Source organism: Podarcis bocagei, assembly GCF_964188305.1.
Source record: "Podarcis bocagei genome assembly, chromosome: 3".
NCBI classification, from domain to species: domain Eukaryota; kingdom Metazoa; phylum Chordata; class Lepidosauria; order Squamata; family Lacertidae; genus Podarcis; species Podarcis bocagei.
The window spans coordinates 5158133-5230221 of record NC_138127.1 but is presented as its reverse complement, the minus strand read 5'-3'; positions in this window follow the sequence as shown (position 1 = coordinate 5230221).

Genomic DNA, 72089 nt, shown 5'->3' with positions numbered 1-72089 from the left:
TCCCAGATCTTTTAGTCCTCCCCCCACAAAACATGGTTGATTGATGCCTTTACTTTGTTAAGAAAAACAATCAAGGCTCTCTAGTTCAGGGGTCAGCAACCTTTTTCAGCTGTGGGCCCATCCACTATCCCTCAGACCATGTGGTGGGCTGGACTATATTTTGAAAAAAATAATAATGAACGAATTCCTATGTCCCACAAATAACCCAGAGATGCATTTTAAATAAAAGCATATATTCTGCTCATGTAAAAACACTAGGCAGGCCCCACAAATAACCAACAGATGCATTTTAAATAAAAGGATACCTTCTACTCATGTAAAAACACGCTAATTCCCAGATGGTCTGTGGGCCGGATTGAGAAGGTGATTGGGCCGCATCCAGCCCCTGGGCCTTAGTTTGCCTACCCCTGCTCTAGTTGGTGATTGATTGATTGATTGACTCCCATTATCCTTGACCACCTGTCATCCTGGCTGGTGCCAATGGGAGTTGGAGGACCACAGGACCATATTGGATCAGATGAGTCAACAATTAACCATGACATATAAGTGCCAAATTATATATGCAAGCTCATGAGTCAGAATTACTCCATATTTGAGAGTAGGTTTGATTCCAATAAAACTAATGGAAATAGCTTCTCTGTTTTCCCTTACTGGGCCTACCATTTGAAGATCTGTGTAAATAATGATTCTTTATTCAGCTATAGTCATGACCTTACTAGGTGTTTTCGAATGAGATGAAATGTATTACACAAAAACGAACACTTGGTAACAATCAAGTGTACCTTTACCGTACCTACTTTATATGTAATTTCTTGTTTTTATTCCCCCTTCTTTAGCATCCTGTCAAAACAAACTTTATATTCTTCATAATTAACCGGTGTTTCTGCAAATACCACAAACAGGATTTTTTTAAAAAAACAAAACACAAAAGAACTTTCTATAGATTTGCCCGCTGATGCTGGTGGCATTTCCACACGAGCAGAATTTTCATTTATTTCTGAGACAGTTTACATAAGGGTTTTCTTTCTTTCCCCCCAAAAATCGCAAATAAAGGTTACAAAGGCGTAAGTGCTGGAAAATCTCCACCGGAATGGCGCTGCTTAGGGGAACTTTAAATAGAAACAAAAATGTCACTTTTATGTGTGGCGCACCTCCCTCCTGCTCAGTGTAACTCCTGCAAATGTTTGGCTTTATTGTTGAGAGGTTGGTGCAGTCTATCATTTCTCGATAATAACCTTAAACAAATGCCATGTGCAAAGGTCTACAATTATGTTGGGCTCAACACATCATTTGTGCCTGACATGATAGCTTCACTGTTGCCTGGGAGGAATTAAAAATTCCTTAATTAAACGAGACTCAAAGGTGCTATCAAAAGGCAAAACAAAATAAAACACAGAATACCGTCCCTTAATAACACTGTGTTCTGAGATGTTACTTGTTTGCCTCTGCAAACTCTTGATCATGCGTAGTATGTTCAATATTGAAGCAATGTTATTACTTGCCTGCCTCGTGTGTGTGTGTGTGTGTGTGTGTGTGAGAGAGAGAGAGAGAGAGAGAGAGAGAGAGAGAGAGAGAGAGAGAGAGGAGGGAGGGAGGGAGAGACAGGAGGGAGGGAGAGACGGGGGGGAGAGAGAAGGGGCCATTTCTCCTCCAGTTTGAGTGATGAGACATGTGGCACTCAAACAGAGGGCTGACTACAAATTAGGAAAGTAGAGATAAGCAACCTCAGGCTTGGGAGCCAAATGTGATGCTCCAGCCCTTTCTCTCTTGCTCTTAGAACTCTCCCCAAACCACACAACTGAGCACATGCATTGCATATAATAAGTTCTCACTGTAGTTGCAGGCTTCTCCAAGGATATTCTCTTATCTGAATCCCTACCAAATAAAAAACACCAATAGGTCACCAAACCAAGTAACAGAAATAGACTGGGAAAAGCTTCATCTAGGCTTTCGATGTACTACAAATGGCTGCACAGACATCTGTGGGCTAGTGAGTTTATCCAGAAGCAAATACTCATATATTAGCTCACAGCTACAAATTGTTCTGCACCTACTGTGTTTAGAAAATGGAAGTCCCAGACAGGGCTTCTTTGCTCCTGCTGCAGGTCTGGTTTCAGCTGGGGCAAAACATTCATGAACCTCTGGTGGCAATTTCATGGTTACTTCACTGTTTCAGTGAAGTCAGTGCTCTTATCCATAGGTTCACAATCTGTTCCTTGCCCCATAAGTCACAGGATTGAGGCCAAACAAATTAATAAAGCTATCTTCCTTCATGCGGACAAAAATTAATTGTATTCATTTTGAAAACATGTAAAATGTGCCAACTTTCACAGGTACAAGATAAGAAAGTGATGAATGGGTCATAATGGAGTTAATATTCATAGACTATATATCTCTTGCATGCATTTTATTAACTACAATATTGTATGTAATTATGATTGCTGACCTACTAAAGCAATAGCCTTGGACATCTTGTAATAAAGAATAAGGCACAACCCCTGCGTTCTTTCCATTCCTATCCAGAGCAAGAGAAATTATTTCATTTCTTGGGAAATGAAACCAAGTCTTGCAAAGTGGATAGCAAAATCTGTAGAACATTGGCCTTGGTCAGAAGCAAGGAAAATGAACTCCCTGAAACATGTCTTAATCCACTGAAAATAACCGTGCAGATAATTGCTACAGCAAAGCTGAAATTATTCATTAAAAAGACTTTAGAGGATTTTAAATGACTTTTCTCATAAGCAAACATTATAGCATAGCAGTGATTCTTGCTCCCTGCACTGATACTTCCACAAGTAAAATCTCTAGAGTAGATTTTTAAAAAGAAGAAGGAAGACAGTAGCAATGTTTAAAATGGGCTTGGCTTCTGCTCTTGAGAAAAACAACTCCAATGAACCACAGACAGAATTACAGCCCATGCATTGGGTGCGTGGGTGAGGGAGAAATTAGATTCACTTCACATTCCAAGGTGAACCTACCTAATATGCACTTACTGAAACAGTATGTGAACCAAAACACGGCCAATCATTGGAATTTGTAATTAACTGAATTTTGCACGGCAGTTCTCCAGCCAAGCAACATGTACAGAAGTGCGTGTACTAGGGTGAAAATGTGCATAAAATGTATGTACTGTATGAGTGAAAATAACATACAAAGATGCATTATATTGAGGGAAACAGCTTTGCAAGAATGTGTACAAAAACGTACATATTAGAAGAAATTTGCGCTAAGATGCTGGTGAATTTTCATGAGGACTTTGTTTTCAACAATGAAAAGCACACAAATTTAGAAATTTGGAGGCCTGAACTTAGGACTGGGGAAAGCAAGAAATGGAGAGAAACTGAACTTAACAGATTTGCCCATTATTACATGGGTGACTTGTTCCAAGGGAGCGTTGGGCTTCTGCTTTTGAAGCAGTTACATGGCAAAAGAGTTGAGTCTCAAAAGCACCTGTCCGATAAGACTTGATGCTATGGCAGAGGGGGAAAGATGAAAACCAAAACCGTTGTGCTCCTTTGTCCATCCACATCCAGGACACTAATCACAGTTTGTGGAACTGCATAGCAAACACTCAGGGAAACTCCCAGTCCTTGAGGACAATGATTCGGATGATTCGGAGTTGGTCTGTCAAATCTTAAATAAACATCTGGACCTGACCGGGCTTAAGCACCAGTTTTATCAGCGGTGCTCAACCTGGAGGCACATTTGGAAATCTAAAAACCTGTTGCAGGCAGCACAAAACTAGCCATTTCACAGAAGAAAAGCAGGTGATAGTCAGAACCACCTACATGCACAGAACTCAGAGAAAACACACCGAGAAGGAAAAGAAGCAACATCCTCAAACTGATTCCCCAAAAGTAAAAACAAACAAACCCACTCCTCTTCAAAATAATGGGTTTGGGGTGGACAGTGGACCTTGGTGAGGCTGCTGTGGTGTACATGGTGTTACACTGCGGCCCCAACATCCTGCCATCGCTGTCAGCCCTCTCCTCAGTGTGTGTGGCTGAAGGCATTGCTTCAGAGAAAGCCCTTGCTTCCTTCTGTTGAGAAAGGATGTCTTCGCACAGTGCTTAGCTACTTAGGATGGTGGGGTTGAAGGCACGGCTTGAGTAAGCCTGTTATCAGTTGCATTGGCTGGTGGTAGCATATGAAGTGTGCAGAGTAGGTCACCAGTCATTGTGAAAGTGAGGAGGAGAGGCAGCTTACCTAAGGCTGAGGTGAGATTTGGCTGCCTGGTTCAAAATCAAGGCTCTTAGGCCCAGCATTGCACTTGCTCTTGGTACCATTTGTCCATTTGGGCTCAGTTTTTCTCATTCTTATTCCGTGGGATGGATCCGCACAGCTAATAAAACTCATTCTGTTCTAGAGGTGAGTTAGCCTTGCTGGAAGATACCCGGGGAACTGAATGACCAGCAGGGATTAAGCTCGATCTGAAGGCAAAACAACTCAAACTATGGTTGAAACAGCAGCATTAATTGCACATCATTATCCAGGATAATCAAGCTGCAGGAATAAGAAATTAGACATTCTATCATCATATACTGAATTCAAACACAATATAATTACTCAACTCCAAATTATGTACTCCACCAATTAATTACTTTTTTAAACTTTGGCTTCCAGCACTGTTTTACACATATTGCATTACAGAATAAATTAATCACACCTGTAAGTACTTCCAAATATATATATATCAGTTATATATAAATTGCCCCTTAAACTGGATTCTCACAAAGTATTAATAAATTTTAGAAAGCTCAGTATGTAGAGGGCAATAAGCATGACTGAGATGGAGAATCCAAGGAATGGTGTTTCTTGTTATGCTGTCTACATGAGAAAGCTGTCTTCTGCTATGCCCCACTCACATCTTTCACCTTTCTCATAAGTCAAAGAAACCAAGGCTGTTTCAGGGCCATACCTCTGTCTGAATCCAGAATGAAATGGGTCTAGGTAATCTGCATGAACTCTTCTTTCAAAGCCATTCCTGTTGGTGGACATCACTACATCTCCTTGCACAGTGGTCATCAGATGCCTACTAGGAGTATTGTTACTCCTAAGTAAACATAACAACCATGGGTTGAGGACAAGTCATCTTTTGGCAAGCCTAATGATAATATGGGGGTCAGAGATGAGAACAGACCGCACAACCCTTCTCCTGCCCCACATCTGCTAATTGAACATCTGAAAGAAGGAACTGATGTTCATCAGATTCTATGTTAAGCCAACTAAGTGACTGAAACGAACAGAGCATATGGCAGCACAAACATTTTCAAAATGATTCCTTCAGAACAAACATTCAAGTTGCATGAGCACTTCTGGCTCGAATCATGTTGCACAGTCTTATGAATAGTAATGGCATGCAGACCTCGGCAGAGGTATTTGATTTTAATTGAGCTATCCTTTAAAGACTCCCCCCTCCCCTCTGCTGTGTCAAGGTCATATTCTCACAGATAATAAGTTTATCATATGAGAAGAGCAGCAATAATGGGCACAAGAGACACATTGAAGACATGTGGCATTGCTAACATGAAAGAAAAGAGAGAAAATGTACTAAAAGCAATAATTGAAGTATACACAGAAGTCAGTCCCACTGATAATTAGCTTAAATTATTAAAGTGCATAAGAGGTTATTAACTAGGAAAGTGCATGAATTATAATATTTGCTGATCATGACTTCTCCAACTCTCCAAACTTATTTTCTTTTTAACTTAAACAAAAAGGAAATATAATTCAGATAGAAAAGGGAGGCCTTTGAAATATTCCAATTGCAAGAAAGAATGAACAGATAATGCTTGCCTTTATTCTAGTCTGAACTGTAGAGCTGTTTGTTTTAATAAACCAATCTAACCTTGGCAATTGCCGAAGAGCTCCTGAGAAAATAAGGGAACTCAGAAAGATGACTGGTGATTAATACATATCAGTATAGTACTCAACTCCAGATACAGTGGCTGGGAGATGTTAGGATGAGATGGTGTTAAGAAATTAAGCCGGCAGAATTAACTCCAGGGTAGAGGGCAAAAGGTGGGGACATGTCAAGAGTGGGGAATGGGTGTGTTGGAGAGAGGTATAAACAAAGTTACACTGCAGTCTAACTTCCTTATTTCACTGCCCCCACTTACAAATCTCTGTGTAACTTACACCAAAAATTCTGGCATATCTAAATTCACCCCATAGCAACCAATAAAGAGGGCAAGAAACCATGGACTAACCTAAGGGTGTCAACATGGTGCCATCCAGATTTTGTTAGACTACAGCTCCAACATCCATGACTATTGGCCATGCTGGCTAGAGCTGCTGGGAATTGGAGTCCAACGTCTAGCCAGCACCTTTCGAAATACCCATAGGCTGGATGAAACAAAAGTCTGTGTTCTGACAATTTGCCATCCTTGATGTCAACCAAAATGTGCTACCTGAAAAGGCTGCCTCACTCCTAGTTGGACTGACCCTATAAGTAGGTAAGTTTTCTGTCTTCAGCACATTGATTATAACAGCCTCCCCAACCTGGTGCCCTGCAGGGCATGTATTGGCCATGCTCCAGGGGTCTGATGAGAGTTGTAGCTCAGAACACCTGGAGGGTATCAGGTTGAGGAAGACTGGATTATAATAACAGGTTTCTTGGTGTTTTCTGATCACTCTTGTTAAACATATCACAACTGGGGTATGGGGGGAAGCGAAAGAGAACCCAGAAAAACTATAAATGACGATGTGAGAGCTGGACCATAAAGAAGGCTGATCACCGAAGAATTGATGCTTTTGAATTATGGTGCTGGAGACTCTTGAGAGTCCCATGGACTGCAAGAAGATCAAACCTATTCATTCTTAAGGAAATCAACCCTGAGTGCTCACTGGAAGGACAGATTCTGAAGCTGAGACTCCAATACTTTGGCCACCTCATGAGAAGAGAAGACTCCCTGGAAAAGACCCTGATGTTGGGAAAGACTGAGGGCACAAGGAGAAGGGGACGACAGAGGACGAGATGGTTGGACAGTGTTCTCGAAGCTACCAGCATGAGTTTGACCAAACTGCGGGAGGCAGTGGAAGACAGAAGTGCCTGGCGTGCTCTGGTCCATGGGGTCACAAAGAGTCATACACGACTAAACGACTAAACAACAACAACATTGTGCTTACACAAAACATACACGCACCACTGTTTAAAGTAGAAAATATTAGATATGTTTATAGCCTTTGTGGAACTCCTACCTTAAAGGAAGGGTAAGAGCTCTTGAGCTTTCTAGCTTTTTCAATTCATTCCTCCTGAGCAGATTCTGTTCCATTCTCGATGTGCTGCCCTTAGCATGTAACGTGCTTGAAATCACATTAGTGCCCCATTCGCTTTGGATTTATGAATGTAATAGAACATCTCACATTGGAGCTGTTGTCTTTTATCACTTAACCTTGAATATTTTGTTATCTCGCAGCCAGGGGCTACAGGAAGTATCCCTCCCCTCAAAACAAAAATATATAAAAAAATTCCATCATGTGTTGTTATCAAGTGGAGCAGATAGCATCCAGAGAGAGAGAAAAATAGAAAACATTTGTGTGCCCATATGGCACATGGAAATCTCATTATCTACTAGCTCTCAGTTATTCAAGACTGTAATCAGTTTACCAGCTTGTCATGCCCAGGCAAATGCCTGAATCGCTGGAATAGTTCACTGAACTTGTTTTATGAGTCAGTTTAGGGGGAAAAAAAGGGGGGGGAGAATAAATAAAAAAAAAACTTTTGGGGTAAGAAGACCAATGACAATTTACTCGGAGGTTATCCTTTTGTGTGCTTCCTTTCTTGAGTGCATATACAGTGGTACCTCGTGTTAAGTACTTAATTCGTTCCGGAGGTCTGTTCTTAACCTGAAACTGTTCTTAACCTGAAGCACCACTTCAGCTAATGGGGTCTCCTGCTGCCGCCGTGCTGCTGGAGCACGATTTCTGTTCTCATCCCGAAGCAAAGTTCTTTTTTTTTATAATAGTTTTTTTATTTGCTTTTTTCCAGGGTAAGAATACAACATCAGTAACACAACAAAAGCGGTTTTACAGAAAAGAAAAGAAGTTATAGAGAGAAAAAAGAAATTCACTTTTTCAGATCAATTTTCATAATCAACCAGACTTCCCCACGTCCTCCATCCCCTGCTTTCTTTACAATAAAAGATAAACAGCAAATTAATACCTTATTTCAGTTGTTTTTGTGTTTTCATTTAGTTATATAATCCATAATTTATACGTTTCAAAATCTTATAACTTAGTTTCTATCATTTACCAATTTCAATACTGAGGCGTGTTTTTCCAAAGCACTTAGCAAACTCTCAACATTCATATAGCTTATAATGTTTTTGTAAATAGTCCTTAAATTTTTTCCAGTCCTCTTCCACTGCACCGAAGCAAAGTTCTTAACCTGAGGTACTATTTCTGGGTTAGTGGAGTCTGTAACCTGAAGCGTATGTAACCTGAAGCGTATGTAACCTGAAGCGTATGTAACCCGAGGTACCACTGTATCCCACCTTTCTTCTGGGGCAAAATACTTGTGGTTCCCAGGAGGTCTCCCACCCAAACCCAGGCCAGACCCAGCAAGATGGTTGCTTCATGCGCCTTCAGATCAGGACTGGATCTACACTGACCTTTTAAACGTTATTAGAACAATAATAGAAATATTGTTCTGAAACGTCACAGGGCATACTCTTTAAAACAAAGTGCTCCTTACCTCTGTCAAAGCAGGAAACATTCTCTTTTGCTTTCTCTCCGCTGCCTCGCTGGTTTCTGGTTTCTCTGCAGCACATTCTGTTGCCACATTTTAATAATGTTAAGAACAGAACACCTTGTGGCTATATTGTTATTCCTTAACTCTTTCTTACTATTAAAAACCATGAGTGTAGATCCGCCCCCAAGGTTGCCAACCTGTTGGCATATTTGGAATTTGGAAGACTGCCATTGGCCCCACCCTCTCTAGTCACTTCTCTCCTCCAATAAGCAGTCTGCCTGGGTGGTCCCATTACAGCATTCACAATATAATCTTTGATCAGATGAGATCTAAGTCTTAGGAGCTAAAAGAAAGTGGGTTAAAAGAAAAATAAAACGTTTGGAGCAAAAGCCTGAAAGGGCTATAAACCTACTTGGAAAGTGGATTGGCACTAAAGCCCTAAAGCTAACAGTTGTGAATATTTAGCATAGTCACACAAGTGCCCTGCAAACACACACTCACATGCTCACGGGCAAAGGAAGAAGAACCGGCACCAGGGGCAGGGTGTCGGGGGAGGGGCAAACCACCTGCCAGCGTGTGCGTGTGTGCTGTACACACAGTGCACGCACATGCACCATAAGCACAGTGCATACGCGTGTGTTGCTGCACACCGCACATGCATACACGCCATACATACAGCAATGGATTCTCTGCTTGTGGCTGCAGCAGTGGCGGGATTCCGCTGCTGTCCTTATGGCACATGCATGCACAGTACTTAGTGGCACAGATACCGCCACCGTCCATACAGCGCTTGAGCAGTGCCGCGCATGCACAGTACCAGGCGCTGCTCAAGCGCTATACGTACGGTGGCACAGGGTGGAGGATCCTCTGCTCGTGGCTGCGGCAGGGCAATGGCGGCGGTTCATGCCACCGTGCCCAGGGACGGTGGGGCGAATCCCCTGTGGGGTGCCTTCTTGTCACCCCCCTCAGAGATGACACCTGGGACGAGCTGCCCCCTGCCCCCCCTTACGCCACCACTGCACATGCTAAACCAAGGATAGTCCACTGTGACCTTCAGATGTTGTTAACTGCTCCCAACATCCTTGACTCAGTGGCATAGTGCTGTTTGCCAGTGCCCGAGATGGGTGCATCTGGACATGCATCAGGCAGGGGCAGATCATGCTCGCCCAGTCCTCACTACCAGGCAGGCACTCACATCACAGGCAGGGACAGGGCAGGGCAGAGAGGGCGTGCAATGGGAATCTCTGTGGGAAGCACCTGGTACACCCCCCGAATGTGCACCCAGGGCAATGGCTCCCTGCCTCCCTCTATGCTACGCCACTGCCTTCACCATTGACCATATTGACTGGGGGCTCATAGGCTGTCTTGGCTCTCCCCACGCTAAGCCTTTAAGAGTGCACAAAACACTGGCATACGAGAGCAAAGTTGTAAAATCCAGTTCTCAAGTTAAGAGCCACAGATGTGCATTCCAGCCAAAATAGGTAGTGCTTTAGCATGGTAAGTTCCATGCTTGAGAACTTGATGTGACTAGCGTGCAGATGGTGGGTAAGGAACTGAGCTATAGTTCTAGGAAGCACCCAGTTCAAATGTCACTTTTGATATGAACATATTGCATGACCTCAGGCAAGCCACTGAGGACATCTAATGCCTTTTCCACAGATGCATGATATGAACTCCAAAAAATAGTGCTATTTAAAGAAACCAATATATGATAGACTATGGGGATAATAATGCTGACCTCTCTTACAGGGTTCTAAGATTACATCAATAACATACATGAAGTGCTTTGAACCCACCAAAGCACTGAATACGTGCTAAGCATAATTCTTGCTACGGAGAGAAAACAGATATTGTATTGTTTTTTAACTGATACCTTGGGGGGAAACTCAATAACCACACAACATATTGCACGTAACATGCCACTTTGATTGCTTCACCTTTACTTTCCCTTCTGATCCATCACTGCTTACATTTGATAAGTTTTCTAGCCACCAATACTGTTCTGCTGTTATTAAAGAAATGGCATCCCCTTCAGAATATTTTCGCACTGAAATACTCGCAGCCATTTGGCGGTGAAAAGATTAAGGTTTGCTATCTCATAAAATATAGTAAGAGCTCGAAATGGATGTTTAAACCATTGCCGATAGGGATCTCCCTTTTCCACTGCGTGTTTGGAGCACTAGCAAATGTTGAGATCAAGACAGATTTACATAATCAACTCATTTTTTTAACCTTTCCCTGCCTCTGTGACAAATCAGTCGAGAAACTCCTGTGAGGAATGAGACTTGGACCCGGACCTTGCTTAGAAAAGCAGGTCATCCAGGACTAGCCTAAGAGGCTGATAAGAAAGAAAACCACAGTGTGCTTTTTTATTGTTGTTCATATTGTGTTGCCTGCTGGGTGCCTAAATCCACAGCGCTAATAAGAATCCAAGGGAGAATTCTTTCCTCCACTGCAGTTAGTGGGAAAACTTTTGCTGACCTCAGGGAGAGCAGCACAGCTCAGAAGTCTGAAGAACCAAAGTTGCCTGAATTAGGCTTGTTGCTGCGCAGAAGAAGAGTTTTGGATTTGGTATCCCACTTTATCACTACCCGAAGGAGTCTCAAAGCGGCTAACATTCTCCTTTCCCTTCCTTCTCCACAACAAACACTCTGTGAGGTGAGTGGGGCTGAGAGACTTCAGAGAAGTGTGACTAGCCCAAGGTCACCCAGCAGCTGCATGTAGAGGAGTGGAGACGTGAACCCGGTTCCCCAGATTACGAGTCTATCGCTCTTAACCACTACACCACACTGGCTCTGTGTGGTGTGACGCACTAAGCCAGGTATAGGCAAACTTGGCCCTCCAGATGTTTTGGGACTACAACTCCCATCATCCCTAGCTAACAGGACCAGTGGTCAGTGATGATGGGAAAACATCTGGAGGGCCGAGTTTGCCTATGCCTGCACTAAGCCAAACAAAGCCCTTTCTTGTGGCCCAGTATGCATTTGACGCAGGTGGCGCAGTGGTCTAAACCACAGAACCTAGGGCTTGCCGATCAGAAGGTTGGCAGTTCGAATCCCCGCAACAGGGTGAGCTCCCGTTGTTTGGTCCCAGCTCCTGCCCACCTAGCAGTTCAAATGCACATCAAGTGCAAGTAGATAAACAGGTACTGCTCCGGCAGGAAGGTAAACAGTGTTTCCGTGCGCTGCTATGGTTCTCCAGAAGCGGCTTAGTCATGCTGGCCAGATGACCCGGAAGCTGTCTGTGGACAAACGCCGGCTCCCTCGGCCTATAGAGAGAGATGAGCGCCACAACCCCAGAGTCGTCCGCGACTGGACCTAACGGTCAGGGGTACCTTTATGCATTTGGGGAAGCTGTACAAGAGGAGTGAGCATAGGGTGGCCATGTGTCTCACGTTGCAGATCACAGTCCTCTATTGAAGGGCTAATTCAAATACGATTTAAAGGTAAAGAACAGAAAGAAAATCCATACTGGATTACCAAACCGGCAGACTAAGCATGTGCTTAGAGGACCAGTGAAGCAGGGGCACAAAAAAATTAGGAATATATATGACATTTGATATTTCAAAAACAGCATCAAAGTAGTCATCATGAGAGAATTTGGAACTTTATTAGACTTCCTTGCACTGCACTTCACATCCTCCCCCTACTTTTCTGTTCTCTTTTTGTTGCATGCATGACTGAAAGGCTGAGTCTGTTGCATGTATGAGAGAGTGTTTGTGATATACTCAAACTACCGGTATATATATATATTCCTAATTTTTTACCGTCCTGTCCTGTCCTGTATAGCAGTTTGCTTCTGCTGATATATATATATATAATATGAGAGAGAAAAATCTGCAGCATGCAGTCCCTTGGTATTCTCTACCTCCATTCACACAAAACTCTGAACAGATCATCAGAATTCACTGGGAAGGGACACTGGAATATGACAATGACTTTGACGCTGCCCCTTGCGTTGTCCAGAGATAGCACTAAAATGGCTGCTTCAGAACAGGCGGAAAAGGATCGAGACGTCCCCTTTGGGGTAGTCTTTCTCCTTGGCTTCTTTCCAAAATAATAATAAGAATAAGAAGCAGTCAAAAGAGCTGCTGAGCCTGCAAGAATACAACCAGAACACTCTTTTCAAAAGACAGTTCCGCATATTTTTATCAACACTTTTGTGGGGCAATTTGCATGAAAGCTCTGTTCCTGCACTAGACATCTTCACATCTTGTTTGTGACAGCCCTGACATCTTCAATCAGAGGCAATGTCATAAACAGCATTCTCACTTCAAGTGATTAATAAGCAGCAAGGGGGAAGAGAGAGGGGGGAAAAAGGTCCTAGTTTCTCAAAATCGCCTCTAATAATGGTTCATTTGGATGCACGGCAAACACTGCACCCAAATTTCCCAGAAAAACAGAATATATTTTTTTCCTGTTTGCATGACAAAACATGCAATATCTTCCTATGTACATAAAAAGGTAAGGTGGTCATCACACAGCCCTCCCCCCCCCCCTGGAGAATTTGCAGTGCTGCATCACCAACCCTGGATTTGAACAAAGTCAGGAGAGGGGAGAAGCAGCAAAGAAGACATGTTGCACACAGCAAATAAAAATTGTTTGGAACAACAGCAGAGATTTTTGGGGGACGATTAGCCAGAGATGTAGGAAAATTGAGAGGAGAAAAGAAGGCAACTTTAAACAATGGCAGAGGTTTGAGTAAAGTGAGTGGGGGTGACACAGAAGGGGGCAGGGGCAGCTTAAAACAAGGTTTGGGTACAACAAGAAATAAATTGGGAAAGGCTCTGTTGTATCAATCTCTGCTATTTCTCCTTCTTAAAATGTATTTGTTTATATGTTTGCATCTTCGAAAAGCAATCCCTCAACGTTATCCCAGTTCTACTTTATTCAAACCTCTGCTGTTGTTTTAAACTACAATTTTTGCCTCAGTGTATCTCCACTTCCACTTTACTCAAACTTCTCCCAGGGTTTGTGTATAGTGAAATGGGGGAGACACTGAAATAAAAAATCCTCTTCCATTCCTCAGCTTCCTTATGTGAGAGGAAAAAAGGATTTGGAGTCCCCAAACATTGCAAAGTACCATCACACAACATATTTCACTCCTAGTACTATGCGTTATCTTCAACATGAAGTTCCAGATGCAATGTGGTCATTCAGAAGAGATATTTTATTAACAATCAAACACTATTATATGTATATCCATCAGCTGAACTAAAACTTCCCTAACTGAACCAGCTAAGTGGCAGGTTTGCTTATAAAATTCTATTCATCTGAAATATACAGTAAAGGTAAACATAAAGGACCCATGGACTGTTAAGTCCAGTCAAAGATGACTATGGGGTGCAGTCCAAGGGAGCCGGCATTTGACCACATACAGCTTTCTGGTTCATGTGGCCAGCATGACTAAACCACTTCTGGTGCAGAGGGACACCGTGGTGGAAGCCAGAGCACACGGAAACGACGTTTACCTTCCAACCGCAGGAGTACCTATTTATCTACTTGCACTGGCGTGCTTTCGAACTGCTAGGTTGGCAGGAGCTGGGACAGAGCAACGGGAGCTCACCCTGTCGTGGCGATTCGAACCACCGACCTTCCGATCGGCAAGCCCAAGAGGCTCAGTAGTTTAGACCACAGTGCCACCTGTGTCCAATATACAGTAAGATATACCGGCATGGGTTGAGGGGGCTACAGAATAAGAGAGAGGGAGGCATGGAAACGGAGGTGGTCTGTGTTCAAGGGAAGGCTGGTGAAAGTAAGGAGGATGGTGGAGGAAAAGGTGGAATGAAAGGGGTACAGAGGTAGTTGCAAAAAAGGAGGGAGATTGAAATGGTGCTTGGAAGTTGCAACATATGGGAAGAGGAAGGTGCAGGGGGCTACCATAGAGTTGTTTTTTGTACAAGGTGGGGTTGCACGAAAAGAGAGGGAGGCATGAATGTGGAGGGGAAGGTGAAAATGAAAGCAGGACTGCAGGACAGAAAAGTAATGCAGCTTCAGAAATGGGATTGGGGGTGGAAAGTGAATTTAGTAGTAGCATGGGGTGGGAAGGAGAAACTTTAGGCAGTTAATAGGAGGGGAAAGTAGGGATTGTAAGGGGAGTGAGCAGGGACATAGCCCCTTGTTTTTAAAAAGAAGAAAAATGATGTACTTTTTTTTTAAGGAAACATATGCACCACACATTATTTTAAATGTGCTGCAATCATTTTATATATAATACACTCTTTATGCATAGATAGTCTGAACATTTTGCTCAGCAGGACATCTATCTGTCTTCATTTGCTTTCATTCTGTTCCCAAGGAAAACAAATGCAGAAGGATGTTTTCATATGAGAGACTGAAATGTTATTTGTGCTGATTTCCCTCCCCCCTGTAATCCAATTGTAAAAATTGTTTTCTAAAATATATTTTTTTGGGGGGGAGGGAATTGGCTGAAATGTGCAAGCACATCCTCTTCTTTATGAACACAAATCCCATGCTTTTGGGACTCTGGGGACATGTTTTTCCCCCATTGTTAAGAATTCTTATTTTATTTAGAGAAATGTAAAACAAAGTACAATATTTTCCTAACCAACTTTGGGATACAGCACCAATATGCTCTGTCTCTGTCCAGGCCAGAGAAGTGACACTTAAAATAGTTTTTAGGTGGCAATACATGCTGGTCAGGCTCTCTTACACAGTCTCTCCCTAGAGCTGGAAATGTAGGGCAAGAAAAGGAACATATTACTATGGTGGGAATATCCCCCAGTGGTAGAGTTTTAGGGTAACATCTCCGAGGAGTCGAATCTTATTACAAGGCCGAATCTTTTGCCTACTCCAGGCCTGGGGAACTTGTGGCCCTCCAGATGTTATTGGACTCCAGCTCCCATCATTCCTGGTCATTACTGTCTGGGGGTTATGGGAGTTGAAGTCAAACAATGTCAGGAGGGACACAGAACCCCCACCCATGGTCTATACCCTCCCTGGCTCCTTAGAAAGTCTGGAATGCCCCAAATAAAGAATCCTATTATTATTATTATTATTATTATTATTATTATTATTATTATTATTATTACCATCATCATCAATGAATTTGCTTCTTGTTCATGGAAGCAAGAGTGATTGTTGCTCTTTAGAGGAACAAGTATTTAGAGGAAGCCACCATTAAATCTTGGAATGGCTTGCTTTAGCATTTAGCAATATTGGTAAAGCCCACTCAGAAGGCTTGATTGATCAAGGGACAAATCCAGCAATAGCTCTATTCGAGAATTGACAGGGCCAACATGAAGCGCCCTGGTTGTCATTTCTGAGTCATAGTGGATGGAGGACAGGAGATGAGATGTGGGACCAGAGAATGGTCTTTAAGTATATTATGTGGTTCAGAAGAAGAAGCTAAGGGGAAACCTGACCCTCATCAATGTCTAAAGGCCACCCGGAAGCCCTAGCTAAGTCACTCTGATCTTCTTAAAGAACAGAAAGAATGTATGTATGTGTGATGTGTAGGGGTGGGGGAAGAAGGCCAACTCAGTTCACATTTAAAGGTGCAGCTATCAAATTCACACTTTTCAAAACAAGATGTGAATCGAAAAACATCATAAAACATGTATTGTCATGTCAACATTCATGTGTGTCAGCAGCATCTTCCTTGCAATGAGGTGGATAGGTGGCAGAGTTGCATTATCTTCTCACCCTTGTGATGGGCCCCAGTGCTCTTTCCTGTTTTCCTGCCAAGATCCATTGCACGACCAAGGCAGCACCATCTGTACCTAGTTTCTACTAGGAGGTTAATACAAAGGTATTGCCTTTGGCAATGAGTTGGGGGACACATATGGCAAATGATGGGGGACACATCATTTACCAATGACTTAGAGAGGAACCTGTAACACTCACAGCCCCGTGCGTTAATGCTCGGGTAGTACCATTTAAATCCCATTTATTCCTTAAACCACCTTAAAGGGTGGAATAACTTTCTGCTTTCTGCGTGTAAATGAATATTACTGAGGACTAATCTGCTTTTAGGAGATGTTCAGTGTTTTGTAAGATCAAATTTCAAAAGATTCCAGTTAATCTCTCCTATGGGAGTGAAGTAAGCTCAGGCAACTTTGCTTTTCTATGCAAAATGGCTGACTTCCTGATTTGTAATTAATGTTTCTTGCACACACTTTGGAGGGAAGGGAATTATAGAGGGCAATGTCATTAACGCATACAACACAATCTAGAAATGACAGATGGGGTGCTGCCCCCTTTTGGTCGAATGCTGCATAGGGAGAGACACAAATAATGATTGGCAAAGAGTTTTTAAGGACAGGGAGAGAGGGAGAGAGGGAGAATGACAAATCTGTTATTCCATTAAATAGTTCTGGATTGTTCTCATTTGTTTGTAGATGTTCGAAATTATGGGATTTGGAATGATACGATGATCTGACAAAGCTTTCAAATGAATTAATCAAAATTGTCCCCTTTCTCCACAAAAACAGGCTAATTAAGCTCAAATAGTATTTCTTTTCTGGACCTTTGCTCTTTGGATTGATTTGAAGGAAGCATTATGCAAATCAGTTTCAAATAAAGAACTGCCGCCTCCTCTATTCAGTGTAAATAGAATACTGCTCCCCCCATATTTTCCCATTCACACCCACATCGCTGCAGTGGAATTGGTTCACAGGTTTGCTAGATGAAACTGCTCAGTGCTGAAAATCAAGCCTATTTATGTCGAATGCTTCAGCACTACCATTAAATTACGGCTTGCATTTTTATTTTTATTTTTTTACAGTAGTATACTATTTGGTCTTCCAGCTGAGAATGAGACACTAACAATAAGACAAAATAAATAAATTATACAAGAGGGTATTAATGCCCCAGTTGGCATTGCATTACACTCTCAGCAACATCCGTCGTACAGATTAACCACTTGAATAGCTCACAATGAACAAAAGCAGATATGCTTCTAGAAGAGAGGAAACCATTTGAAAATGGCCCCCCTTCTTCAGGTCCTTCTTGAACATAGCCCATGTTTTCTGCTACTGCACAGCCCCCAAAGGCAACGGAATATTGCTATATTGTCATCCGCATACGACTGCTTTCTTTAAAATACAAAAATCACAATGGGGCATTTGCTAAACAGTGAGTTGGATGTTCCCTGGCTTGTTCAGGCTATCCTCTTTCTCTGGCTAAGGTGTAAACAGTCTTTTGAAGGAAGATTCCGGGTTGTGCTTGAAGGTGACACCCCTCCACCTGCAGAATCATATGAGCCAACTCCTAGGGGCCAAGGTCCCTTCGCATCCCCAATGTAATATTTGAGGGGGCCAGCCCCACCCCCCCAAGTTGATGGGCATTGCCATTAAATGGTGTGTGCGCGCCATGTCATATGACCGATTATGTGGGGTGGGGCTTACCTGCCACCCCCCAATATTTTATTCAAGTTGGCACCCCTGCATAGAATTGCTGGTGTGTTCAAGCAATGTTGGCACACAAACTGCAGGCATGGAATGCAATTAGCTCTTTGTTAAGAAAATGACACAGCAGGGTCCTCTGGTTCGCCTTGATCCAGCTAAGACTTTGCAGAAACTGACCACTAGCTCCGCCCTTCCCCTTCTAGCCTTTCACTCTGGATCCCACAGAAGCAGATAAAGGCTGGGTCAAAGGGGTGAGTTCCTCCTCTGGGCCTCTCTGGCATGCTGCTCCTCTGGGCCTCAGCAGCGTGCAGGACTCTCCTTGATCAGGGTGTCAGAGGGGGATGTGAGCCAGCGGGACTGAGACTATCCTGCTGCTACACAGCAGAACCAACCCCTGACTACTCTCTATCTGAGTCTGTGCTTACACTGTGACTCTCACCCTCTCACCCTCTTCTGGAAGACCCTTCTTCTACTGACCCCACTTGGTTGCTCAAACCCCCTGCTTCTAGCACCTCCCAGCTCATCCCTTCTGCTGACTGCTCTTCAGTGTCCCACCACCAGGATCTAGGATCTCAGTCGTCATCTTCTGTGCCCCCCCCAGGGGGGACTTTTGGGTGGGCGTCTTCCACCACTCTTCCTCATCCAGCCAGTCCCTGACTCATACTCCCCATCGAGCTAGACATCAACATGAAGAATAGGAAGGAATTTTCAGAAGTGCTCTTCTTCATGGTTTGGTTCTATTCATGCTTCACAACCATGGGTAACTCTACCCACTATCAAATAATGGTAATGGTTTCAGTGAGTCTGAAAGGCCACCAGATGCCACACAATGAGATCAAGTCCTTTGTGTGCACCACATACTTAGTACTTGAAAAGGAAGGTATCTTCTATGTACAGTGGTACCTCGGGTTAAGAACTTAATTCGTTCTGGAGATCTGTTCTTAACCTGAAACTGTTCTTAACCTGAAGCACCACTTTAGCTAATGGAGCCTCCTGCTGCCGCTGCACCCCCGCTGCACGATTTCTGTTCTCATCCTGAAGCAAAGTTCTTAACCCAAGGTAATATTCCTGCGTTAGCGGAATCTGTAACCTGAAGCGTATGTAACCTGAGGTACCACTGTAATGTTTTCATATCTTGTACCAGTGAAACAATAGTTGAACCTGCTCTAGTTAACAGATGCTTCAGTGGCACATGGAGAATATTCCAGCAAAGCCTTTCACATGATCGATGAGCAGGTGACAAGAGGGTGCTCAACAGGGGTAGTGGCCAGCAGGCATGTTGATGTGCATGTTTGGGGTTGGCTTCAACACCCAACATCCTTAGTTTCTGGGGCCCAGCACCCTGGCAGGTCCCACTTTGACACTCCCAGCACCCTTGGGCAGCTGCATCTATTTAACCCCCCACCACCACGCTGCCGATGCAGCATCATTCTGGGGCATTGTGGGAAATAAAAATGGCAGGCCCCAGCCACTTGGGGCTGCTTGGAGTGCTGCTGCTGCCTGCCACTGTTGCCAGATAACAGGGCCCATTGACTGAGGAAAAAATCCACCAGAGGGCATTTTCCCCAGGCTCCAAGAAAGTCAGTGTTGTGGCTTATTGCGAGGGGCAAGCTGCTGTCTGTGAAATGTTCTCTAAATGTAGACTTTCTTCAAGGTGAGGCTATCTTCTGTTTAGATAAAATGATTATAAGGGTTTGCTTTTGAAACTGTAATATCCTTTGTATCGGTTCTTTTGCAAGTACATAATTAACCTGTCATCCCACCCTGCAATAATCAATGTGATAGACAGGAAATATATTAGGAAAGAACTTCGGTGTGATATGCTTTCAAACCCTTTTCTATCCTTCAACCAGCTTTCGTTTTAATTAAGCCTTGGGCATTAGCACGCTACAATGAACTGTCATATTATTCTTATCAATATTTTTTTGTACCTCTGAATGAATCATTAAAGAGGTGCACCAGGCCACTTTGGGGTGTTTGTGGAGATTTAAGTTTAAAATGCAAGTAGTGCCCTTCTGTGATGTATGCTTAAAAAAACCCAATATTTATGAAGGCCTATGTGTTAAATATAGAGGAAGTCTGAAATACAGAAAAGGGGCTTTATGTTACAGTCAAAAATAAATCGCACCAAAGCTGGGGAGAGACAAAATGTAACTTTAAATGTCATTGTAAATGCTAGAATGGAAGATACACAATTCCCTAAATGGAAGACACACAATTTCAGAGAAGTAGCATGGATGATAACACTAAAACTGCATGCATGGCAGATATCATGGTTTCAGTAAGGCCCCATCTGAATTATACATTCAAAGCAAGATCATGTCACTTTAAATAGTCATGGCTTTAAATAGTCATGGCTCCCCCCCAGAGGGAGGATGCTGAGAGTTGTTCGGAAACCCCTATTTCCCACTCAAGCTTTCCCACTCAAAGCTTCAGTTCACAGAGTGGTTTAACAATGAATTCCTCTTCCCAGGAAAGATCTGAGCTTAACATGCCGCAGAATGAGATGGCTGAATCAGTGGTATGCATTGGAAGTTTTTTGTAGGTAAACAGGGCCAGAGGTGCCAGCTTGCGAGGGTGATGGAGGGGGCAACATTGCACACATGATGTTGCAATGTCCTGATGTTGTGTGTGTGTGCATCACTCCTCCCTCCCTAAGCAGGGCAGAAGATTTCAGGTCTTTGGGAAGCAGACACCAGGCAATCATTTTGGGAAGCAGCTTAGTCCCCCTAGCCCACTGACCGCACAAAATTGGGTGGAGTCTTGAAGCGGTAGTAAGTACTATCCCATGGTGACTTTCTTTATTCTTATTTTAAAGTATAGTAAAAGGTAAAGGGACCCCTGACCATTAGGTCCAGTCATGACTGACTCTGGGGTTGCAGTGCTCATCTCGCTTTATTGGCCGAGGGAGCCGGCATACAGCTTCCGGGTCATGTGGCCAGCATGACTAAGCCGCTTCTGGTGAATCAGAGCAGCACACGGAAACGCCGTTTACCTTCCTGCCGGAGCGGTACCTATTTATCTACTTGCACTTTGACGTGCATTCGAACTGCTAGGTGGGCAGGAGCAGGGACCGAACAACGGGAGCTCACCCCGTCACGGGGATTTGAACTGCCAACCTTCTGATCGGCAAGTCCTAGGCTCTGTGGTTTAACCCACAGCACCACCCGCATCCTTATTTTTAAGTATATTTTTCACTAAAACTAAGAAGACATTGCTTGTATGAGGATTTTGAAGTTCTGGTCTCAAACTTGATAACCAGGCAAAGTTGTGTTATTGCGATGGCCCTACTCTACTGTAGGCATATATTTAACTGATTCAACAAATGAGTTTAGGGCTGCACCACCTTTCCCCCTCTTTCTGGCCCTGTTCCTGAACCTTTAACAGTGGCCTGACATAGAAATTCAACAGGTGAAGCATTTTTTCACATGGAAATGTAGTGCTGGAGGAAGTGTGCACCAGACCAATTTCTATGCTGGCGGTGGCACACAAACAGCTGCAGCAAAGGGACGGCAGCTCTCCTTGAACCCAGAGGGTACATATCCATTTATTATGTGTTTTATTTTATTTGAATGAGGCTATCTATAGATTCTGAAACAACTCCAATGTTCGTCCCCATCCAGGTGGACTAAAACTCCCACCATCTCTGACCATTGGCCACGATGGGTGGGGCTGATGGGAGTTGGAGTCCAGCGACATCTGGAAGGGAAGCAGGTTCCTCATCCCTGTTGTAAGACAAGTCACTATACAGATGGAGAACTGAGGCCTAAAGATACCAACTACTTCAAGGTGAGCGAAACCATATGTTACAAGCTCTGGAATTCTCTCCCAAAGAAGGTTTGTCTGCCTCCCCAGCCATTAAAAAGTCCTCCAACAGATGGCTAAAAGCTTCCTGTCTAGAAGGACTTTGGGAAAACGAATGGGACTTTTACACTTAAACTTGCTGCCCTGAGTTCTTTCTTATTGCTGTGGGGGATTTCTTCTCCTTTTTAATGGCTGCTCTTTGTCTTTTTGCATTTTGCTGCTTTCAGTCATTTTTGTTTTAATTGTTTTTAACTTACCGGCGCTAGTCACCTTGAGCTTTTAAAACAAATAAATATGTAAGGAAGTGTCAGGGAACTGCCATCGGAGGAACAGGTGGTGGAGGGGCTCAGGGAGGAAGAAAGAGACTCAACAGCTGAAGCAGGAACCAGCAGGGGGAGGAGTGGATCTCTGAGGGAATGCGAGCAGGAGGGAGGGCTCAGAGACGCTTCCAGCGAGAACAGTGGGGAGGTATCTGAGGCTCCCATTGGGAGACCCACGCCTCGCCGGAAACTGTCACGCCGTGAGTCCAGGAGACGCGTTTCCGTTAAGGAGCTTCTTTGCTGGAAACGCTTCCGCAGACAGCCACTGTCAGACTCTACGAGTGACTAGAGCAGACATGTTTGAGGAGCTCTGTCACACACAGAGGTTTGTGGAGCCGCACAAACTCTGAGGGAGCACGATTTTACGCACAAGCAGCTAATCATCCCATTACAGCAGTCTGACAGTCTCTGTACGCTGCCTGTGCAGGAGAAAGCATCATGAGCGACCCAGCCGGAACCGGAGGAGCAGGGGTTGGGGCTGGTCCAAGCTTGGAAGAAAGATACCGAGCGTTGGAAGTCCAACTTGCGCTGCAGACGGCGAGGCTTGAGGAGAGAAGGGCTCAGGATGCAGACAAGAAGGGGAGAGCCACTCAGTTCCCCAGAAAGGTACCAGGATTGGTGCAGAAGTTTGGGGGGGACCCCAAGGATTACCATGCCTTTAGGACAGAGATGCAATATGCCATTAATGTGCAGTTTGATGAGTTCCCTGATGAGGAATCGCGAGTTGATTTCGTAATTGGGCATCTTGAGAAGGGGGCGCGGGACTGGGTTCGACCCCTAATGGCAACGCACAATGACATCCTAAAGGACACGATGAAGTTCTTTCGTGCAATGGATATCATGTTTTCCAGCGATATTGAGGAAGGGGTGGTGCGCAGACAGCTAATGGCTTGCAAGCAGGGAAGCCGATCTGTCCGTGAGTACTGGACTGAGTTTACCATGCTGGTTCACAGATTGGGTTGGGATTTATCGGCGGCACCCATTCAGATGCTATTTGAAGAAGGTCTTTCTTCAGCTGTGAAAGACGAACTGTCCCGGAGCCCCAGGGCGGTGTCTATGGATCAGCTGACCAAATCTGCGCTGACCATAGGAGCGCGTCAGGAGGCAAGAGCCTTGGAAAGGCGGGAAGGGAGAGGGGAACGTTGGAAGGAGTTCCGCATTCCAGACATTCCTGAGCCAGCTTTCCCACCGGCAGAGCCGATGGAAATCGGAACAGCGCGCGCGCGCGCATTTTCAAAACCCAGTGAGGGGGCTAAGAAGGAGGGAAAGGGCGCCCGGAAATGCTATCTCTGCCAACAGCCAGGCCACTTTGCCAGAGTCTGCCCCCAGAGGAAGGAATGGCAAGGGATGGTGGGAGCTGTTGAGGGAGGAGAGCAGGGAGAAACAGAGCAGGTAAAAGCCAACGCCTGGTTGCCACAGTCGGGGCACTGCAGCCAGGCCAAAGAGCAGTGAAAGTGCCCGTGCCAGAAGCTCCTCAACCTGCTCTAGTGATTGAAGTGTTGCTAGAGCTGCAAAATGGACACCCCCTAAAAATAAAGGCGCTGTTGGACTCAGGCAGCTCCTGCAATTTTATGAGCAAGGAGTTTGCTGCTGAACACCAGATACAGACGATCCCTTTAAGCAACCCCCTGCAGGTGACCACGATCGATGGCAGGGAGTTGTTGGGAGGAGGAGTCAGCTTGCAGACCGTCCCAATGATAATGAGGGTGGCAAGGCACACAGAACTGATAGCGTTTAATGTGGCCACCTTGGGAGGCGCTCCCATTATTTTGGGAATGAGCTGGCTAGCGCTACATGATCCGCTGGTGGGCTGGCATCAAAGAGTGGTTTCCTTTGGTTCAGCACATTGCTTAGAACACTGCAAAGGGGAAAAGGGTTCAGCAGGGGCCCAAGCCACCCTAGCAGGGACTGAAGTAATGGAGAAGGTGAAGGTACCACCACAGTATGCAGATCTCAGCGACGTGTTCAGCGAGAAGGAAGCTGACCAACTACCCCCGCATAGGCCCTTTGATTGCCAGATCAATTTACTCCCTGGAGCACAGCTTCCTGTAGGCAAGTTGTATGCCATGTCAGACAGAGAAATGCAGGAGTTGCGAGAGTTCATTGACAAGAACCTGAAGAGAGGCTTCATCAGAGAGTCCAAAGCAGCGGGGGGTAGCCCAGTGTTTTTTGTGGATAAAAAGCACACGGACAAGCCAAGACTTGTATGTGATTTCAGGCGGTTAAATGCAGTGACAGAACCAGTGGCTTTCCCTATGCCCAGGATTGATGATATTTTGACCAGGGTGCGGAAGGGAAAGATTTTTACAAAGCTGGATCTAAGGGGGGCGTACAACCTGATACGTATAAGGAAAGGGGATGAATGGAAAACCACCATGTTTACCCCTTTGGGGGCATTTGAATATCTCGTTATGCCTTTTGGATTACAAGCAGGCTCAGCGTGCTTTCAATCTTTTATGAACCACGTACTGGGTCCTTTGCTCTACAAGAATTGCGTGGCCTTCCTAGATGATGTGTTGGTGTATTCGGAGAATGAGGAGCAACATGTGAGAGACGTCAGAGAAGTGTTGAGCAGGCTGCAAGCCAACAGGCTGTGGGTGAAACTGGAGAAGTGTCAGTTTCATACCAAGGAGGTGGAATTCCTGGGGTACTGCCTGTCAGACAAGGGATTGGCCATGGATCCCGGCAAGGTTCAGGCAGTGCTGGAATGGAAAACACCCAAAACCAAGAAGGATGTGCAGAGGTTCCTAGGGTTTGGAAACTTTTATCGTAAGTTCATCCGAAACTTCGCCCACCTGACGGCGCCCATTACGGACTGTCTCAGCAGTAAAAAGAAGTTTGTTTGGACGGCGGAGGCGGAGCGAGCGTTTGAGGAACTGAAAAGGGCCTTCGCCTCTGAAGAACAACTTCTGCATGTGGATTTACAAAAGAAGCTGAGGGTCGAAACAGACGCATCAGACAGAGCCATAGGGGCGGTGCTTCTTCTGCAGCCGGGGAAGGAGGAGTCAGAGTGGCGACCGTGTGCCTTCTTTTCGCGAAAGCTGAACAAATCCGAGAGGAACTACATGGTGTACGACCGGGAACTTCTTGCTATTCATGAGGCTTTCCGGAAATGGAGGCACCTGCTAATTGGTGCACAACATAAGGTGCAAGTGTGCACGGACCATAAGAATCTAGAGTATTGGAGAACTGCACGAGTGCTCAACCAACGGCAGTTGAGATGGGCCCAGGAGTTCTCCAAATTTAACTTTGAGATTTGTTACGTGCCAGGCCCAGAGAACGTTAGGGCGGACGCTCTCTCACGCAAACCTGAATATTTGGAGGGGGAGGGAGCACCCGAAGAGACCCATGTCATTCCAGAGGACCGCTGGGTGTGTGGGGCGGCATTGGTGGGGCAAAGGGAATTGGTAGAGGGAACGGTGCATGATGAATACGCCCAGGACAAACTCAGTGGTCTCAGGAGGGAGGGAGACAAACCCGGGGGTTTTGAGGAGAGAAACGGGGCATTGTACTACAAGGGAGCGTTATATATACCTGAAGGGGAATTGAGGGAGAAGGTACTCAAGCAACTGCACGATAGCCCCACAGCAGGGCATTTTGGGCAACACAAAACCATGTGGCTGGTTACCAGGGAATTTTGGTGGCCCAAGGTCAGGGAAGATGTGCGGGAGTATGTGAGAGGGTGTGACCAATGCCAACGAGCCAAGGGGGAGAGGCGGGCACCGGCAGGTTTATTAGAACCACTACCCACACCTGAAAGACCATGGGAAGCAGTGGCAATAGATTTCATGACTGATCTGCCAAGGTCTAGAGGGAAAACAGCCATCATGGTTGTGGTAGACCTGTTAACTAAAATGGCCCACTTTATAGCCTGCTCACATGCGGTCACAGCAGAAGAAACAGCTAAATTGTTTGTAGAAAATGTGTTTAGGTTGCATGGCGCCCCCTTGAGGGTGGTTTCAGACCGAGGGAAACAATTTACTTCCAGGTTCTGGAGGAAGCTCATGAGCTTACTGCATGTAGAGGTTAATTTCTCAACGGCCCGTCATCCAGAAACCAACGGGCAGGCGGAAAGAGCTAATGGTGTTCTCCAGCAATATTTGAGGTGTTATGTGAATGACAGAGAGAATGATTGGGTGGAGAAGCTGGCGTTGGCAGAATTTGCCTACAACAATGCAGAGAACGTGTCCACGGGGATGAGCCCCTTTTTGGCTAATCACGGGTGCCATCCCAGAGCCTTCCCAGGGGGGGAAGGGGAGAACTGGAGCGTTCCAGCTGCAGAACAGTTCGTTGAAGAAATGGAAGCGATCCATCGCCAGCTCCAACTCAACTTAAACAGGGCTAAGGAGGAATATAAGAGGCAGGCAGACAAAAACAGAAGGGAAGGTGAAAGCATTAGGGTGGGGGACCAGGTGTGGCTGTCAACCCAAGGGTTGCCATTCAAAGGGGGTTGTAAGAAGTTAAGACCCAAAAGGCTGGGCCCATTTGAAGTCACGCAGCAGGTCAACCCAGTGGCTTTCAGACTCCGGTTACCGAACCACATGAAGCTGCACCCAGTTTTCCACAGGTCGTTGCTGTCACCGTATAAAGGGGACAGAGAAGGGAGGGTCACTAGGGGGCCAGCAATGGAGGAGAAGGAACACAGCTACCATGTAGCGGAGATCCTCGATTCCAGGTGGAAGGGAGATCAAGTAGAGTATTTGGTAATGTGGGAAGGGGAACCGGAGTCGGAAAACACCTGGGTTAGGGCAGAGGATGTCAATGACGAAGTTTTAATAGAAACTTTTCATCAGAGGTTCCCACGTAAACCTCAGCCTGTAGCGAGGTTCCGGAGGAAATACTTTGCCACCACCGACGAAGAAGAGGAGTTGGAGGGGTTCACAGATTCCGAGGAGGAGGAGGATTCAGCGAGCCAGGACGGCGATCGATGGAGGGAATTGTTCGAGACGTCTGAAGATGAAGAAGATTCTTTTCGGGGTTTTAACCCTTCACCTCCCAGAGGAGAGGAAATGGGAGGGGGTGAGGGGGGCCCTGGAGGGGAGGTGGATGTCAGGGAACTGCCATCGGAGGAACAGGTGGTGGAGGGGCTCAGGGAGGAAGAAAGAGACTCAACAGCTGAAGCAGGAACCAGCAGGGGGAGGAGTGGATCTCTGAGGGAATGCGAGCAGGAGGGAGGGCTCAGAGACGCTTCCAGCGAGAACAGTGGGGAGGTATCTGAGGCTCCCATTGGGAGACCCATGCCTCGCCGGAAACTGTCACGCCGTGAGTCCAGGAGACGCGTTTCCGTTAAGGAGCTTCTTTGCTGGAAACGCTTCCGCAGACAGCCACTGTCAGACTCTACGAGTGACTAGAGCAGACATGTTTGAGGAGCTCTGTCACACACAGAGGTTTGTGGAGCCGCACAAACTCTGAGGGAGCACGATTTTACGCACAAGCAGCTAATCATCCCATTACAGGAAGGAATGACCAGAGGGCTTACTTACATATATCAAACTGCCATTTCCCTCATATTATTCTCCTCTTCCCCCATGTGCTTATTGTTTCTCCTTTAACCGTGCTCCTGTAGGGCTGGCACACCTGTTATCCTCTATCTGTTGGGTTCCAAATCAGTCCCAGCCAATATGATGATTTACAAATTTATTAATTGCAAATGTATCACTATTACTACTTATTTTGCTAGTGAGAGTTGTAGTCCAGCAACATTGCTCTGCAAGATTCAGTCCTTTTGCTTTGCTTTCCCCAACATGGTAACCTTCAGTTGCCTTGGACTACAACCCCATCATCTCCAGCATCCCTGGTTGTCAGAGACATGGCTGAGTCAGATGCCTGGGAAGAGTCTGACTCAAGAAATGAGAGAATGCAGTCACAGTCAGAGCAAGAATGGCTTAGTTTGTCCACCCTTCCTCCAGAATTTCCAGCCGCAGATAGAGAAGTAGGCTCAGAAGGTTCGTAGTCAGGAGGGGAGGGAACAGATGGCCTTGAAGGAGTTGCTATGCAACCAGAAAAGAGGCAGAGTTTAGAAGACACTTTGTTTGAGAGTGGAGGAGAATTCCATCCCCACTCCAGGAGAGCTGAAAGGGTTAAAATGCAACAGAAGTACAAAGGAGGGAGGACGGGACATTGGCACGCTCCATGTTGAAGAAGGGGCAGAGATTCAGACTGAGCAACTTATAACCAAGGGTGAATAGCTTGGTGCTGCTCCTTTTGTGTTAATTGTAAATAAATGTACCATAAACCTGCCAGAGACTCATTCATTCTTATGGGAGCTTGCTCGTGTCTGCCTGAGATCCTGGCTATTGGTCAGAGGTTGTAGCCCAAAATGTTTGAAGGGCACCAGGTTGAAAGCTCTGTATTCTCTGTTGGTATATCTTCACCATTGTTGCTCCAAACTTCTGGAATCCCTTCCCCCCTAATATCCAAACACCTTCAGTGCTATTATATTCAAGCACCTCCTCCAGCTTTCTACCTTTTTATGGATCCCCCTCCTTTCTTTTCTAATTCTTCTTCAGATTTGATTGCACACCTGATCTTATTTTTTAATATTCATACATTCCTTAGTAGCTTGGATCCAGAGATATCTTGCATAAGCCAAATGGCACTTCCTCTTGAGCAAGACAAATCCTCTGAGTTCTTCTAATGTGGCTCCTTTTTGTGCCAGTCCAGAGGGTCCCTGAACTCTCAAGAGTGTCTTTTTTCGGCAGTGGTGGGAGGACAGAAGGTTGCAGTGGGGAAGGAAGAGGAACCAGGGAGGCCTCGTTACATAGAGTTCCACTAGTCTGTCTCTGGATCAGATCACAGTTCAAGGTGAATCTGTCTAACACTACCTTTCTAAAACAATATGTGAACCAAAACAGAGCCTCCCTTTGAAAATTTCACTTCTCTGAATTTTGCAGTGTAGTTCCCCAGCCAAGCAATGTTACAGACATGCACATACTAAGATAAAGTGTGCATAACAAAGGCATATATTGGTGAAAGCAACATACAAAAATGAATTGTATTAAAGAAAACTGCTTTGTAAACAATTGTATATTAGGAGAAACTTGTTTTAAAATGCTGATGAATTTTCACAAACTTGTGAATATTGTAAAGGTGGTGTTTCCCCTTTGCAGTAACACTCCAGCACAATCAGTGTGGTATTTACAGTCTTTATTACATATATACAAGAAACAGCTACAGTTCAGAATTATGCATCCGAACCCGTTGAGTCAGATTCAGGGAGTGGCTTCCTACGATTCCCGCACCAACAAAGTAGGTGTGGGAATCGCGCAAGACATCTTTGATCCTTATGTTTCATTTCCCTCCTTGTCTGTGCTGATTTGAAAACCCTCTCCCTTCCTGAGTCTGAGCTTCCTTCCCCAGCCTCAGGGCTCTTCAGCATCCCTGAGCCCCTGCTCTCCTTGGCTACTCTCTGCCCCCTCTTCCACTTCCTCTGTCTCTGGGTGGTTGTGGGGCTCTCCAGCATCCCCAAGCCCCTGTCCCACCTCTTCTGTCCATTGCTCCTCCCAATCCTCCCTGACAGGTATGTATAGAACTCAGTGTTAGATCAGAAAAACAAGAAACCAAGTGAAACCAAAATGGAGAGAATCACTCATCTTTAATTTTAATGGCATATTACTGCTACTAATGAAAATAATAAACGTGACCCTCCCAATTCACAATGTGTAATACTTACCCTATATCCAGATGTCACCATATTATGTTTCCTACCCACCCTACAACAGCCAGGTTTGGAGGTAGGATCAAGGAATCACAGAAAAGATGATGTGAGGAGATGAGTAAGTTGCGTTTCCCCCTTTCCCTTCAGTAATGTGTAGTCAAACATAAAGGATTTATCCAGGAAAAGCACTGGGTTTGGAAGATCAAAAACACAAGAGATAAATCCTTATCTCCAGTGCTGTCAATAACAACTGCAGAATTCATGAGTCTGGTAAATGAAAAATGTGAGCACCTTGAAAACATGGTTTTATTTTTATTTTATTTTCTTAAAAAATCATGCTAGCTTTTTCACAACAGTGAAAGCTTTTGTCTAGAATAGTTATGTGAAGGCTACAATCCTAAACCTTCTTCCTTGGGAGCAAGAACTATTGAAAACAACGGGACTTGCTTTAGAGTTGACACATGTAGGATTATGCTGCAACTTCAATAACACAGATAGGCCCTAGCCCTAATGACCAGGAAGAAAAGACTTTCTCTATACATTTGTTTGTAATTCAATTGCTGCGGATAAGGTATTGCGGGGTGGAATTCATGACACTATTGAACATCTCAGCATGATCCAGTTGCCCAATTTCAGGGTTCGGTGTGCAGAAGGATCTGACTGCACAACTGGAAGCTTAAGCTGTTCATTCATACATGATTACAGACCCAAGAAGTCAACCTTAAAGCAATTCCCACATGGCCTTTCCTTGTGCTGCCTGACTGATTTCCCCTCGAAATCTGTAGATACTGAAATACAGACAGACACGGGGCAAACATGTGCCCACCATTTCCAGATACGAAGTCAAGCCTTCAGAATTACCATAGAGTAGATAAGCAGTGTGCGTTCAGTTTTACACCTAATGTTTGTTCTCACTCATTTAATTATTTCCCATTAATATTAAAGAGTAAAAGATGGAGCTCTCTTTTTTTCCTGGAGTGTATAAATGGTACAGCTAATCATTTTCAACAATTATAGTAAAATAGCATTGACATTTCCCGCTCTTTAAAATTATGTAAATCACCGAGTGGCAAAGTGCTGTAGTTCTTTTCTCTAATAGAAAACTGCTGTTTAAAGTGGTGTTGTATGTCAAGTAGGGGAAGGTGCGAGTACTTTGATTACAATATTCCTCCCTTCCAGCCCACCTTTCCTGCAGCACAAAACTCCATGCCATCTGGTCGCCCACTGCCCTGATTATAATTCCAAATGAAGGGCATTCATTCTTGAAGACATAGCTGTGTTTTTGTTTTATTTTTTGCCACCACTAAACGAGAGCAAATGCTATTTAAATCTGGATTCGAGCCGTCCAGATTTTGTCTCTCAGCTAAGTCATACCCAGAGGAAGCCCAGCTGTAATCAAGGATGTTAAATTAATCTTAGCAAACCTAAGCACTTTGATTTTCAGAGGCTCTGTTCTGACACCTTCAGGACTGGATACAACCCTCAATGCAGAGGGAAATGAATTATGAGCAAATGAAACTTCTTGCTGCTTTTATAATGTTCTGCTTGGTTGTTGTAAGCCCTGTGCAAGCATCCAAAGGATGGTTGGGGAAAATAAAGTATTGAGGAGATGTATGGAGGAGGCAATATCTACTACTGTAGCTCCACCCCCCAGAATCAGGTCTCTGGCCACTCTCTACCCTGGGAAAGCTTTTCAGCTCAACAGGCAAAAAATCCCCTTTACCGTTCAATGCAGTAAGATTCGGGGATGGAACCAGCACTGATGGGGATGTTGGGGTGGAGGTATGGAACTGCCATATCCAGTTCAGTACATGCTTCTCACTTTATGCCCTTACATGTCCCTTCAATGCGTGAACAGGGCTTTAGAACTGCGTGAATCTCTTAAACATTGTTTAGTCTCTAACTGCTGTACATCACGGTAAAGGGACCCCTGACCATTAGGTCCAGTCACGGGCGACTCTGGGGTTGCGGCGCTCATCTCGCTTTATTGGCTGAGGGAGCCGGCGTACAGTCGTGTGGCCAGCATGACTAAGCTGCTTCTGGCGAACCAGAGCAGCGCACGGAAACACCGTTTACCTTCCCGCCAGAGCAGTACCTATTTATCTATTTGCACTTTGACGTGCTTTTGAACTGCTAGGTTGGCAGCAGGAGAGACGAAGCAACGGGAGCTCACCCCACCGCGGGGATTCAAACCGCTGACCTTCTGATCGGCATGTCCTAGGCTCTGTGGTTTAACCCACAGCACCACCCGCGTCCCTTTATACATCACAGTGAAGTGGAGTAAATGCTTTCTCCGGCTTTTAGGAAAGCTTATTTTACAAACAACTTTATGATGCACAAACTGCTAGGCCACAAAGCTAAAGGAAGCCCAACCACCGTGTATGGTGGCCTAGCAGAGGCTAAAAAAAGGATCTCACCCTTTTATACTTCTGGTGAAGCTAGGACTGCAAGTCCTAGGTGGCATAAAATACTGTCAGCTCATTTAGCAGGCTGTCCTGTATGACAGTGAGGCTGATTTTGGCTGGATGGGTTACAGGTTGTACAGACCTGCTCTAAAGCTGAGATGTATTTGTGTGCAAATTCTTTTAAAATAGGAGTGCTAGAAAACACTCCATTATATATAAAGAAGAGTGGTGGTTTCTTTTTGAAGGGGTGTCTATCTAAAACAGCAAAATTGCCAATTATTCATACTAACAATCTTCACTGTCAGAACGTTCAGGGCTCACCATTTTGCCATCTTCTTGAAACGGCTTTCTAACTCTGGTTCTAACAAGTGGAAATATAAAGTGCTCTATTTGGATGCTGCTAATGTGAGTTGTTTGATGCATTCAATTCCATTGATTAAAAGGTCTAATTTCTTTCCCAGCATTTGGAACAAATGGGTTATTTGAAAGTTTCCATGAATGGAAGAAATAAAATAACTCTAACCTTATCTTTTAATTTCAATTTACCTTCAAAAAAAAATATTGCCACACAAATGAAAAGTATAATTATCTACAACTTTCCAGCCCTTCCTGTTCTGTTGAACCATGCAGGGGGGGGGGGGAATCCAAGATGGTGAACAAGCAAACGCCACGTTTTAGAACATTTGCTTTTCAGCAGAGTGATTTCCTCCACAGAAACTGCTCTTCCTGAGGAATATTTATACACAATAGATGCTGCCTCTTCAGTCCCTCTGTATCATGTTGGGAAACCTTTTTCAACCTGGAAACCACATTGGGCAACCTTACAAAAGCTGCACATCAGTGGTAGGTGGGGCCAGAGGAAAAAGTGGGTGGGGCAATTGTTGTGACTCTTCTCTTTGTACAGTACAGTGGTAGCTCGGGTTAAGAACTTAATTTGTCCTGGAGGTCCGTTCTTAACCTGAAACTATTCTTAACCTGAAGCACCAATTTAACTAATGGGGCCTCCTGCTGCTGCCACACCGCTGGAGCACGATTTCTGTTCTCATCCTGAAGCAAAGTTCTTAACCCAAGGTACTATTTCTGGGTTAGCGGAGTCTGTAACCTGAAGCGTCTGTAACCCAAGGTACCACTGTAGGCCAATTTCCTGCTTTACAAATAAACATGATTCTACACAAACTATCATCCAGACAGGCATGCAAGAGAACATGCAGAGCCATGCAAAAGCACTCAGTGAAGACACAGAGCAGGGCCAGTGAGGGGGTGGAGCCTAGAGAAAAGGGGTGTGGATTTACGAAGGGATGTCGCCTGGGGAGATTCCAGAAGGGTTGTATTCAACCTCTAGGCCTGAGGTCTGCTCTGTAGGATGGAAAAGGATTTTCCTTTCCTAAAATACTTTATTCATTTTCTGTAGCACTTATGTGTAGGAGTAAATAGATAATGTACAGGTAGGAGTAGCAGATTGTCTTAGAAAGCCCAGCTAGTGTGTGTGTGTGTGTGTGTGTGTGTGTGTGTGTGTGTGTGTGTGTGTAACACTGAGATTCGCAAATTTTACAGCAAAACATCACATTCTCTTTTATTCTGGATTATCTTAGGACAAGGAGTTTGCCTACAATGAAGAGGTGTGTGTTGTGATGAAATTTTCCTCCATTTCTCCAACCATTATCTGCCAATTAATGAGAAGCGTTTGGAAATTATCAAAGGGTCTAAGAGAACATTTCCATACCATCCAACATTTCTCTGATGAAAATAAGGACATCTATTCCACAACAATTATCTTAAAAAGCAGTATCTTAAAAACAGTATCTTAAAAAGCAGAGACATCACCTTGCCAACAAAGGTCCATATAGTTAAAGCCATGGTTTTCCCAGTAGTGATGTATGGAAGTGAGAGCTGGACCATAAAGAAAGCTGATCGCCGAAGAATTGATGCTTTTGAATTATGGTGCTGGAGGAGACTCTTGAGAGTCCCATGGACTGCAAGAAGATCAAATGTATCCATTCTTCAGGAAATCAGCCCTGAGTGCTCACTGGAAGGACAGATTCTGAAGCTGAGACTCCAATACATTGGCCATCTCATGAGAAGAGAAGACTCCCTGGAAAAGACCCTGATGTTGGGAAAGACTGAGGGCACAAGGAGAAGGGGACGACAGAGGACGAGATGGTTGGACGGTGTTCTCGAAGCTACAAACATGAATCTGACCAAACTGCGGGAGGCAGTAGAAGACAGAAGTGCCTGGCGTGCTCTGGTCCATGGAGTCACGAAGAGTCAGACACGACTAAACGACTAAACAACAACAACAACATTCCACAGCAGGAATAATAATTTTATTATTTATACCCTGCCCATCTGACTGGGTTGCCCCAACCACTCAGGCCAGCTTCCGACATATATGAAAACATAATTTCAAAAAGTAAAGTTCCTGACACCCGCAAAGTGGAAGAAGACCCCAAAACTATTGTTGAAAACTTTTTTAAAGGAAAAATGGTTGAGCTTTCTTTGGGAACAAACCCTATCATTTAGGAAACCTCCCCCAAAATTGTGATTTTTAGCTTTTGGAACTGTTTCCACTGCTTTTCCTATCGTGTTGCAATAAATCCACATTTTCACTGACATTTTGCCAATTTGGCAAAATTCCTCCCAGACACCATTTTTCGCACCCAGAAACCAGGACATGTCAGGATTTTCCTGTCGTGTGGCAAGCCTGCATAAATTCAGGGTTGAACTCAGAAATAACTCAGGCTGATGGCACTTGTGAAGTCAGATTATACAGAATATACGATGCCCAGGATTTCTGCTAATGCTTGCAACCTTGCATCCCTCTCAATGCAAATTGCAGTTTCAGAGGGGAGAGGTTTCATCAGAACCATTGTACACTAATGAGGGAGAGGATTAAACTCTTTCTCTCCTCAGCCCCTGTAGTCCGTATGCTACTCAGTCTCCCCAAAGGCAGCTATTTACATAGGATTTTACACAATGGACATCGCATCAAATTTGGCTCTCGGTGCAGGATCAGTTTGTGCCAGATCAGTGGCCTTGTATATTCCAGCTATGAAAATAACAGACACTGCAAGGATGATATCAGGGAACAGTATGCCGTGCCATAAATTAGCTGTTTTGCTGAATTGCCATTTTCAAAGACAGATCATCACATTACATTGTATGTATAAATGTTACCAACTCCAGGATGTCGTGCTCTGACTTGCTCTTCAATAGCAAAGGCCATTTGCTCTCTTACTGCCTGCGCAGTGAAACGACATTCCCTAGCAACCTTATTTATTTCAGCCATTTTTCATTTTCAGGTTTAACCTGCCTAAGCTGTGATTGAAACCTGAACATGAATCAAATAATAATTAAAAGGCAGGAAAATGAAAATTAAATAAATGCATTCATTACCTGTCTTCTCCAGTTCCCTTTAGTTTATTCTAATATTCCCTCTCCGGCCTTCTTTTCTTCTCTCTCAGGGACATCTCACAAAATTGGATAGAAAACAACAACTCTTTGTTTGTTTTCCTTTAAAAATACCACCCACCCACCCCCACCCACCCCACTCCACATTCTATTTCAACAGTGTTAACTTCAGTTCACACGGGATTGTATATTATTTATTTTTTTATCAATTTATCCCCAAGACTCAGTGGGATACTGATTGAAAAGCTTAGGTGAAAAAAAATGTCAGAACGAATATTGAAGAAAAATGTTTATCCCGTCTGCTGCAAGTCTAGGGTCTGTCTTAACAACTTTTCCTCCACCCGGTTTTTCCCTGACTCTAAGCTGTCACCTGAGTAAATTGATTTAAAAAGGGGTGGGGGCAGAAGGGGAAACACAATCTCTGTTCTATTAATATGTCACAGCCATATTAGACTTGTTTTTTGCAAATAATACCGAAAGGTGGTTTTGATTCTCAGGTGAAGTTTTCCCCCCACCCTAACATCAGTGCTGTTTTTATACTTGATTATCCATCTGCTTCTAACTAGTGGGCACAACCCCAGCCCCAAAGTTAAGTGTCCTTAAATCCAATTAAGTTTGAAATGGGATGCATATGTTCTTCACAATTCACTCAATTCTAATGTCACTAAAGTATAATTGAGTATATCTGGATTCATATGAGCCAACTCCTTGAGGCCGAGGTCCCTTCGCCCCCCCCCCAATAAAATATTTGAGGGGGCCACCCCCCAAAGCTGAAGTCCTGTATACATGAAGGAGCGTCTCCACCCCCATCGTTCAGCCCGGACACTGAGGTCCAGCACTGAGGGCCTTCTGGCGGTTCTCTCATTGCGAGAAGTGAGGTTACAGGGAACCATACAGAGGGCCTTCTCAGTAGTGGCAGCTATCTTAGGGAAGTTTTTAATATTTAATGCTGTATTGTTTTTAACACTTGATTGGAAGCCGCCCAGAGTGGCTGGGGAAACTCAGCCAGATGGGTGGGGTATAAATTTATTATTATTATTATTATTATTATTATTATTATTATTATTATTATTATTATTATTATTATTACTATTACTACTACTACATTGCCATTCAAATGGTGTGTGTGCACCATGCCATGTGATCGATTATGTGGGATGGGGCTTACCTGCCCCTCAATATTTTATTCAAGTTGGCACCCCTGCCAGCTAGCATTTGGGGGTTCAATGCACCACCAGGTATCTGAGTTGATACTCGGCTGACCTGCTGTTTTTATTGTAGAGTCAGGGAATAGTGGGCATTCCATAGAGCTTCATACATAGAGTTCTGCATAAAGCACCTGTTGTATGTAGACCTCCATAGATGGACTGGAGCTCTGAGAGCTTCTGGCTTTGTCTACTGTGTGCCTAGTGGGTGTTGAAATGCTACCAAAATCTGTTTCTCTGAAAAAAATCTAAAGGCATTATGCACTGAGTGAAATCATTTCGAGAAGGAGGACTATGTGCTTTGAAAAGTCTCAAAGACACAGGAGTGATTTCAAAGATAAATGAAGTTGATTAATGGTCCTTAGTAATTCGAGATAGTAATCAGTATAGCACCACGGACCACAGATGAGCTGATCTCTCACCTTGAGGAAGAAAAGGGTGTGGGGTTAACTTTGTTTCCTTCACAGGAAGCTGCCTTTTGCTGAGCTAGAATATGTGTATTCTGTGCTAACTGGAAGTGGCTTTCCGGGGTTGTAGACAACTTACTTTCCTAGTCCTGAGCATTGGCTTTGCAGAAAGAGACTAAGGGACGCGGGTGGCACTGTGGGTTAAACCTCAGAGCCTAGGACTTGCCGATCAGAAGGTCAGCAGTTTGAATCCCCGCGACGGGGTGAGCTCCCGTTGCTCGGTCCCTGCTCCTGCCAACCTAGCAGTTCGAAAGCACGTCAAAGCACAAGTAGATAAATAGGTACCACTCCGGCGGAAAGATAAACGGTTTTCCGTGTGCTGCTCTGGTTCACCAGAAGCAGCTTAGTCATGCTGGCCACATGACCCGGAAGCTGTATGCCAGCTCCCTTGGCCAATAAAGCGAGATGAGCGCCGCAACCCCAGAGTCGGTCACGACTGGACCTAATGGTCAGGGGTTCCTTTACCTTAAGACTAATGGCAGTTTTCTATGAACAGGTAACATGAGCTAAGGGGCAGTAGCTATGCCAGAGAATGAATAAAGTATTTTTTAAAACCTTGTTTATCTATTTATCTAATTATTTTACTTCATAAGGTTCATACACTGCTTGGTTGTAATAATGTGCAAATAGAAAGCAGCATACGTATGGCTCGTGATATGATTCCAAGGTTGTTCGTTATGAAAATGGTTGTTTCTGGGCAGTCCCAAAGTATATGTGGGTTATATTTTCTAGATGTGTTGTGTGTGTGTCAGATGGCTAACATCTATTTGTAATTTGATCACTTTGGATAGACCCCTTTCTTAGCACTAAGCATTTGAAATAAAGAGTCTTTGGTTCTGCTTATACAACAAACATGGAGGGGGAATACTCCTGAATCTGTAGCTAAGGGCTGAGGGCTAATCTGAACTAAATGCAAAAACATACCCAACTGTGTGATTTGGCAAAGCACACACACCAGCAAGGCACTGAAATGATGCTTCCTGATGAGAAAAAAAGAAGCTAGCGTTTATTTGGTTGAAAGAACTTGATTGCAACATGCCAGTATTTTTCTTGAAGGGACTGCTTCAGTCAGCATCTTCTCCTTATTTACAGCCTAGTCGCATAACCTCAAAATGAGCAGCAAAGTGGCAGGTGAAACCACTGTGGTATTTCTGAATCCACCAATTTCCATGATCTGGTATAAGTACTCAGCATTTTGCTTAGCCCCAATAAGATCATGGCCTGAATCACATTCAGAAAAGCAAAAAAAAAAAAAAAAAAAAAAAAAGAGGATGCGGTGGTGGGATAAGAAAACGTTGGTAACTCTCATGAAATGTTAGGTTATGTTTCCAAATTAAAAGAGAAGCTGAGCAGTGCAGTAACTGTAGGACGATAGCATCACAGCAAAACTGCAAATTAGAAATACCGTATGAGGAAAACAGCAGCTAATTACAGATCTTATTTGTTGGGGTCAGTGGTCCTATAGGGCACGGAGTCAGGCAGTTTTGTGTTGTCCCCAACAGCAGCCATCTTGAAGGACGCACAATAAATATTAATGTACAGATCGGACAGTCAGTTTTGTAGCTCCAGACACAAACGGAAGAGTTTCTTTTAAACACAAGGTGAGACAAAAGTCAATGATATGCCCTCTTCCTTAGTGTTCCCAGGTACAGGAATTTGTAATGGAATGGAATGGAATATGTAAATTCATTGCGGGATATCTTCAGGAGAAAAAAAGACTAATAAACCCTACACAAATCTAGTCTTGTACACCTCCTTCCAGCAACTCCTGCAGCCTAGCTGGTGCCAATCATATTGCTCTGCTTTCCCTTGGACCACATCAGTGAGGCTGAGAGGGGGCTGATTAACAATATATCAAAGGCTGATTAACAAGATATCAAAGTAGCCTCAAAGCTGGTGGCAGTAGTACCCAGCAATCAGTCCCTACCATTTATATTTACAGTGGTGCCTCGCAAGACGAAATTAATTCATTCCGCGAGTTTTTTTGTCTAGCGAATTTTTCGTCTTGCGAAGCACGGTGTCGGAAAAGTTTTGGAAAAGCTTCAAAAATCGCCAGAAAACTCAAAAAAGGCTACCACACCACGTTCTATGAGTTGCTCCTCGAAGTCAAGTAGCAACTGTATTAACGGTGTTAAGAAAAAGGAAACAAACTTGCAAAAAACGCAAGACGTTTTCGTCTTGCAAAGCAAGCCCATAGGGAAATTCGTCTTGCGAAGCAGCTCAAAAACCGCAAAACCCTTTCGTCTAGCGAGTTTTTCGTCTTGCGGGGCACCACTGTAGACTCAAAAGGCAGTTGCTTGCTTATGAAGGCTTCTAAGATAGAAGAGTGTGGCATGGCAGATGGAAGTCAAAGACTGTTGTTTAGTCGTTTAGTCATGTCCGACTCTTCATGACCCCATGGACCAGAGCACGCCAGGCACTCCTGTCTTCCACTGCCTCCCGCAGTTTGGTCAAACTCATGCTGGTAGCTTCGATGGTTGGACAGTGTTCTCGAAGCTACCAGCATGAGTTTGACCAAACTGCGGGAGGCAGTGGAAGTCAAATACCACCTCTCTCCAATCTAGCTCACTTGTGCAAATGGGACCATGCAAATGGGACCATAAATGATTGGAATGAGGTTGGGGGAAGAGGACAGGAGACTCAGTCCCAAGCCCCTCTTAGTGTCATAAGTTCTTCATAGGGTTACTGAGCAGTTCCCACAAATGTGGGCCAACACATAAATAGGGGGTCAGCAAATCTGCCATTTTCAGTTCCTCTCTCTCTTTTTAATCTTAAGTTCAGTTCTCCACATTTATGCATCGGTTTGCAATTTTTAAAAACAGAAAGTCCTCATGAAAATTCAACAGCATTTTAATGTGAATTTCTTCTAATATGCATAATTTTGCAAAGCAAATCCACTTTGTATGTTATTTTCACTAATATTTTAATGCACACTTGACCTTATGTTATGCATTGTTTTGTACGCATAACTTGCGAGGAGAACTTGCATTCCACAATTAGAAGAAAAGTGGATTTTGAAGAATGGTTGTGTTTTGGTTCATACATTGTTTCAGAAAGTGAGAATTAGGCAGGTTCACCTTTAAATAGGAACTGATTTGAGTTTCTTTCACTTTCCCCATCCCTACATGTAAATGCTGAAACACATGATGGGAAACATTTCCCATTGGTGTTTGCAAAAGATTCTTGTGACCAACCTTTGTCTCAGTTGTACAGAAGCAGCTCACAAAAAGTGTCTCTCACAGGTAATACGTAAACTGTCTTCCTGACAACCAAGATTCCACTGCCTGCATTGACAACAAGAAAAGCAGACATGGTAGAGATGAGGGACAAATTTATTCAGCTTGCATTGCAAAACAAAGTTACCTAATTTATGCTTCCAAAACCAATGCATGAACCAAAACACAGCTGTTCCTCAAAATTTGCACTTATCTTAATTTTGCAGTGTTCTCCAACCAGTGTGGGTTTTCTCCTCTTTTAAAATGATGATGGTGATGATAATGATAAACATGAGGAAAAGATTGAACAACAGAAAAGGGAAGCAATAAAAAGAACACATCATAAATGCATTTACAACAAAGCAAACCAAGGATATGGCTGGGTGTTGTCCTGGCATTTATCATTCAAGAACATCACACATAGACTCCACAGTCTATAACCTCCTTTAAACTGCTGATCTCTATACATTCTTCTATAATACATCAATTCTGATAAAGCAGCCATATGTCACATTTTATTGAACCACTTAGATAACTGAGGAATATATATTAAGGGAAAGTATACAACAATGCATATACAGGCAAAACGAACAATGCAATATATTAGTGAAAATTGCCTGCAGGATGTGCATAGTATATATAATTTTTTGTGCAGACCTTTAAAAAAATTACTTTACACACTGATGCTGAAGAGAGCTGAACTAAATTTAAGATTAGAGAATCCAATATTGAGAGATTTGCCCATCCCAAGCTGCATCTCTAGTATGAGGTCCAAGGATGCATCCTTTCAGACAGAAGTGGGTGATAGAGATGAAAAGGTCAACCCATCCATTATTCATATCTTAGTGTAGAACTCGAGTAGTCTTTGTATTGGTGAGCTTCCCCTCTGTAAAGAAACATTGAAAGGGGGCAATTCCTAAAGGAGAAGAAAAGAGGGGTCCTACTTGAGTGAGAGCTGGACCATAAAGAAGACTGGTCACTGAAGAATTGATGCTTTTGAATTATGGTGCTGGAGGAGACTCTTGAGAGTCCCATGGACTGCAAGAAGATCAAACCTATCCATTCTGAAGGAAATCAGCCCTGAGTGCTCACTGGAAGGACAGGTCCTGAAGCTGAGACTTCAATACTTTGACCACCTCATGAGAAGAGAAGACTCCCTGGAAAAGACCCTGATGTTGGGAAAGATGGAGGGCACAAGGAGAAGGGGATGACAGAGGACGAGATGGTTGGATAGTGTTCTCGAAGCTACCAGCATGAGTTTGACTAAACTGTGGGAGGCAGTGGAAGACAGGAGTGCCTGGCGTGCTCTGGTCCATGGGGTCACGAAGAGTCGGACACGACTAAATGACTAAACAACAACAACTTGATCCTTCCGCTGTCTCCCACCTCTCCTCACTCCCCCGCTGTTTGTCCCCAGGGTAGGATTATTATGGAAACAAATGTCAAAATCCAGTTGAAGGAACAGCAGCTGAGAGAAATAATTTGCAAGAAGTGGAGGGTGGGTAAATGTTGACCACCCCTTCACCACCCCTGCAAAGTGTTCTCTCCCATGTGTGTCATGAATGAGCCAGCCCCCAGGGAAGGTTTGCAACCAGCCTAAGGAGCAGCCAGGAACAGAAAGGGTTAACTGCCAGGCAGGATGAGCATTGGCGAGTGCCAACTCCCCCACCCCTTGGAATGCGGATTGATAAGGGAAGGACTGAGAGTGAGCCAGAACCCTGCCAATGCTCTCAAGAAGTGCAAAATGCCACAAACAGAGAAGGAAGCAGTTTATCAGGTGGGAAAGAGCTAAGAGACAGCCCCTCAGAGAATGGGGAAGAGGTGGGAGCTGACCCTCTCAGTCCAAGGTGTCGGCGAATGGGAGGGCTCCAAGACAGGAAGCAAAACAAGAGACATCAGGAGTGAAAGTTCAGTTGCTTCTGGTCTCGCAGGAAGCAGTCTTCAGAAGGGTCATCATGATTGATGAGGCTGGTGGCTTGTTAGAGCCATCCAGCAAACTCTGTTTTTGCAATAAATCTTCCTTTTTAATTAACTATGCTTGCTATGTTATCAAGACCGGAACTGGGACTCATGACAATGTGCTACCTAACCGCAGAGAGGAAGCAGGAGGGATATTATTATCCTAAACCATGTCACTGGGAAATCATATAGTTCAGACCTTAACGAGACCAGTTGCCTCAGTGAATTTACTCCAGGTTTATTCTTGGCATCGCTAATGAAAAAGTTCAAAGAGGCTTGGTCGAAAGACTGGAAGGAACATTTCTGCAGATACCTGGAGCGAGTAACATATCTCTGTAATGGACTGAGCCCACCAACCGCTCTGAAATTCTGAGTGATGATCTCAAAAGTTTTTTGTGGTTTTTTTACATCTTGCAAATTCAGAGTTAAGTTCCATCCCCCAAAAGATAAGGAGTAGTGAGAAGAGGATCATCTTTCTTCCCAAGGACAGCAAGTGGGGGCAAGGGGCGGAGGAATACTGCAAAGAACAAATTACATGCTGATTATTTTGTTTTTTAATTCAAAGAGAAAAGAAGAAAGCAAGTTTAGATATGATTGATTTCCTCTGCTACCATTAACACCTCTGACTATCAATAGAACATTTGATGATACTTGTGTTTACCCCTCACAACTCTATTGATGTTAACTTGCAAGAAGACGTGCAAGGCAGTGCAAGATAATAATTTATAGAATTTTTGGTCCATTGAGCATTGGATAATTTTGATGACTTCTAAAACCTTTCAGCCTAGAAGTGCTTTATTTTTCAGATCCCACTATAATTAGTTACAAAGGTTATTTGAGTAAGACGTGAAGTGAGGCTGGAAGGTTATTGTTAAATGAAATCAATTTCACCTACCCTGTTTTCTGGCTGCAATATTTTCTCCTTAATCTCAATGGGGGGAAAATAAGCTATTTCAGAAAGCCATTTACCCACAAACAATGACATCTGATGGTTTAGCAATTTCTTCAAAGCTGCTTAAATCTTTCCAAAAAAGCAAAGAGTATCTTTGTGTTTCTTTTGACCAAAAATAAAATAAAATAAATCCCAAAGCACTTTAAAGACTAGGCTACAATCCTATATGCACTCTTACACAAGAGTAAAGCTCCCTGAACCCAGTGGGACTTACTTTAGAACAGAGACATCTAGGATTGCCCCTATAAGGTCTGAGACTTGTGGATAAGTAGCTTTTTGATGCAGCCTATTTTCCATTGAGTGGGCCTATTAAGATCCAACCCAAAGTTAAGCTTTTTAAAAATCCCACTAATTCCATGGGAGAGCTTTGCACATGAATTGCGTAGCCAGAAAAGGAGGGGGAATTGCATGAACATTTCTTTTGCAGCAAAGAAAAGCACCCTTTCCTTTTTTTTGCTTTTTTGGGGGGCATTGTATTACGGGCTGATATTCACTAGCTGAGCATCACAGCATAACTTCTAGGAGGCAGCATTGTTAGTTTGTTAGAATTCTTGCCTGCACTTACCCTTAAGATCCCAGGGTGAGTTGCAACCATAAAATCATGCCATTGAAAAGGTAAATCTCAGTCTTTCGCTGAGATTGCGAACTTGTGCACAGCTCCCTGGTTTCAGGTGACGCCAGACCATTCAGATCATCCCTAATCCAGTCTGCCATACTGTGCTGGTCCCGGGGGTTAATCAAGAGGCAAGGTCCAAGTCCAGTCCATGGTCGAGAAGCAATATGAAGGCAGTCCATAAAAGTCAAAGCTGGGTGCAGGGCAGGGGTCAGGCAGGAAGTGACAACCACCAACGTTGCTTCCACAAGTTGGGACTGGGGCTGGCTGGCTTTTATCTGCATAGGGAGGCCCCGATCCTCAGGTGACTCGCCTCTCCTGGCCTGGAGGCGAGCACTCCTCCTGCAGGAACTTAGTTCCCTCCATCTCTCTGCCCTGAGCCTCTGCAGCCCAGGAGAGGCTGGAGGGTTACCGGACCCAGAGGCAACCTCAGCTTCCTCTGACGGGGCTAAGAGTGGAGCACCTGCAGGAAATGGGTCCTCCATCCTCTCAGGAGCCAGAGCAGACTCAGCTGGTGCCTGCACCTGAGGATCCAGCACAGGTGAGGACCCTTCAGGCTCATGCCCCAGTGCCAGTTCAGCTGGTTCTGGAGGCGGGGAATCCTGTGCAGGCTGGGATTCCTCAGGTTCAGCATCCAAGTCTGAATCCCAGGCCATCACACTTACCTTTCAAGATGACACATCACTGAGAAACAGAAACAGGAGTTTTGAGAGATGCAGACCCAGGTCGCACCTACAGCATTCCCTTAAAAGCATTCATACCACTTCAACAGTCATGGCTTCCCCTAGAGAATCCTGGGAACTGTAGTTTGTTAAGGGTTTCTGGAAATTGTAGCTCTGTGTGGGGAATAGCAGCAGGGCTTTTTTTTTCAGCCAGAACTTACAGGAACTTTGTTCCGGCACCTCTCATTATAAGAGAACAAGGGGAGGTATTCATTGTGAGTTCTGGCATTTCTTTTTCTAGAAAAATAGCACTGAATGCCGGAGAACTCTCACCATCCTTAACAAACTACAGTTCCCATGATTCTTTAGAGGAAACTATGACAAAGTCATATAAAAGCACCTTAAATGCATGATTTGGATGTGACCTTATTCAAATTTGTACTCAATTATTTTCTCATGTTTCTTGATATGAGCAAAATATCACGGAGATGCCAATTTAGTGGACAAACTGGCATTTCGTGCTTTAGGGATGGCGAGGGAGAAGAAGCAGACTGTATCGGAGAATATCAAGGATAAATCTGAAAGCCAGACTTTTCCTATGCACCTTTATCTGTTGCATGAAGTCCTGTCTCGGAAAGAAGAGAGCTGTTGAAAGGATATAAGTGATTAGTCTCTTGACCTTTTCGCTATCAGCTTTCATCAACTAGAGCTCACCACTGATAATAAGAATAAACCTTTATTTTATATGGTGACTGACAGCCTCTTGAAAGATAGAGAGCGAGCCCAAAAATCTTTCAAAAGAGCAACCCACTTTAAAAAGCTGGATTGCTTAGGCAGGCTCAATATGGAGAAATTAATTCAGGCAGCGTTGCAGCAAGCTCTGTAAACATCAAACATGTTTCCCACTGAACACTTTTACTAATCAAAAAGGTTTATGTATACAGTAGCATTGAAACAGAGGTTCCCAAAGAATTTTAAAAAGGATGGAGTGGGGAGAGACAAGGAATACAGCTGAGCCTCATTTCCATGGATTTTGATTTGCACCTCAAAACATGCATGCTCGGCGGGGAAGAACCTTTTGGCAAATAGCTAAGCAAATTGCATGATTATCGGAAGTCCAAGTCCTAGACGCCCATCACGAGTCAAGAGTAATTCAGGCCCTAGACACGGATCACAGGTCAGACAAAAAGGTGTGCAAAAGCCCCACCTTTAGTCTGGCTTCATGGCTTTGTGAAACTTTGCTGTCCCTAAGCATTGAGCACAGCTCAAGCGAAGACACCGAGCACTGAGAGTGAGGAAGCTGGTCTATCGGTGAGCAGGGGAAATTTCCAAACTGAATGAGATGAAACCTAGACAGAATCCTTTTCTTATTCTCTCTGTAAACCAATGTTTCCCAAACTTAGGTGTCCAGCTCTTTTTGGACTACAACTCCCCCTAGCTAGCAAGACCAGTGGCCAGGGATGATGGGAATTGTAGTCCAAAAACAGCTGGAGACCCAAGTCTGGGAAACACTGCTATAAACTCTTCTTATAGAGCATGTGGTTGTATTTATAGCAGGGCTCTAATTTAGCATGTAGGCTAGGGGTAGAGATGGAGGTGGTCTTTTAGGGTAAATGGAGCTCTGCTTCACCAAACTTAGCCCGCCCTCAGCCAGCACCCACTTGCCTGCCTTCTTACTTAGGGGGTTCCTCCGCCTGTCATTGGCTCTGACTGTTAGAATTCCTGCTCCATGGTTGCAGTCATGGGATTCTTGTCTTTCACATGACGGTATATGTTTTGACTCCACAGAGTGGGAAGTGACGGAGACAGGATGTTTGTGTTACTGTGTTCCGTGAAGTAGGACTATTGTCCTTTGTTCTTTTTCTTTTTGCTGTCTGATGCTAGAGAGAGAGGGAGCCATGTTGCAGTGCTCCGTGTGTGTTTATATGTAAATAAAGTAGATTAGCCAAAATGCTGAGTTGCTGAGGTCTGTTGCGCATGATGTGCAAACTCTGTGGATCCCTAAGTGTGCTGGTGTCGGTTGGCATTGGTTGCTGTGATGTTCGGGCTGAAAAAAGCTTTTGAAGCTCCTGAATGATTAACCAGGAGGGAGAGAACATGCCAGTCGGGCATGTGTCTCTGCCAGGGTCCTACTCGAGTGTAGGCTGAACTCCCGACACTGACTTCCCTTACTGTTAGTCTTCCTGCCTTCTGCTCTACCAGTCCCAATTGGCACAAGCCATCATATAACCCTGCAGATGCTTCTGGCCTACAGCTCCCATCATCCCTGGGCATTGAGCATCCTGATGGGAGTTCAAAAATTTCTGAAAGGTCACATGTTTCCCTATCCTCAGACTGGGGAAAGGCTTACAAAAGGTATATAAAGGAACTTAGCCTAAACGTTGGCTTATTCTGGTCAAAAAGTTTCCCTCAGTTTGGGCAAAGAAGATCAGGAACCCCGCTGCTTACTTGTCTCCCAAGGCTTGAGAGATTCTCTGAGCACCACCATGTGATCTAGCTCAGGGATACCACTTCCCTTAAAAATGACACTGGGGGGTGGGTTGTACAGCAGTTTTTGGAATGGGATTTTTGTCCAGGAGTTGGACAACCCCCCCAAAAAAAAAATTCTTCAAGGAAGAGTTGAAAGCTCAAAAGTCAAATGGAAGACTTTCAGTGGTACTGAAGATGAAACTAAATTGACTGTTTTTGACTCGACTTTAAAAGGAACATATAAATACACACACATCTGCTGTCATTTTGTGAAGGAGAAAAGGATAAGAAGATCCCATGTCTAACTTCATGGTCCTCCTTCCTGCACCCTTAGTGTAGTTATTTTTATTCTTCTCATTGTAACAGATCATTGTTTTCTATTCTGTTTTTGTCTAAAGTTTTTCCTAAAGAAAATGCGGGGGACAATGGGGAGCAAAGTGCAGGGCTTTCGTGGGTGACACTTGTCCCTTACAGTCATTATTGAAACAATCACAGTGCATGGTGCAACAGGTCACTCTGACACCAAAGCAGCCGTATTTTGGATGAGATGTATAATCAAGGTCATAAAGACTTCTGGCCATTTAATAGCTCATTATAATTTTTGCAGGAGCAAGAGGTTACTCCTAGGGAGTTCTGCTGGGTTAATTATGTAGCGCCTCCATCCATTTGATTAGCTACTTGGTATTATATGAGGACTGCAGCATTCCACAATAAGTTGTCAGTGTTACATCGATTTTGGTAAACAAACCTCTACAGCTGATTCTTAAAGAAGTTACAGATTATTATTGCTAATACTTGTTGGCATCTGTCGAGAGAGAATGGCGTGTGCCACCATGGGTGAAGTCAAACCGCTGTGTTAGCAGCACCCAAGTGACCTCCCTGGTGTGCAAGTCTGGGAAGTGTGTATGGAGGTCCTGGCATGCCCAGAGAACAAGACCCCCCTCTAGGCCTCACTGAAAGTAAAGCAATATGACTGGCTTTAGCAGTTGCCCAAGGAGGCAACCAACCATCTTAAGGACTCCACTCTGAATCTGTGTAATGGTTTACACCTTTGCCTTTTCTTCTCCCAAAGGTGTCCCACAAGGCAGCAGAGCTTTAGGATCACAGTTTTCCTTCTCTTAGATGAGCTACTTTCCCAGGTTAATGAGCCCCATCTGCCCCTCACTTACCTCTACAGCACATGCAGAAACCTCCTTCTTGATTGTTGGACCCACTGCTGGTTTTGTCTTCTCAATCCATCAGAGCCTATCTTCACATGCAGGGAAAATCCCAAACTCACCAAGGGTTTGAGACCCATTGGCTACCCTCATCTAGTTTAGCTGGCCAGTTGAAGCCATTTCCAGAGTGTGGCCACTGTAGCATGCTGACAGCTTCTCGGAGCCACAGGTAAGAGCTGCATGCAGGGTGGGGACCAAAGGTGAGCAAACTACCCCAGAAGGAAGAAAACACGACACCCTTCAAAGGTACTACCCCTCCCCTAACACCCCTACCTACTACTGTTATTAATGTAACTCCTAAATTGTTGGATAGTGTTCCTGGATTGTGTTGTTAAAATCATGTATTCATGGAGTTCTTATATTCAATGCCAAAACAAGCACACAAAAACACATACAAACCAACAACCCCTTAGCTATTTCCTACTTTAAAAAAGGTATACGTTGGCCACTATGAGGACAAAATGGTGGACTAGATGGGCTTTTGGTTTGATCCATCACTGGCCCAAGAGGGCCAAAAAGGGCATAGCATCCATCATCTTTGGCAGCAGCCCATCCTGAGTTTCCAGTGCAGAAACAGCTGGTTGCTTTGTCTGTCGATCAGATTAGCTCAAGGAAAACTTCTTTTCTTTGCCTACTCTGTCCAGTCATGCACAGGAATTAGCAAACAGGGCACGGTAGTCAAGAATGTTGATCACAACAGCATGGCAGTCTGTGCAGAGTCAAAGGTTAAAAAAAGAGAAAAGGTAAAGGACCCCTGGATGGTTAAGTCCAGGCAAAGGCGACTATGGGGTTGTGGCACTCTTCTCACTTTCAGGCCAAGGGAGCTGGTGTTTGTCCACATACAGCTTTCCGGGTCATGTGGCCAGCATGACTAAACCACTTCTGGCGCAACAGAACACCAGGGCAGACACTAGAGGGCACAAAAATGCCATTTCCCTTTTCGCCACAGCGGTACCTATTTATCTACTTGCACTGGCATGCTTTCTAACTGCTGGGTTGGCAGAAGCTGGGACAGAGCAATGGAAGCTCACCCAACTCCAAGCACAATTGTTAAGGAGCACCTGGGGCACCATAGAGAGAAAGTTCTGCCCGGGGCCAGCCAAAGACATTTTGGTATTTGTGGCGGACCCCACAATGGTGCCCCCTCTCCCTCAGGGAAGAAGGGGTGAAGGAAGAGCTACATCAGGAACAAGGGTGAAGAAACATTAACATCAAGATCTGTTGCACCAGTGAAGCCTGCCCCCTGAGGCGGTTGCCTCATCTTCTCTCATGGGTGGGCCAGTCCTGCTTGTGCCCCATATATATTTACTGTAGAGAAAAAATACACTCTGTGCATCTCTAGGGTGCCCTTTTCATCACCTCAGCATCATTTTTCAAAAGCTAGACTCTGGCTGGTTGGACAGTCATCCATGTATGATCTAGCTGAAATTCCTGCATTGCAGGGGATTGAACTAGACCCCCACGAAAATGCCTGTAGGAAGACCACAAACAGGGTGTTCTGGAAATAGCCCTAGAATCATAGAATCATAGAGTTGGAATAGACCACAAGGGCCATCGAGTCCAACCCCCTGCCAAGCAGGAAACACCATCAGAGCACTCCTGACATATGGTTGTCAAGCCTCTGCTTAAAGACCTCCAAAGAAGGAGACTCCACCACACTCCTTGGCAGCAAATTCCACTGTCGAACAGCTCTTACTGTCAGGAAGTTCTTCCTAATGTTTAGGTGGAATCTTCTTTCTTGTAGTTTGGATCCATTGCTCCGTGTCCACTTCTCTGGAGCAGCAGAAAACAACCTTTCTCCCTCCTCTATGTGACATCCTTTTATATATTGGAACATGGCTATCATATCACCCCTTAACCTCCTCTTCTCCAGGCTAAACATGCCCAGCTCCCTTAGCCGTTCCTCATAAGGCATCGTTTCCAGGCCTTTGACCATTTTGGTTGCCCTCCTCTGGACACGTTCCAGTTTGTCAGTGTCCTTCTTGAACTGTAGTGCCCAGAACTGGACACAGTACTCCAGGTGAGGTCTGACCAGAGCAGAATACAGTGGCACTATTACTTCCCTTGATCTAGATGCTATACTCCTATTGATGCAGCCCAGAATTGCATTGGCTTTTTTAGCTGCCGCGTCACACTAGCCCTCCCCTATTCAAATAGCCCTCCCCTATTCAATCTCTCTGTGTTAATGTCCACTATGTGGTATGAAATATTAGCTGGCATAGTTATTAATTTGGAAACAAGGTAATCCAAGTTGGAGATACCACACTGGATGTTGAGTTAGGAAACACGGAAACTCTCCTCACAGAACTGACAGAACTTTGATACAACTGGAAATGCATGTGGAATGAAGCCAAATTGGTTGTATGAAGCCTAAATATAGAAATAAAACTGTCCCATAGATGTGATGGAGTTAGGTGCAAGAGGGCAAGGCTGCTTAATGACAGCACACCTGATACTAATTTGGAAGGAATGAATGGCACAGATGATACCCCAGAAGAGGTCTACTTCAGAAAGTGTGTTTCATGTTTCAGTAGGCAATGGTATGGCAGGATTAACTGTCCACTTCAATGCTGTTAAGCAGCTGGCAGGGGGGAAATGATTTTTTTGTGGAAATATCTCACCATGTCTGAAAGTGAATTGGAGATAAAAGCTTTATCTCTATCAGAACAATATCCTGCTTACCTTAATGGTGACAATTTTGGAAAATAAATGCAACTTTTACCCTCAGTACATTAAACAATTTTTTTAAATTCACTGTTAAAGTCATTAGATCTGTTACAGACTTTGTAACCTGCTTACAAATGTTTGTATTAGTTTAAGAATACAACTTCAGCAACAGTAACTTCTAGAGATAAGTCGTTTGGCAAATCTCAGCTAATTAAGAGTTATTTAAGGTCCACAGTGTCTCAGGAATGTGGATTGTGGATTTGGCCAGGCTAAGTATTGAATCAAACATTGCCAGAACGATTAATTTTCATGCTATAATTCAATTTTTTTCACTAAACAGGTCAGAAAAGCTCTTTCCAAAAAGTAAATAGTAAGTTTATCTACTTTGTTAAAAACTAATACTGATGTCTTCTGATGAAATTATCTGCATTGTAATATAAAATGATGTTTCAATGTGAATTCTTTCTCCTTATCTGTATTGTAGCATTAACAAAGATGTTCAAATCAAATGTGCTTTCTTATCTCTGATCTTCTTTTACGCTGTTTAAATATATTTATTTTCATTGTGGAGGAAGCATAAGAGCACAAGGCCTTAAATGCAGAAAATTAACAGAGCGCTCCACTCCACCCCTCTTTGGACAGTGGTACCTCGGGTTAAGAACTTAATTCGTTCTGGAGGTCTGTTCTTAACCTGAAACTGTTCTTAACCTGAAACACCACAGCTAATGGGGCCTCCCGCTGCTGCCGCGCCGCCGGAGCACGATTTCTGTTCTCATCCTGAAGCAAAGTTCTTAACCAGAGGTACTATTTCTGGATTAGCAGAGTCTGTAACCTGAAGCGTATGTAACCTGAAGCATCTGTAACCCGAGGTACCACTGTGAGAAAATTCCTCTCAGGGTCCCTTCACGGAGGTGGCTTTAGGCCCAACTTAAGCCAGCACCACAATGGCTCTTGGGAGAGCATCAAATGTTGGCCTCACACAGGGAGGCATATTACCAAGGTCCACTCCTGGCCCTGATGACAGTTTCTCAGGTTTCCAAATGTCCTTCTGGGTTAACCTAGTTGTGCTACCCATCTCACAGCACAGTTTCTATCTACTAAAACTATGCTTGAAAGTGTCTTTCTGCTACATCGCGCATCTAGAAGTGTGCACTCACATGCATGGAGAGAGCCCTATTAATAATCCCGGAGGGCCATTGCTTCGGACAAATTAGAATGCATACACTTAGAAATCAAGTCCTCAGGTATTTCCCAGCACAGCATACTCAATGCTAGAGACATCTCTATTGTTCATAATCCAAGCCACAAAGGCTTGGTGAGCTTTGTGGCTTATGCTGCCTGCTCGCAATTTGTACAAGTGCATGAAATATTCCCAGCACATACACATAATCAAAACAGGCCCAATTAAGCTCAGTACTCCATATTCCACCTCATTAATTGCTATTCCTAAAATATAACAGATGTGATTGCTGCGGGCCATGAGTTAAAGACAAATTTTTCAGCTAAGCACTTACAATGCAACCTAGAAGTTACATGAAGATTTAATTATTACTTTCATTTTCATGACTTCCTGTAAAAGCTCATTTTTCACTTAATAGCAGTAGTGTTCAACCACAACCCTTTGCGGAGAGTTCAGTGTTGCATGCTACAGCAAAGAAGTGATCAGAGTTTTTCGCTGACACGCTTGACCCCATTACTAGAAGATAGGAGAGTGTTTTTGGAAATTCACTGCAATTTTCTACATACAGATGGGCAGCCATTTTGCCATCACTTTCCAAAATATCTTTGTTGATGGAGAAATAGCTGAAGTTATTCAGTGTATGCGTTCAAAGGTCTAATATGCTTCAGTGCAATGGAATTGGGGGTTCAAAAGTGGGGCATTCAGATACAAATTCCTCCTGGGGGACTACTTCACATGCTACAGTTTAGTGGGTATGCTCACTACTGTATTTGCGGAGCCTTACTTTTCTGTCTGTAATTTGGAGATAAACTCAGTGTTTCTGTTATGCTCACTGTATCAATGGCATCCTTTACGACTAAGCACCCTTCTTGGCTCAGAGTTCATTCTAAGCACTGATTGAAATCCATGCGTACACAGCAGCTAGCAGATCCTCCACTTGTTCCTGTTTTCTAGGGCAGTCCCGGAATTACAGAGGTTTTTTATTTGATCCTGGAATGTCCCGCTTTTCCTTAGGACATCCCTATTTTCATTGGAGAAATGTTGGAGGGTATGGAATAGGATGTCCCTATTTTCATTGGAGAAATGTTGGAGGGTATGGAATAGGATGTCCCTATTTTCATCAGAGAAATGTTGGAGGGTATGGAATAGGATGTCCCTATTTTCATCAGAGAAATGTTGGAGGGTATGGAATAGGATGTCCCTATTTTCATCAGAGAAATGGTGGAGGGTATGAGACAGGGAAAGGTGAACAAAGTCCTAATAAAGTGGACTGCAGAAAGCTCTAAATGGCTCTCTCCAGACAGCAAAAGATCAAATGGGTTTAAATGTCAAGAAATGCAAAATGGTGCATAATGGAGCAGAAAAGAAAAGAAAAAAGCAAGAACTGGCTTTCCATGTATACTGATGGGAACTGAGTTAAATACTCTGATTAAACTCCATGCATATGGAGCAGCCAGGGCTGTGTTTGCAAAGCCCTGTTAGGTATTCCATGAACACTCATCAATTGTTTGGCAGGGAGGAAGACGAAACCCAATTCCCCAATTCTCACCCGAAGCATCCAATTACCACAACTGCAGTGAGTCTCTTGCACACATTTCACCAAAATAATGGTTTGCATTTGGAAATCATGTGTGCACAGCATCTATTTGCATGGACAGCTACTCACCCAGCTAGGGATATGCATATGGAAGCCAGCTTCCGCATGCATCTGGCCCTTAGCTAGATCAGGAGAAACATCCAAGGCATAACATAAAGCTCCGTGTGCCAGATGGAACTTGTGATAGAATTAAAACTGCGTCCCAGTCCCTTCCACTTCCAGTGAAGTGCTTCCAAGGCTTTCTATCTGGATAATGCTGAAACGTAGGAGAAAATGGAAGGAGGCAAGCAAGCATGTTGCTCCCACACATGCTCATTATCGAAAGACCACAGCCAATTCCCCGTGCTCACAAAGAACTACAGCTGTGTGCACAAAAGCAGGCACGGGGCTCCTCATAAAGCCTTTTATGCAATGTTTATCCTTGACTGGGAGATCCAGGGCGCCACAGCAAAAAAAAAACACAACAGACACAAATCATCACCATCAAACCAAACACGTGGCTTGCAACATGTATCCCTTAGAAGGCATTTCTGCTTCTGAGAGTATTTGTATTTTCCCCCCTTTTCTTTTTTGTACTGTGTTATTCTCTAACCACCTTTATTTTTTCTCTCCTTTCCCCACCCAAAAGATTCATCAAAAGAATGAGCACATCTGTGTTTTGAATTGTAATGAATAAATGCATTTTCGGTTTGCTAAAGAAAATGAAGAGCAGAGATAAATAATGAAGCATGCTGGTGATTAGCTTCTAATGTCTTTATTTATGGAGTCTTAGCATAGATGCGTTTCAGCTTAATAGCAGCACTCCAATATTTATGAAGTGCTAGTTCTCCAAATATATAAATTTTGGTAATTATGATGAGAACCATCCCATATTTATCTACTTTTGACTTTTAATCAATAGGAATTCCATTTATTCATTAATAATGAAAAAATACCTCCCCGCTACCCTTTTGATGAATGTGGCCTTATTGTGTCATGATTTCCATTAGTCGTTTCCTCAGTGACAAGCTGCCACCGCAGTCACCGTCCTGATTTGAGTGGTGTGATCCAACACCCAGAGAGACAAGCTTAAAATACATTGAAATGGAGGGGGCTTCAATGGGCTTAAGGGTGTGTTGGTTCGTGTCCTCCTAATACAGAAGCCTAGGTCAACAGAGAACATTGGACTTTGCATTCTGGCCACATTTGCAGCCACGGCTGGTTTAACGAGTTTTATTTCTCCTTCTTGTTAGCAATAATCATCCATCCTTAGGAATCCAACACAAATACCAGCGAGAAAATATATCTTTTTAATTAATCATAAATAATGTTTCGAGAAGGATTATCCCTCATCTCCTTGACAGCATAAGCAGCATCACAAGCAGATCATTTTTAAAAGAACAACAACAACAAAGTTTTCAGCTGTACCAGGTCTGTGGCTTCAATAGAGAACCATCAAGCTTGGGATGGGAGACTGAGGCAGTGCTGGCTTTACATATAAGCTAAACAAGCTATAGCTTAAGGCCCCACTCTCTTGGGGGTCCCCAAAAAAGTTAAAGGAAAAAACAACCTGGATGTACATTTCCAAAATATAAGATAAAAAAAACAAATAAAATAAAACCTACATACAGCAACAGTGTTTTGTGTAGTGTAGGCTCCTATGATGTAAATAATGGGCCCCGCCTGGTAGCCTGCTCCCTAAAATATCACTGGTTTGCTCATTTCTGTATACAGGGTGCCTCCATTTTGCATGTGCAAATGGCATTAGATACATGTTAGGTCCATAAATTACCATATAGCATATATTCAACACAAAAAAACAGCGACAATTTGTTGTTGACAAAGGACAGCTGGACATATAAAGGGCCCCATTACCTTCAGTACCTTAGGGCCTCATCAAACCTAAATCCAGCCCTCGACTGAGGCTGTGTCAGAGGTGAGTCAGAAGTAAATCCTACCGTGCAAGTTGCAGTTAACTCTTTATCAGCAAAAGCATGATTGACACAGGAGTGTCAGGCCTAATGAGCACAGCAACTCACCTCTGGTAGGTCTTGCCCCCATGAAGCAGTTGTGGTGACTGAAGGTCTCTGCCTCCCCACATCTGCCTAAATTCCCTCCTCTCCCCAAGCAATCAGGGATTGCGTCTGTGCATCACCAATCTCTCCACCCTTTTCATGCATCTCCAAGACAGGAGAGCAGCTTGCCACAGCAGGAGGGGGAGACCCTAGAGACTCTTCACTAGCCTGACTCATCTCTACCTCTTGGCCTCCCTCATCTCATTCTCCTGCTTCAGCTTCTGCCTCTGATTCTGGACTCCACTCTGCCACAGACTCTCCCAGCTCACTAAGCCTGGTTACTTCTTCAGCTTCTGATGCTTCCTGTTCCCAGGCTTCTCCCTCTTCTCCCTATGACTACTCACCATTGTCCTACCACCACTCACTGAACTCTGGGCCATTTCCCCTTGTTGGTTCCCCCCACCATAAGGCAAGTAACTATAGAAGCTCATGACCAACCAAATAAGGTCACTTAGCCCAGGATGCCCTGCTTGCTTCTGAAGAGCAGTCTAGCTAAACATGACAGCATGGCTCGATTGTGGTAGGTGTTGCTCACAATGCCAGGGAGCTTAAGCCCCTATCAGTTCACTATCCTCAGCTTTCTTTTGGGCCACATTAATAAACCTGCCACTCACTCCAATAACACTGAAGCAGAAGGAAATCAAGCCAAGTATTGGAAATACACAAGGGTTAGCTAGAGTCAATAGGTCCTGGGTCTAGATAATTCATCCAGACCTCCTGCAGGGTGCTCCAGCTGATAAAATGGCATATGGGAGGGGGAGGGAATCAACCCCAAATCTTCATACAGTTTGTAGCATGTATATGGTTTCTTTTTAACTTAACCTATGTAAGTTAATATACTTTAAAGGAAAGATTCTTTGATAAATTGGCCTGACTTCCTATGATTCTAAAATGTTACCCTTTACCCAGAAAACATTGTACATAAAGCAGGTCAAACAGACCTTGCTTGAAATATTGGTTGCTTAAAATATTTGCCATTCACATGGATTCAAGATATAAGCATATTTATTTATTTGATTGACACCCCACAATTCCTGAGGCACTTTTCAGGTGAATAGTGATTCCATACATTTGTACACAAGGCTATGAGACCTGTGGTTAAGACCACAGGGCAGGACATGGGGCACTTTTGAGGTTGACCTGCACCACTCACTTAGAACTGTGGGGCTCCAAGAGGGCATGAGTCGGGGAAACCTCTCTCCTTACCTGAAGGGGTGTGCCAAGGGGAAAGAGGTGGAATTAAGGCTACCTTGCCTCCCTGGAGTGTAGGTTCATGCGGCCACTACAGGTGGTTTAGAATATTTTCCACACATAATATCATCAGCCATGAAATTAAAAGACGCCTGCTTCTTGGGAGAAAAGCAATGACAAACCTAGACAGCATCTTAAAAAGCAGAGACATCACCTTGCCGACAAAGGTCCGTATGGTTAAAGCTATGGTTTTCCCAGGAGTGATGTATGGAAGTGAGAGCTAGACCATAAAGAAGGCTGATCGCCGAAGAATGGATGCTTTTGAATTATGGTGCTGGAGGAGACTCTTGAGAGTCCCATGGACTACAAGAAGATCAAACCTCTCCATTCTGAAGGAAATCAGCCCTGAGTGCTCACTGGAAGGACTGATCATGAAGCTAAGGCTCCAATACTTTGGCCACCTCATGAGAAGAGAAGACTCCCTGGAAAAGACCCTGATGTTGGGAGAGATGGAGGGCACAAGGAGAAGGGGATGACAGAGGACGAGATGGTTGGACAGTGTTCTCGAAGCTACCGGCATGAGTTTGACTAAACTGCAGTGGAAGAAAGGAGTGCATGGCGTGCTCTGGTCCATGGGGTCACGAAGAGTCAGACACGATTAAACAACTAAACAACAACAAGAGGAAGAAGAAGTTTATGTGTTTAAAATTATGTTCTTAAGCTAGAATTAATAATGCAGGCATATTTATACCCTGTACTTTGTGTCTTGCCCTTTTGTTTCTGGGCTCCTAATGCAAAGAGGGAGATAGTGTTAGTGTACAACATCCACAGATGCAGTTCTGTAAAGCGTTTCAGTCACAGCATATCTCTGTAACATAAAGATAAATGTATTTACAAAAAAAGGGGAGAGCATAATATGCCAAATGTTCTACTCTGTGCTATTGAGATCATCACAGTAATGCAACCTCACCTCCCTGTCACTGAAATAGGCATTAGCCATCTGTTCCTGCCTGGATCTGCAAAAAAAACACAAACAAATTCTTCTCAATACGTGATCACGTGTCAAAGGGGCATCAGTAGCAATTTATCTCACACACATATATGCCATCATTTGTAAGCTCAAACATTGGCTAAGAGGCCAGGGGAAATTACTAAGAACTAGAAATGCGCTGTGACAAACAAGTTATGAGGCCTTGGAAGTCAGCCATTTAGTTCTGCTATGCCGTGCACAGTTTCAGTCCTCAAGAGGGCGTAGGCCAGCATTCCCCAACCTGGTGCCTTCCATATGTTGTTGGGCTGCAACTCCCATCAGCCTTGGCGAGCAAGGCCAGTGATCAAGAATGATGGCAACTGATGTCCAGCAATATTCTAGATCGCTCCACTTTAGGGAAGTCTGCTTCAAGGCAAGAAGCAACTGAGCTGTTTGTAGTTTGCAGGAAGCTGCAAAACTCCCCCAAAGTCCAGGAACTTGCAAAACTCCCCAAAAGCAGGTCAAATGATCTTGGATTACCACAATGTCTACTAGAGTTGCCACCAAAAGTTTACCTAAAGCATGGGGAGGAGGTGGGAGGGGGTCATCCTAAAAATATAACTCTCAGGTATTTCAAGGGCTGATAAATGAGTTCCGATAAGATATAATAATAATAATAATAATAATAATAATAATAATAATAATAATGATGATGATGATGATGATGATGATGATGATGATTTATTTATACCCCGCCCATCTGGCTGGGTTTCCCCAGCCACTCTGGGCGGCTTCCAAAAGAATAGTAAAATACTGTGATACATCAAACATTAAAAGCTTCCCTAAACAGGGCTGCCTTCAGATGTCTTCTAAAAGTCTGGTAGTTGTTGTTCTCTTTGACATCTGGTGGGAGGGCGTTCCACAGGGAGGGCGCCACTACCGAGAAGGCCCTCTGCCTGGTTCCCTGTAACTTGGGTTCCCTGTAACTTAGGTTACAGTATAGGGAGGGTTGCAGTATAGGGAGGGTTGGTGGTTCAGTGGTGGAGCATATACTTGATCTTCATAATTAAAAGGACAAGCAGTGACTGGTGGGAAAGATTTCTGCCTAGGACTCTGAAGAACTGCTACCAGACAGAGGATACAATGTTGGCAATGGCTGGTTAATTTGAGCTGGTAAAATGCAGATTCCAGTGTTTTCTACAAGGGATCTTATATGTTTCTTGAAACTAGCTTGGATGATAAGGTCTTTGGTGTCTACAAGCCATGATGGTCATGTTCTATCTCCACTGTCAGAGGTAGTATGACTCTGAATACCAATTGCTGGGGAACACAAGTAGAGAACAGGGTGTTCTTGCAGCCTTCCAATAGACATCTGGTTGCACGGTGTCCTGATATTTTACACGAGGGGTGGTCTATAAAATGTATTTCATTTTATAAAAAATAAATAGCAGTTGCAATAATGAAGACCAACCTGCACCCAAAAGTGTGGGTGGAGAGATTTGCTTTATGATGTAACAACAAGGCATGACTCGGCAAATGAACTAAGATGTACGCGTAGGTTTAATATGTCTAAAAATAGATCTAAAAGCAAGACAGCTCAGCGTGTAATTAATTGGAAGAAACAACTCCCATAAGAGATTATCGAGTGGAACATTGGATGGGGGGGGGGGAACACAAAATATTTTTGAAACTACTGGAGATGTCTGTCAGTAATAACACTGCAATTATCAGTCCTAAAATAATCATTTATTATGTTGTAGAATATAAACTGGTGATTGCAGGGAAGGTGGAATCATCACTTTTGCATCCTCCTCCATCACTCATTGTCTAAATAGGTAGGTGCATTTCTAGAGATGGTGAGGAAATGAAAAGGCAAGCCCTCTGCAGTGTTGATCAAATCAAAGAGTACAAACCATTAATAGTACAATCCTGTGCATGTTTACTTGGAAGCAAATCACAGCATGCTCAGTGGGATATACTTCCGGGTGAGGGCATAGGATTGCAGCACAAATTTGTCCTCCTCCTAATCATCATCAGCGTGAAAGTATTTTACCTTTAGAAGAAGATGGTTATCGTTTGCAACTCGCTGGAGGCAACAAAGATTTCACAGCTTTGAGTTTCTAGGTTCCACAGAGTATGGAGCCTCTTATCAGTGTTTCCTTGTGATATGCAATTGTTTATTTATTCATTTATTTATTATTCACTAGGAAATGTTATGAAGCTGCCGCGTTAAGACTCTGATAACTGCTAAAAGGGAGGTGTGTGTGAATGTAATTTTCTACACTTGTCTCCATCGATCTGCTCCAAAATGAAATTTTAATTTTGTAATACCTTTTTATCCCCCCCAAGTCCACTCACAATCTTTTCTCCATTATGACATTTGAACTTTTTTCCCCACCAGGTGTACTTGGAGTCAAGAATTCTCAATAAGATAGCAAATATCCAAGGTTTCAATACCCCTCCCCCTGGAATTATATTTGTGATTCGAGGACCCGATCCCCGCTTGGGGAATAAAGACACATGGACACAGAATGTAAGGTTAATGGGTAAGGTAAAGGCCACAACTTTATTGATTACAGCATGTGAGAAGGTATTGGCTTAGGCATTGGACCACGGAACATTAGACTCCACCCACTCGTAGAGGGGTAAGTCTGAGGAGGGGTTAACCACCAGTAGGGGAAGCCTGTTGATGCTAATCCAACTATAGGCTCTCTTCCTGATGTCACCGAGGGTCGTGCCATGGCCCCCCGCCACACGGGCATCGGACAGGATCCACGACCACCGGATTCGTTTAGCGGAATACCCAAAATTGTCGGGGAAGGCGATGGCCACACCTTGCCCCCCGAAACACCAACAACACATTCCAATGCCTAACCGCCAAATACCACGAAAGTTGTGACAGTTGCTACGAGGTAGGCGGAAAAAACCAAGAGGCCGGGCCAATTTAGCCAATTGGAAAAAACTCCTACCAGGCCCCCTGGTTAAACAGGGCGACCAACCAGAGGTCCATAGCAAAGTCTCAGGAACAGCTAATCTAAAGGGAGTGGAGGGTGGGTGACTTGAAGAAAAATGTGTGTGCAGTGGTGGGGCTGGCTGGCGCGGCTACGTTTGAGCAGCAAGCCACGCCCCTGTTGAGCTCCCCTATTGGGTGCCCAACTGGGGAGGGGCGTGGCGCCAGCCCTGGAGTTGAAGCAGGGGGCGGAGCGCCCCCTTCATGATGCAGGAATCATCTCCCGATCACAACCCCTTCCCTCCTGGGAGTAGGAAAGGCTTTGCCATATATCAGATATTTGGGAGATGTGGTCCTCCTCAATTATACTTGACCAAAAAGAGCTTTTGTTTTTGTTTTTAAAAATGTGTGTACAACTCAGTACAACTCAGGTGCTGATGAGTTGTACTGATTAAGCTGTGTCAGCAATTGGGTGTAGTATATAAGGAGCAGCACCTAGCTCTCCCATTACCTTGGGGGATGGGTTGGTGGTTGGGTCATGGTTGTTGATGTATTTAGTGTAAATGGAGTTTTTGTTTTTGTTATTAAAACCTTGTTTAAGTTATTTTTTAGTCCCTTGTTTATGCATGGTCTCCCAACAAGCTCTCTGCAGTGCTACTAAACTGCAAATAGCCAACATCTTTGGTTATGGGCCCAGCTGCTGAGTGGATGACTGCATATTTTTGGACTCTGAGAAAGGTATGAAAACTCCTTCTCCTGTTAGTGTAGTTTGTGTGGGTCTGGAAGATATCCAGAATGGTTGACCGGGTTCCTGAAGCTGAGAAAGCTCTGGTGTTCCCACAGCGGACAGATGAGAACTATAGTTTATGGTCTTTTCGGGTGGAGGCGCTTTTGACCTCTAGAGAAGTATGGACCTATGTAACTGATGACCCTATGTCATCAGTTAACTATGTTTGCCTGTGCATCATTGTTCAGATTACGAAAAACATGAATAAAACTCATTATAAGTAGCCAGGTAAACATCAAAATGAGAACTGAATGGAATTTCTTCCCCATTCCTCCTTGGAAGTCAGCTCCATAGTTTATGTCTCTGTAAACATGAGATGTGTCTCGCTTTTTAAAATGCCATTTATGGCGCAATAAGATGCAAATCCACTTAAGAAATCAATTCCCCTGAGATTGATGGGACTTGCTCCCAGGTAAGTGTATATAGGATGGTAGATTTAGCAAAGAATGCACAGCCCTGGCAGAATTTCTAAAAGAGCTATTTTCAGTTAATTTTAGCTCCTCGGTTAATTAACCTTTTTACTTGCAAATTATCAGAAAATCCATTTGGCAAACAGAAATGGAGCATTACAAATGGAGCATGGAATATTATTCAACAAAACATCCCATAATTAAGGAAGAGTACAAAAACTCAACTTTAACTGAAGACAACATTAAATGAAGACAGTGCATTCGTAGTGTCTGCTTTAAGAAACAGTCTGTTTATTTCTGCCTGGGACGTCTTCAAAGCACTTATCTATTGACCGAGCACAGAATGTTATATTTCCTTAAGTACAACATTTTCAAAATAAAAATAACTGATTTGGAAGTTTTTAAAAGCAGGCCTTAATGAAATTCCTACTTGTGCTAGCATGCCAAAACCTACTGAGTTTCAATAAAAGCGGAGATTTTTCAGTTACTTTATTTTAATGTGAATAGCTGAATAGTGCTGCAGCAGAAACAATGGCACATTTCCTCTTAATTACTTGAATAGGAATAATAAACAGATCAAGGTTCGCTAGCAATGCTTTCGTTACTGAGTGTGATAACACATTCACCAAGGACCCGGCGCATTCTTCACTGATTTGCTTTTTCGTTCTTGCTCTCGCTCAGCTTTTATTGCATCAAACTTCAACTAGGAGCACACGGCCAAAGCTTTGTTTGTCTCATTTATTTCTGTTGAAGATTGACACCCTCATCTTTCAATCAAATGGTGCTCAAGGCAGCTTCCAAGCAACAGTGAATTACACCGCCACACACCAAAAAGGACACCTACACACAAAGACATACACAAACTCTGGCAGAACACCTGATTGGCATATAGAAGGTCGCAGTTTCAATCTCTGCTGTCTCCAGGTAGGGCTGGCAGAGAGTCCCTGTCTGAATTCTTGGAAAGCCACTGCCAGTCTGTGTAGATCAGGCATAGGCAAACTCCGGCCCTCCAGATGTTTGGGACTACAATTCCCATCATCCCTGACCACTGGTCCTGTTAGCTAGGGATGATGGGAATTGTAGTCCCAAACATCTGGGGGGTGGTGGAGTTTGCCTATGCCTGGCATAGATGATACCAAGCTAGAGGGAACAATGTATGCTTCCCTTCAGCCCTCCCATCCCAGGAAGGGATGGTAAATTTTTGAGTTTCGGTTTTTTCTGTTTCTAATTTTGCCAGCATTAAGTTCTCCACATTTCCATTTTTCCATTTATTTATTTTTTTAATCACCAGCATTTCAGTTGAAATTTCGGCTAATATACACATTACCATATGCAATTTTGCCTAACATACACATTTCTGCAAAGCAGGTTTCTCACATATAATGCATTTTTTTCTGTGCTATTTTCACTGGTCAGAGGCCAGTGCTGTCCAGTCCTCATTCAGTTCATTATGTGATGTTCAGCTTTTTGACCTCTCGGGGTTGCTAAGTGAATTATGATAAAACACAAACAATGAGAGAAGAAATAGTTATACACACATACACACATTCATACTTTACCTTGCTGTGGCATGTTTTTCTGCTGCTGCTGACCTCATGGAAATCACGGCAGGAGTGCATCTGTGGTTAGCCATTTCACTCAATCCACTTTTCTAAGGGAGAAATTGCGTAGGGGACCCATGAAACGACTCTTGAAATCAAGCTTTTATAAGTCTCATGCCTATAGTGGATCTTCAGCTGAGGGACACCAGAGGGAAGGCATTCAGCCTACAAGCCACCATAGTTATTGTCCAGCCAGCCAAATGTCTGAACTGCGGAGAAACTTGTCATGCCAGCTTGGGAACCCTCCTTGGGCAAATAGGCCTGAGTACTTGAGCCAAGCCCTACAAGAGCTTGAGAGTCCAGCCCATTTGTTGCTCCAAGCATAGAATCATAGAATGGAATCATAGAGTTGGAAGAGACCACAAGGGCCATTGAGTCCAACCCCCTGCCAAGCAGGAAACACCATCAGAGCACTCCTGACATATGGTTGTCAAGCCTCTGCTTAAAGACCTCCAAAGTAGGAGACTCCACCACACTCCTTGGCAGCAAATTCCACTGTCGAACAGCTCTTACTGTCAGGAAGTTCTTCCTAATGTTTAGGTGGAATCTTCTTTCTTGTAGTTTGGATCCATTGCTCCGTGTCCGCTTCTCTGGAGCAGCAGAAAACAACTTTTCTCCCTCCTCTATGCAATTGAACACTTTCTCCTTACAACGACAGACTTCTACTGCCCTCTGTCTTGAGAGGCTAACTAGCTGTGCATCTACAAGACTACCCCACAGCAAAGGAGCTTGGATTCGTGTGGCCACTTACACATCACCAAAAAGACTAGGATACAGATATGCATAGCACTTTCATATGCTAAGTTAGATGTATATATTCTATTTTAGAAATAAGTGCTACAAATGAGAAAGCAATACATCTCACTGCAGTGGGAAAAACTGCAGACTTGTGTGCCTTCCAGCTTGGTCTGCTATACAGCTGACAGCTCCTGATCACCATTATTACCGCATTTTTCCATGTATAAGACTAGGGTTTTTTAACAAAAAAAATTGGTTTAAAATTGGGGCTCGTCTTATACATGGGTAGTGCTGAGGGGTGTTTTCTTAATTTGGAGTCCCCCAAAATAGTGGGCATCTTATACAAGGGGGGTGTCTTATACACTCATACCGTCCAACATTTCTCTGATGAAAATAGGGACATCCTATTCAATTGTTGTTGTTGTTGTTGTTGTTGTTGTTGCTGTATTCAACATTAAAAATCACACAGGCCAACCTTCAGATGTCTTCTAAAGGTTGTACAGTGGTACCTCGGGTGAAGAACTTAATTCGTTCTAGAGGTCCGTTCTTAACTTGAAACTGTTCTTAACCTGAGGTACCACTTTAGATAATGGGGCCTCCTGCTGCTGCTGCGCCACCAGAGCATGATTACTGTTCTCATTCTGAAGCAAAGTTCTTAACCCAAGGTAATATTTCTGGGTTAGCGGAGTCTGTAACCTGAAGCGTCTGTAACCCGAGGTACCACTTATCTCCTTGGCTCAGGAGTCGCACAACTCCATGTCATCCAACATTTCTCCAATTAAAATAGGGGCATCCTAAGGAAAAGCGGAACATTCTGGGATCAAATCAGAAAGTGGGGCAGCTTCTGTAAATCCAGGACTGTCCCTGGACTTGGAACAAGCAGTCCTTCAAGAAGGGGGCCGTCTTCCTTAAAGACTGGGTGCAGATTCTGAGATGGAGAGGAGCTGCTGCCACACAATTCCTGCCTAAAGCCTCCATCTCAGCATCACATTATTTAACTCCATGTCTGTAAAAGAAAGACATTGAAACGGAATACCTACATTCAGTCCCCGCTGATGGAGCTAGATTTGTGCACATCAGATTCAAGGTGGTGTATGTTCCTTTAATGTTTCGGCTAAAAAAATAATATATAGGTTCCTGTCTCAATTGTATTATTTTATTAAAGAAGCATTTAGAGGGAGGGAGCGGGGGGAGAAAAATCTCGGCCAAAGCACATCCCCAGGTGAATCTGCTTTGGAACTGGTTTGACTCGATTTTTCATGCAAAATTTTTGTGCTTGAGGGGAGGACTACAACATTTAAATGAATGATAATCTATTCTCAATAATGTCAAAATGACATTGAAAACTCGGAAAGACCTTGAGCTTGTAGGAAAACTAAAGTTACGTTTGAAAGGATAGGCATAAGTACACTAAAATTGTGTGTCATTGTTGGTGCCTGCCTGGATTTCCGACCCAATTTTTTTCTCCCTCTAGCAACCTCTGTCAGTCCCTTTCATACTTAAGTCTCCTAATTAGAATATTTGTTTTTACTGGATAGTGTGAGCCAATCATTTGAAATGAATGGTAGAATGATGAGAGAGAGGTCCTCATCTTACCTTTGTGAGAGCTCCAGTGCATGGTGGAGAAGATATTTGACTTTTGGGGGTGGAGTGATTTCTCATTAAACTTACAATACAGCTGGCCCAAAGGATTTTTTCTCTCCATTATTAATTCCTAAAACACACACACACACCATATCAAGTAACTAGAAAGCCTGGCTCCCACCTCATTCTTTCTAAATGAGACTGGGTGTTCTGTTATTTCTGGATTATCACGTAATGCTGTTTCTACTGATATAATGTGGAAGAAAAGATGGCTGCCAACATGAGCCCATGGCACCAGCCACCTTTGTTTGCTCAATAACTCTGAAAGCAATGCTACCTGATCAGGTAGCATCAGGTTTTATTGCAAGTGACTAATGTTGATAACTTTGTGGTGACACGGAGGTGGGTTTTGTCAGTGATGGCATCAGTGTTATGGAAGGTATTCCCTGCTGAAATAAGACAGGCCCCATCTGTATTGACATTCTGCTGACTTTTAAAGACACACCTGCTTACACAAGGCATTCCCTTGATCTCTCCGTTTGGGTCTCAGTTTTAATTACTGTGTTGGTTTAATAGGAATGTTTTACTGCATATTTTAATTGCCGATGTTCAATTTTTTTTAATAGGATAGTTCTGTTCTGTATTTTAATTACAGATGTTTGTATTTTGATTTCTCACCACCCGCTGAGAAACGTTTCGGTTTTTGCAAAGCATATTTAGACAATTTGTTTGAATCAAAGTTGGCCATTTCTACAGGATAATAGGTTTTTTTTCCTTGTAAACTGCTTAGAAACCTATTTTGTTATGAGAAGCAAGTAAATAAATAAATAAATAAATAAATAAATAAATATCCAAGTACTACATTCTTCTGGTACCATTTAGAAAGGGTGAGGTATAAATGATAAATGTGATTTATAAATGATACAAATACAACAAACTTTCAGGACTCGTTGGCACTACCAACTATGGGAAATATGGACCTCTTAATGTTTCTCTTAACAGGTGTATCCTTCTCTCTTCTAGTTTTGTTGATTGAGAAAATGGATATTACACACAGCTTTACTGCAGTCCATAGATCGAAAATACACAGTGCAACAATAGTAAATAGCAACAATTATTAAGGCGTAAAATCGGCCTTGCTAGGAAATGTAGTCTATTGTGTCATTTCTGATATTTGTGTATTTTTACATTCTTTTTGTTTGTGTTTGTATCTTAAAAATGTAAAAAAACTCATACTAAAAAAAGAAGTGGGAGGTGGGAGCTGCTAAAAGTGACTTTTATGAAAGTTTGTAAAAGGAGGAAATAGATATTCCTAGGTCGTTTGCATCCAAGAATACAAAGCAAGGGCTTTGGAAGCCTAAATTGCAGTTTTACTCCAAGCAGTGATGAACAGCCGCCCAATATCCAGTGATATCTGCCACCCCACAGGAATGCAGATCACTACAAGAGAAACATAACTAATATTCAATTGTACCAAAGGAATGAAGGAAGTAAACAAAAGGGGAAAAGGTTCTAAAGAGTAGACATTTTGCAATATATATGCAAAATGGGAAGAGCAAATTGAAAATATAACTGTAATCAAGGATTCTTGGGTGCATTTGCAAACCAATTATTTCTCTGTGTTATGGGGATGTATCAAGGAGTGCTGGTATCTAAGCAAAATGAGATGCCTATTTCAAATAAAGAACAAAGTCAATGAAAGGTGCAGAAATTGCTGCAACGCACATGGGGGCCTTGCGGAATGCTGATTCAGATGAAACAATACAGAATGTAACCTATAAGGAAATTTAGAAGTAGACAAGTTTCACATTCAAGATTTTGACCCTGCTCTCTTTCACTTTCGTGACCTCCAAATAAAACTGCCAGTGTCACTAGGGCTAGGATGTCTCTTATTCTTCTTCTTCCCACTGAGACCACATAACGCCAGTCCTGAAAGGCCTACATTGGATGCCAGTACTTTTCCGAACACAATTCAAAGTGTTGTTGCTGACATTTAAAGCCCTAAATGGCATCGACACAGTATACCTGAAGGAGCGTCTCCACCCTCATCTTTCAGTCTGGACACTGAGGTCCAGCTCCGAGGGCCTTCTGGTGATTCCCTCACTGTGAGAAGTGAGGTTACAGAGAACCAGGCAGAGGGCCTTCTTGGTAGTGGCACCTGCCCTGTGGAACGCCCTCCCATCAGATGTCAAGGAAATAAATAACTATCTGACTTTTAGAAGACATCTGAAGGCAACCCTGTTTAGGGAAGTTTTGACTGTCTGATGTTTTATTGTATTTTTAATATTTTGTTGGAAGCTGCCCAGAATGGCTGAGGAAACCCAGCCAGATGGGTGGGGTAATAATAAATTCTTCTTCTTCTTCTTCTTCTTCTTCTTCTTCTTCTTCTTCTTCTTCTTCTCCTCCTCCTCCTCCTCCTCCTCCTCCTCCTCCTCCTCCTCCTCCTCCTCCTTTTTCTTCTTCTTCCACTCGTAACTGAGTAAGATTGTCTTCCATGAATGTAGTCTTAACAATGTGTCCTTAAGTGACTGTGGAGGCCAATTCCGGATCTGCACATTCTTCCATAATGGGGGCATAGGTTTCCAGGTGGGAATTGATCACAGTGAGGATTTGCCAAAAGTGCCTTCCTCTTAGCTCATTTCTCCCTTTCTTCCTCAGTTCATGCTTCTTCAAAGTCCATGACACTTTTGGTGAAGGCGTTTGAACTCAAACTTTCTAGGTTGGAGGGTGTGCCTCCAAGGCAGGCCTAAAAGACCAGGAATCCACTGGAAACTTAATGTGCTATGCTTAGTTTGAAAAGCTGCTAAGATCCAATCCTATCTGGACACGATGGCACCAAGATACCAGGTATTGGATACACGGGCAGCTGGAGACTACTAGACCCCTGGCAAGGTAGCTGGCTTTGCCGCCGCCCCCCTCAAGCTGGATACCTGCAGGTTCCCACCTAGCCTTGTCAATTAGCCAATCCTGGATGGAGGGGGCATTGCCAAGGGAGTTGGCCAGGTAGAGTTAGGACCGCCCACATGCACAATAGAGGGTGTAATTTAACTGTTGGCCTCAGTCGGCTGTCCGCACACTGCTACCTGACATTACTACTTCCAAAGACCACACAACACAACTTCCCAGAATATGCTGGTAAAATTCTTAGTGTGTAAAAAATATTGTGTGTAAAAAAGATTTTTAATCCAATTTCATACCATTGTCCACTTTTTATTGGGGGTGGGTGGGTTCCTCAAGTTTCATACATCATGCTTTTTTCATGCACAGATCCCAGACCTATGTCAGATCAATAGCTTCTTGAAAAAAATCTTTCATTCTTCTGTTTTTGATGGAATTTAAAATGGGTTTAAAATTAATACGATGACTTCTGCAAAGGCCTCTCAGCATAGATCTACAACATTATCTGTATTCTTAAATAGGTACATTTCAGCTGGTTGATTTTAATATTCTTTCCCTCACCATGGAAATGGCCGCATATTCTGAACTCGCATATTGTGGTTTCTGCCATGATATCATTGTTGTTGTTATTTTAGTTCAATAAAGAAATAATCATGTATATAATTATCCCCTTTCAACCTCTTTGCATTTCCCTATCTTGTATTATGAAACTCAATAAAAACGGGTTGAACTGAAAGGGAGCAACCAATTTAAATTAAGTTTATAAATTAGATCTCTAGTCCTGATAGATTTTCTTCTCTTCAAACATAAAACTTGGCAGGAAAAAAATGTGAGAAATGCAAATGATTTTTCTTTCTATGGAAATATTTGATGGTACAATACTCTCGCCGCCCCCACATCGCATCACCCAAGAAGTGCTGTAGGCATTGTGGTCTTTTAAGCAAAAATAATAATAATAAAGAAAAAGCCCTACGAGTCAGTTAATTTATTCAGTCTGGATCTGTTCAAACTGATATTAAATGCATTTGAATTTTTAATATCGCAGCATTCAGATTGCTCAGTTCATTGATTTTCAGAGGAAAATGGAAGTAACTATTGCTGATAAGAGTCCTCCAGACTCTTCATCTGACTCCTTTATCCTCCAAAGGTTCTAAAGCACTTTTTAAACACTAACAAACAGCCTGATGATTCCAAACATTATTTTTTTTCCTCTGAAATCCTACTGAACTGAATTTTTTTTACTTCCTAGTAAACACGGTTGCCATTAAGCGCCAATGCAGTTTTCATATTAGCACCAGTGGGGCCACAATTATGTTGCGACTATTTCAGTTTCTTCAAATCAGGTACCAAGATATCAGATGTTTGTTTTTAAAGACATTTAAGAGTACCACGCCACTGAATCCATCTTAAATAGGGCAGCCATGTACAGAGAAGGGAAGGATACCTCACCCTTTTATCATTTTTGCAGATGAGTGAATACTTTCCCCTGAATGATGAACTGTACCTTGCAAGATTCAAAACTCCTGCCTTCCTTTGCATCTGCTTATGCTAACATTTTTAGAACACAAAAGTCCTTTGGAGCTTGTCAGAAAGAAGACAGATATGTGCACACATCAGGGCTGCGCATGCGCACAAATACACCAATCTGACCTATGACCCTGATCTGTGACTCCATGCCATGCCACCCCAGGCGCCACCCATGGATCTGTCCCTGAAGCAATGGGGAGGTCTTTCAGGATTTTTTTTTAGTGTAAGAATGGGTGCAGTGACCCACATTGTGCAGGTTCTGATCCCGAGTAATGCTGCCTCCGGAGGCCAGAACAGGAAAGAGGACAAACCTGGCAGTAATGGGAAGGAGGAAGAGCCTGGCATGAAAGCACCTTTCCCAACCTTCTTCTGTTGCCTGCTAGGTCTCTCATTTTTGCAGTTTCTCAGCCTTGTTCTGCCCCTCTTTCCTTCCTGTTGCCCCACATCCTGACAGTCCCAGATGACTCTGGGCCACTCAGCTTGGCCTGCAGTAATCCAGCGCTGTTTCAACCTGACTCAAATGAGGTCCGAATCACTCCAGTAGGCCTCTTTTGGCTCAGCACTCATGTCTCAGCCAAATCCAGTGTAAAACCCTAGTGCACACATGCACCAGTATTTCTGAGTTCTTAAGATTTTGAACTTGCAACCCAAAGCAGATGTTGCTGAACCAAATGATTAAGTTCAAACCCCTTACTCTTCCTTTCAACTTTATTTGGACATCTTCTGGAGGGAACGGTTTGTAATTTGCAGCCACAATGTTTCGATCCTTCCACTGTCATGCAGATGTAAAATTACACCTTAACTTCCATACGATCCTCAAAGTCAAGTTATGGTTGGATCCACAGTCCCAAAAGAATTTATCCATTGCTTCTATTATTATCGTTGGAAGGCCAGCAACTGAGAATTAGCTAACACTTATGGCTATACGATCATCTGACATCAAGTGGTGTCAACATTTGGTACAGAAAGTTGTGGTTCCATCAGGTATTACTTTGCAAAGCTTTTAGAGATAAGTCTGTTGATGGGGTAAAAAGGTAAAGGTAAAGGGACCCCTGACCATTAGGCCCAGTCGTGACCGACTCTGGGGTTGCAACGCTCATCTCGCTTTATTGGCCGAGGGAGCCAGCGTACAGCTTCCGGGTCATGTGGCCAGCGTGACTAAGCCGCTTCCGGAGAACCAGAGCAGCACACGGAAACACCGTTTACCTTCCAGCCAGAGCAAGTCCTAGGCTCTGTGGTTTAACCCACAGTGCCACCCACGTCCTTTTGTTGATGGGGTATGTTTCTCCACATCTAGGTATGTGTTTCATTTCTACACAAAAGGGCTTCATCATGGATTGATCTGTGTGACAGCGTGGGAGATGTGTTAAGAAAAGTTAAAATTAAGCAAGGAGGCATCTGCATCATCTCTACACAACAATATCATTATTCAAACTGGAAGAGAACTTATTAAGGTCCTATCTTGGTATGGCCCTAAGTCAGCTTTTCTGAACCTACGGTCCCAGCCACCATGGCCAACCATC